The 72,089-nt window shown below is 43.2% G+C and overlaps 1 long non-coding RNA gene across 1 annotated transcript; it reads right to left on the bottom strand.

Annotated features, from left to right (window-relative positions):
• Positions 1 to 24,709: 24,709 nt before the first annotated feature.
• On the bottom strand, positions 24,710 to 55,563 carry LOC128806255 (uncharacterized). The gene is made up of 4 exons (XR_008436746.1): positions 55,470 to 55,563; positions 53,353 to 53,428; positions 25,965 to 26,136; positions 24,710 to 25,212 (listed from the first exon to the last, which is right to left on the bottom strand). It is a non-coding gene; the product is annotated as an uncharacterized LOC128806255 (long non-coding RNA).
• Between the last annotated feature and the right edge of the window lie 16,526 nt (positions 55,564 to 72,089).

Raw genomic sequence — 72,089 nt, 5'->3', positions numbered from 1 at the left:
CCATGGGTCAGTGTGGCTGCTCCAAACCTTTGGTGTCCCAGAGCTGCCAGATCACTGCCAGGGCAGAGCTGGGAGCTGAGAGCCAGGAGCCTGTCCTAAGGACCAGGACTGACACACGCGGTGACTGGAAAATCATCCCTGGATATTGGATCCAGTTGTTAGGAGCAGGTGCAGCCAAGGCACCCCATTCCTGCCCACTGAGATATCTCCAACACTTCAGCCTGGTACGGCTGACACACAAATATCTGCTCTGGGGCACACCAGTAACTTCACACGCCTTCAGGAGAAGGCAAATGCAATGATTGTGGCTCTCGGTTTTGAGGCTGGGATCGAGATCCATTTTCAGTAATTTTAAACAATTATTTCACCTAATTGCCTCGTTCTTTCTACCACTGGGGCTCCAATTAGAGGAGAAAGGAGGCACTTTACTGGAGCCCCTTTCCTGCCAAACTCTGAGGCTCGTTCAGGTCCTGAGAGAAAGCACAGCCAGGGAGAGCTGCCCCTGCTCTGCTGGGACTGCACTCTGCACTCAGGAGGGAGAGGTATCCTTGTGAAAATCGGTCTCATTATTTTTATGCCTCATAGTTCCCACTGAAATTATTTTGACCAGAACTGAAACTGCTGAGCATCACTGAGCAGCAAAGGAGACATTCATCAATCCCCATAACCTGGCAGAAATTATTGCTGGTGATGGCCTGAGTCTTGGGCTGAGAGTCACAATGATAACAGCAGTAACAGCCACCCTGATATTCCCTAGAAATACAAGAAACTGCCTCTTCCCTTTGTTGAGAGAATGTCTGTTGTGCATCTCCCAGTTACACCCTCAGCACTCACCTGGCTTCTACAGATATTAATTCCCTATACCTTCCTCAAAAGGCATCTCCACCAGTTCCATCCTCTGACTGTTGGACAATGCTCCCCTCCTTATTCCAAAGGTGAGAGCGAGGAGCTTTGCAATTGCCCTCCACTGAGCTCCTCTCACATCATCTCCTTCTCCTTTCATTTCCTTACCAGCAAGGAAAAAGATTAAAGGGGGGAAGAAAGTGTGTTATGATCTAGCAAGGCCAGAAAGTGGCCTGAAGAGACAGATTTTGGATTAACTCTGGCTGTATAAAACCAAGGTCAATTAGGATTTCCTCCAAAAAAAGAAATTCAGTGAGAAGATATTGAAGTTATTAAAATAGACTGATTAGGGTCTGCTCTTTGTGCTCCTCAAGATTTTACCTTTGACACTTCTGTAAGCAACACTGTGGGCAACTGTGACAGACTGCACAGAGGAGGACTCGGAGGAGGAATTCATCTCCCCATCCAAATCAACTGAATTGACTTGGACAAGAACAGGAATTCCCTTTGGACTGTCAGTGCTGCCCAGTCACTGGCAGGGTGACTTGCACTGCCACCATTGGCATGTCTGGTGCCCAGTGGGCACGGCTGAGGGGCTGTTGGGCCTCTCTGAGCTCGCCCCTTTGAAGGGAAACTTTGTGGAATTGCTGAGAGGATGCCCTTCTCTATTTTCCATGTGTCTCATTTCCCAGAGAAGCCCCTGCTGTTCCCACAGGGCCCCTGCCTGTTGCTCTGAGCCAGCAGAGCAGAGGCCTCACTCCCCCCAGCAGTTCCCGTTCCCCTGCTAGGATGTTGCATCCCACAGGCTGAGCGGGGAGTGGCATGGTGGGAATGACCTGCTCGAGTGTCCCTGCAGCTCCAGCACAGCTCTGCTGCCGGGGAGCAGAGCCCGGTCCCAGGTGGCTCTGACACTGCTGGAATTCCTTGGTACGGGACTGTGTGGGTGTCACCTCAGCACTAGAGGGACTCAACGCAGCCAGTACTTCCAGAGCCTCTGCGCTGAGGGCTTTGGCAGCAGCGGGGCTCGGCTCTGGCTGGAACTCCTTGGAACGCTCTTGTACAGGAAGTCATTTCAATGCATGGTTCGTTTGCTTTAGCCTTATCTATCAAGTGGCCCAGTTAAGTTTTTCTGTGTTATCAGTTTTAGATTGAACCGCCATAGAATTAGAATATTTTTTTGCAGGATGATGTGTCACATCACTCCTGAGCCGAGCTCAACTTTGAATAGCCTCAAGTGCACGGCGCTGCCAAGAGCCAAGGCAATAATTTATTTGGAGGCAGCCCAAAGCCCATTTAGTATTTCACCACTGGACTCGGTGATCATAAGGGGTTTTTTCCAACCGAAATGATTCTATGATTCCATATTCCCAAACTCTGAGCCCAAACATCCATATTAATTTTACTATGCCAAACACTCCAGCTAAACCTGCAGTGCCACTGTGGACATACATGGCATAAACTGAGTTGGTTCAGGGGTTTTCAAAATATTTAAAAATTCCTTTGTCTATTTTCCAGCTCCAGAAACAAATATTAGAACAACACAAAGTACCTCTTTTGGAGCTCTTTTGACAGCACGTTCTTGCAAAACCTGTTCTGTCTGGAGGACACCTGTGCAGACTTAGTTATGCAATCAGGGTCATTGACAGAGTAATCCTAAGTGTCTGGGAAAACTTGGCATCTGCCTTGATCCCCCAATATTTCTCAACTATGACACTTTTAGTCTGTTTCAGCAGAAGCTCAGGCTGAGCTTTTGACAGCCTCAGAAGTGCTTATGGTGAATCTCCCCAGTCACTTTCCAAGAGCATCCTCTCAGGCTCAGTTGGTAAAGAGCAGATTAACCTATCACAGATATTCTCATTTGTCAGATGTTGCTGGCAAAGAGCAGCTCTGACCTTTAAGGCAGGAATGTGTCAGGTGTTGTCAAAATGAATCAGAAACTCAAAACAGATGTGACACAGAGTTTCCAAGCCTGGAGAGAGAATTCACTCCTCATGCCCCCCAGAAGACCCTGTTCTCTAGAAATATCAGTGGCAAACACCAAGAAATCCCTGCTTTACTCCAATATATTTGGTGAACTTTACTGTGCTTGCAAGGAGAGGTGACAATAAAACAATGAGTGGTGCAGACAAAGCTCTCTCCCGTGGCAAAGGGACCTGACCTTGTGCAGCTCTGGCACCTCAGCCCTGGAAGATTCCAGCCTTGGCACTGAGGATTGCTGTGTGCCTCGGGGAGTTTGTAAGGTGTGATTTGCCCAAAACCTCGCACCAGAGCTCACAACAGCTGGAAGAGCAACCTGCCCATTTCCTGTCTACCTGGATCCCTCCCAGGAACCACTGCAACAGCAGAGTCCTAGACCCATGCTTTTTGAATCTTTGCTAACTGCAGCTTTTTCAAAAATAAATTAGAACACAGATTATTCTCTTTCCAAAGCTGCAGCTATAAGATATTTCTTATGTAGGAAGCAGAGGCACCAAACAAAACCACCGACCCAGCAACCACTGGAGTTATGGGCAAAGTTCTGACAACAGGAAGGAAAATGAGCACCAAGATTTTTTTAAAGACAAACATCTCAATGCTTCATCCTTTACACATCTGCCCTCGCTGATGCCATGTTATGGAACACATCCCTGCTCCCAGAGGTGCAGAAAGGATCAGCAGCAGCACTGCTGAACCGCGGCTCCCATCTGGAGCTCCCAGCTGCTGCACGGGCTGGGATTTGCGGCGCTTCCCTTGGCAGAGGGCAGAGAGCAGCCCCGGGGCGATCCCATTTGAGCGGCCCTTGGCCCGGCCCAGGCCCTGCCCGCAGGTACGGCTGGCACAGCTCCTTGACTCCTTCTTCCCCTGCCTGGGGCTCCCTGCCCCGATGCTGGGTTTGCCCACTGCGCCCCGGTTTGGTGCCACCGGGGCCTGCCCACAGCAAAGCTGGTTAGTCCAACCGTGCCCAGGCACAAATCAAACCCTGAGCTCTCTGGCTCCTCTCTTTTGTGCCAGAGCACGTTCTCCTCCTGGGAACAACGCAAGGCCCAAAGTTATTGCACCTCTCTCTGTTCACCTCTTCATTACTCAGGCAAAGAAAGAACACTTATTGCAGTTTTCAAATAAGTTTCATTCTTCAAGTTATTTCCTCAGATCTGGCACAGATCTCAATATAATTGAGATCCCTCAATATAATAAATAATTCTAATTGGCTTACTAATAGAGAATTTAGCTGTACTTTTCCTAATAAATGCAAACAGTTTTGGTAGAACATGTTCACAGCCATTTTTCTTTTCTATCCCTTGCCTCTTCACTTTATTATACTCAATTTCAAATTTCAGATTTTAGCTGAAGAAAAATCCCTCTCTCTGAAGAAGAATTGCCCATCAAGTGAGCCATATATATTTTTAATAGGGATATCAAACCCAGCCTGACAGAACAAACACCTTGAGACACCTTCTGGACATGAATGTCTCTTAAAAAATATTAAAGTTCTAAAGGTTGAATTGTCTGCAGATTTAATTGAACTGAAAGAATAAGAGACATTGCAATAGGACAAAATGATGACTCAGGTCTCTAGGACATAATCAATTTTATAGGATTTCTCCAGCAGCCCTCGTCCATAGGGATTTGCACTCCTGTTCACCCTTTTAACAGAGAAAATACGTACACTTTAAAAAGGGTTACCAAAATGCCCTTTCTTTAATCTATTAACAAAAGCTAAATGAGATACTTGGGAAAATCCTAGTGCAAAGAAACATTTTGAGTGTAGCATTTTAGTATTGAATAAGCCCTTATTCTCCTAGCCAGATTACTGGGGTGGAATCTGGCCTTTAATTGATATTTTTAACACTAATACTGTGTAATGGGACGAGGGGACCTTTATTTCCAGCTGCCTGTGCTGGTTTCTGTTGACCCTATATTGACACCAAATAAACACATTGATGGGTTTACATATAAATTAATGCAGTATAAAGATATCTGTCATTTCTTCAGAAAGAGTCCCCTGCAACAACATAAAATTTCTTCCCAAGCCAAGGGAAGTTTATTTCCCCTCCGGTAATTTTACTGTGTGCATGCTAGGTGGAAATACAGAACTGTGAAAAGGCTCATTTTAGCAGGGATAACAGCTCACAGAAATTATTCTGAGGACTGGGCTGGGGTGAATTCAATTCCCACGTGTGTGTGCTGGCTGGCAGCAATCAATGCTTCCTCTTAGCAAGGACACTCTGGGGTATGGAGAAATGAGAGCTGTGAAAAACCCAGCAAACCCTGCCTGACAGCTTCTCCAGGCAAACTGCCCTGCTGGGGCACTGGGAGCATGCTGGGATGTCAGGCCCTGCGCTGCTGGGAGCAGCCATTCCACAGGGGCTCCTTCGGGATCCCTGGGGATCCCAGAACCCACTGCCCTCCCCAGGCCCAGGGCACCGAGTGGGCTGGAAGCTGGGGAGCAGTGCAGATGTTGGGGTGGCAGAGAGCTGGGGAGCAGTGCAGATGTTGGGGTGACAGAGGGCTGGGGAGCAGTGCAGATGTTGGGGTGGCAGAGAGCAGGAGTCCAGAGGACGATGAGGTCCAGGTGCTGCACAAACAGGCTGGCACTGTCCAACACAAACCCCAAAAATGGGGAGACAAATAAGAAAAGTGAATTTGAAGAGAAGAAAAGCAAAGCCTCGTGCTCCAAGAGGAACAAACCCCACTCACTGATGCCCATCCTATTAAGATTTCTCTCTGTGCCCCAGTTCAGCACTGTTGATGCCAGTGCTACTGCAGGTATTCCCTGGAGTGTCCCCTCCAGTGTGCAGGTGGAATGTGCGCAGTCTGAGGCAGCCCAGTTAGTGGTGGTGGTGTTTAAAGGGCCCCTTTTAAAACACCCCCACTCACTGAGCCCAGCAGTGCCCTGCTGAACAATAATCCTGCCCAGAGTGGTGAATATTCCCGCAGGCCCAAGACACAGCACGTGGCCATTGCATCTCCAGCCTTCAATAGCCCCTGGGGAGCAGGGGAGAATTCCTGTTTCTGTCTGGGAAATGTTCTCTCCTGGAAAGGGAAAAGCAGCAATTTCCTTGCCCATCACCGACCATGGCAGCCCCGCCCCTCTGTCTCCAGCACTGACAACGGCGCTGCTGTGGCTCGGGAGGGAGCAGAGGAGAGGAGAGGATGAAAGGTGCTGCTCCAATGTGGAGCCCACAGCTCCTGCACTGCCTCTGGCCCTTCTCAGAAGAAGTGATGGGATCTGAATTCAGTGCCTGATGCAGCCCTGCCTGACTTCCCGGCACTGGAGCTCACTGAGCAAACGGAGGGGAAATCGCTGCAGTGGCTGCCAGGCTGATACCAGCAGGAAGGAAAGAACTGAATGGAACTGAAAAATCACACATTTAACCAGCAGCTGGAGGGCAATAACTGCTTTAGGCCAGCACCGAATTCTGTCTGGGGTCGTTAATTATCTGAGTCAAGTTGCTGATCTGAGTGGGAGGGAGGGGTTTGCAAACCACAGACAGCACAGAAAGGATCCCTCCCACAAGCAGCCTGTGTGCTTCTGTGTGCTGACCAGCTCCTCAGTATTTACAAAAAAAAAAAAAAAAAAAAAAAAAAAAAAAGTCCTTTTCCCCTGTTACTAGATGCAGCTCGACACTACTCGGTGACCCTGCCAGCCCAGCTCAGTCTCTGCAAACACATCCCTCAGTAACGCTGCAGATAAATCACAGCCAGCAGAGGCAGCTTTGAACTCTGCAGCCGCCGTAATCCACGGTCATCATGAAGTGAGATGAATGAACAGAACCGGATTGGTGACGATCCCTGGCCAGGTGCCAGAGAGTGGCACCAGCAGTTCCCAAAAGGAATCAGAAATGAAGCTGAGGAAAACACTGGGCATCTTTGCTCCTTGTGGGTTTGTGCTACAGAGATTGGCATTATTATTTTTCATTGACCATCATGCTGATAAATGCCTCCAAACTGCACATGGAATTTCCACCAGGATTTCCATGGCACAACTTTGCTCTCTATATCCTGTGCTCAAGGCTCCACTGGATCCACCAAGAGGCTGGGAAGGAAGGAGGAGGCCCTGGAGCTTCCTTCTGCTGAAGGAGCCTGGAAGCTCAGGAGGGACTTTGAAATGAGTGGACTTTGAAGAGAGATGGAAAAGGGACTTTGTTAGAGCGCTGTGTGGGATGCACAGGGCATTAAGGTACTACTACAGTTGGGGTAAAGCAAGGAAAGGCCAGAGAGTTCTTCAGAAGTTGTAACATTGTAACAAATAAATAAATCTCTTAGAAGTACAAGAGGAGACAGACCTTAAACACATCAGGGTTTAACTCCAGCCAGCAATAAGCCTCACACAACCCCTCCTTCACTCCCCCTCAGTGCGATGGGGGAAAGAATTAGGAAAGTGAAAGTGAGTGTGCTGCTCAGCAATAACAAAGCCACTGAATTATCAACTCTGTTTCAGCACAGATCTAAACCACAGTCCTGTGCCAGCTGCTGTGAGGAAAGTGAACCGTTTCCCGGCCAAAATCAGCACACCTGTCAAAAGCATCTGCACCCAGAGAAGTGGATTTGGTGTGTCCAGACCAAGTGTTTTGATTTTATGTTGACTTACAGAAAAATATGGCCCAAGAAATCTCTGGCTTCAGAAATATCCTTTCCCTCACCTCCCAACAAAGGGAAATGTATAAGATGTGAATTTAGCTATAAATATTTTAGTTGTTAGCATTTTAGTTCCTACTACAGCTCTTGCTGTAGTGCCACCTTTAGCATAATCCTTCCATTTCAATAGGTTTTCAAAACACAGGAAGTCTTCTTAACACCAACTTTACTACAAGGAGTGACTTTTGGATTATCTGTACACTTTTCAAATTCTCATCAAAATTCAAATTGCCTGATGAAATATGTGTTCCTGCCCCTGAAATGCCCACATGAAGTGGTGAGGGGGAAATCAATTACTACACCACACTTAGTGCCACATACACGAAACACACTGGAATCATAACATACAAAGAAAAAAAAATCTGGGCAACTCCTACAAGTTACTAAAAGCATCAGAAATCTTGCTAGATTTTCATAATCTCTCGATGAAGGATGTGCACACATCCCAGCAGAGTTTTCCATCTCTGGGTCACTGACTGCAGGTGAACAAGGACCAGCTGTCTTAATACCTCTCCTAGCTTTTTCTGTGCCTTCAAAGTAGGAACACAGTGTCCAAAATGTCACATATCTGACAAATGTGGAGGGTGATGCAGGGTGCTGCTAATTTTTCTGTGTATTCAGCTCACAGGCCATAAAGCACACCCTGGCTGTGTTTCACAGTTTCTGTCCAAAAACCAATCAGCCCTTCCTCATAAACAAAGCTGTCCTAGTTTAGGGAAAAATTTGGGAGAAGACCTCAGGAAGGAGCCCCCAGAAAGCAAACCCCCCACAGCCCCTCCCCCACCTGGTTCAGGAAGGATTTCCTCAGAGAGAAATGGAAAAAAACCTGTTTATTTAACAAGCAAAAAACACTCCCCAATAAAAACAAAAGCAAAAACAAAAACAAAACTAAAAAACCACAACACCAGATGACAAAACCCTTTCACCGTTCTGAACAGATGACAAATTCAAAAAAATCTCTCCTGGGAGTGGTTGCCCAGCTATCAGTCTCCGGCGCTGGGGGTGGCTGCTGCAGGTCACAAAATGCAGACTCTCGGTGTTTCTTGATGTTTCCCAGGTCCAGGTCCAGAGCAGGTTCAGATGATATTCAGGAAAGGGAAAGGGAAGGGAAAAAGAAACAGTCCAGGGTAAAAGTTGGACTGCCTAGCTGAACTAGCTAATAAGCAAAAGCAAAAGCAAAAGCAAGCAAGCCAGCAAGCAAGCCCAGCCAGCCAAGCCTCTCCTAGACACAGACCATGGGGGGAGGTGAGCTGGCTGATAACAAGACAAAACAATCCTTCACTGTCAGAGTCAGTCCCGAAGGCACAGAATATAATATCAGGCATAAACAGAACACACGATTTGGGATACAAACACCATAACGTCACCCTAGGACAAAAGCAAACCAAAAAACTCAAACATGCCACAATCTTTGTCTTTCTGACAAATCCTTCAATTTCTCACTTTTATCTACAATTTCTCCTCCTCATTTCCTAGCTTATGTAGCCTGGATTCAAATCCTCTTCCAGAAAACATGAAAAAACGAGTAGCAGCTATTTCAGAATAAACATTGACTGTCACATCTCTTCAAAGCCTTTTCTGAATTTCTGCCCCACCCTGCACCATCCCACCAACACCTGCAGAATTCCTTGCAGACCTTCTGAGCTGTGATCATTTTTTAGCCTCTCTGGCCAGTATCCCATTCAACTGCTGTGGTCTCACCACCCAAAGGGGACTGACAGTGTCTCTGGTGGCACTCAAGACACATCCTGCCATTTCTGTATGCATGGCCAAGCTGCAGAGGAATAATTCACAAGGAGGAAAATTTCTCTCTTGTAAATGCCAAAGACGCATCAGCCCGGGCTGCTTTGCACTTCGCCTTTCCCAGGGAAGCACTTGTAAAGAAGATGAGGCAGCTGTGAAACGCTGCCCTTGCTGGTGCTGTGGAGGGGCCGCTGCCCTTCCCAGGCACAGTCCCTGTCCACTTCCCCTCCCGGCCAGAGCCACCCCTGACTGCTCCCAGATTACAGCACTGCCTGCAGCGCCAGACTGAGGAAACACCTTTCCCACTCTGCTCCTGGAACAGACACCAGCTGGCACCCATGGCAAGAACACAGCAATGCCTCCCATGTGCCATTCCTCAAATGCCACATCTTTATTTAAAGAGGAAAAACCCACCAGCCTCATCCCCCAGAATGTTACATCCAGACCTCTTCCAAACACACCAAACCATGTGCACCTTCTTCTGAGAAGTTCATGGCTATTACTGTTGGAAGATACTTTCTAACTTTCCAGCTTTTATGTCCACCAGAATTTCTTTGGGAAGGAGGAGCTACTGTCCCTTTTTTAGCCCATCTCTGTGCACTGTGCACCAGGCCATCTCAGCTTCCCAGCTACCTTGCTGAGCCTGGAAATGTCCCTGCTGCTGCCCCCTGGCAGAGCTGCCGTTTGGCAACAAAACCAGTTCAGGATTGCCTGTCATCAAAATGAGATCAAGTGGCTTAAAGTTTGTAATAAGAAGCTTCTGTCACTCAGTTTTGTAGCTAAAATTTTCAGTTGATGACATATTTAAGAAGACGACATGAGGAAAGGGTGCAGTCAGAAGCAATCACCTTTTGTGTTTGAGAGCTCCCAGGTTCTCCACCACTTTCCATTACTTTGGGAAATGCCGTTCCTCACTGCCTGTCAAGCACTTGGCATTTTCTGAAAACCAGGCAAATTATTAAGGAGCCTTAACAAGGTCTTCAGGATATACCTGTCAGTCTCTTTTTTTTCTTTTAAATATCAGGAGCTGTTTTAATTCACTGCATTTTCCATGTAGGTGGCAGTTTTCTTCTCAGTTACACCAGGCAAAATCCCAAACTTCTCTGAAGTGCAGGGCAAATTGTGTGAAAAGTGCCTCAGCACCACATACAGTAAAGTTTAGGATATGGGAAGGTGAGAGTGTGAGGCTTATTGAAAAAATACAGACACTGAGATTTGCTTCAATCACTGCAGTGTAACTGGAAACTCTAATGTTTAGAAAATCTTATATCTGAATTTTCCAGTTAGCTTTCAAGTAATTAAAAATAATTTTTTTAAAAATGCAGTTTGATGCTCTAATAATTCCAAACCTATGGAAAGTTTGCCAGCTGGACAGGCCTTCAGGACAAACTGCAAGCACTTGGGCAGTATCTTTCCTCATCATTTTGAGGGATTTTAATTAAAGACATCTCTTGGAGCACAGCTTAAAGGAAGGCACCTTTCAGAAGCTGGATCCTTCATGCCAGAGCAAGGCCTGGTGAAGACCCGCTGTGTGCACAGGGCTGTGGACACGGCGGCGGCTGTGCCAGCAGTGCTCCTGCAGGAAGGAGCTGCTTTTGGGCTCTTCTGGAAGACAGTTCTCCTCAGTTACATATTTAAACCATCTGAGGAAGGAAAGTACGAGACCTAAACACCCTTGGAGAAAAACCTTCAGAGCCTGCTCCCTTCCCAGGGACAACATCCTACAGGTTAAGGGTGCTCCTACACCTAAGAAACACTCAGGATTTATTAAACATGCAAAAGGACAGGAAGGAAAATTGATGAATACAAACTAATAAGGCCAGAAGAACCTGGTTGAAAAACCCAATAGTTGCATTGTGGGTAAAAATAACATTCCTTCAAAGACAGCAGATTAAATTCTAAGGGATAATGCAGCAATATCTTGCTCTGACAGGCATCTCCTTGCCCTGATAATGTGCACATATGTTGAAAAAACAGAACTCACAATCCTTACAAATGTATAAAACTGAAACACTGATTGCACTAAAAATGTATTACAAACTGCACCTGCATCATTTTATTAATTAATGTTTAATGCCCAACAGAATGTAGTTTTGGAACTGATAGATTGCTGGATTGTTATCTCCCTTAATTTCTTTTCAATAAATTAAACCCCACCAATCTGCTATGGACACCCTTATATGTAGAGGGAAGACATTTGATTGATAATGTTTATGAATAATGGCACTCAAATGAATTACCACTTCACAAGATAAGGAGATTATTAGGTTGTGGGCTCTATTTCCTACTTCTTCACTTCTAAAGCTATGATTCCAGGAAGAAAATCCTTGTAGATGTTGCTGATTTTACAAGAAAGGTGATGTGGGGTGATACTGAAAATCATGGTTCTCTTTTTCTAGGCATGGACAAACCAGGAGTATTTTGGCAGCCTGCAGAGAAACCTTGGGAGAAGCAATGTCAGGCAGAGGATGCAGGACAGTCCTTAATCCAGACCAATGCACTGCATTTATGGCAAGGCAGGGGCTGGATTTTAACATGAGGATGGTGCAGGGAGACAAGGAAGGAGAGAGGATGAACAGATGTGGGCCACTGACATTCACTTCCAAAAACCCACTGAAGAAGTATGCATGGGTGTGCAGAAATATCTGGACATGGCTTTGTGCATTAGGAGGAAATAGGTGGAAAGGACCTAAACCATCAGCCTGGGTGTTCATCTTTAGAAACCTCATCCATTGCCATAGTTTGATCCAGTATGTTCAGTGACAGATACCTCAAAGCTCTTCTAAGCAGACATTGCAGTGCTTGTGTGCAAAGCATGTGCTAGCACAAAGATGTTATCTTCAAGTTTGTTGGAAATAAGTACTTCAAATCTGGAGTTTGCTATTTAAAACTGCTCTGTTAAAAAAGCAGTAAATTAAAAGACTGAATGCCACTTTTCAAACTGCCAGTACTCTTCAGAAATGAATTTTTAGTATCTCTAATGGCATGTTTTCCTATGGATTACTAAAACCATAGCCAAGGGGAGCCATTATTATCAACATGAGTCCAGGGCATCAGACAGCTAATTAATAGCAGATCACTCTTCTCCCAGTTCCATGTTTTTTCCAATGTGAAGATCTCCATAATTGAATGCCATACAAAATATTATGCAAAGCATCCAGCTTTTTCCCAAGATCAGCAGGAGCTGAGTGCCATTGAGAGGATGTGCCATCACAGAGCTGGAGGAGCTCTGATGGTCACTCATTGAAAGGCTACAAATGCAAATCACAGTAGGACTCAGAATGGAGTCTGGGGGAATGTGAGAATAACTGAAGCCCAGCTGGAATGAAAAATCCTCTGGAGCAACAAATTCAATATGCCAGGAAAAAAAAAATTAGGTCTGAATCGAATAAAGTCTTGCAAGCAGAGTGGCAAACACAGCAGCAAAAGTTATGCTCAGAGATGGAAACCAGAATAAAAAGGGTGGGGGTTTACCACGGTGGGAATGGAGACCTGAAACATATTAATTAATTGCATTCTCCCAAATTAAAATAAGGACACTGCCATCCCTAAACTCCTGCATGGAAGCAAGTGCCTTGGCCTTCTGCTGTCCTTGCACAACCAAGCTTTCTCTGTGTCTTCCTAGTGAAATACGTGCAATATCCAATTACCAATCAGTTGCCAATTAAAACACTGTTTCCCAATAATATGATCCTGCTAACTGAATTTCCATGCAGTCTTGGCACCCTGGTCTGTGAGCAGCTCTGCCATCCATCAGTCCTTGTGCTCTCAGGTCTAGGGATGTGCCCAGCAGATGCCCAAGGATGCTGCCTGAATGCCAACTGCTGGTTTTCACATAGGCAGAGGTGGAGGGGGTGGGAACAAACATTTCCATGTGGAACACAATTAAAATTGACCCATGAGGTATCACTGTTGCTCCAGAGAAATTCAGCAGCCAGGGTGTTTTTCTGGGCATAAGCTGAGACTGGGAGTGGGGGACTGACTCCAGTGAGGATGTACCAACACGAGCTCTGGTTACTTTTCCTCCCTTTCCCAAACTCCACACGTGCCCGCACCTTTAAAGAGAAACTCAACAGCACCACCTACCCAAATGCCACCAGTTGCGCCTTCTTTCTGCCACTCCTGCAGAAGCTCCCTGCTTGCTGTCCTACTGCCTCTTGCCAAACTCCCACGTGGGATGGAGTCAGGCTCTGCCATTGCTCCAGCTGCTGGAGCTGCCAAGTGAAGGCAGTGGGTTCCAACTGCTTTCAGACCCCACTTTCAGCTGCCTCAGGGAACCAGAGAGCAAAGCCAGCAGCAAACAAATCCACTGCTGGTCACAGCACACACCATGGGATTCCTTGGGCCTGGCTGCTTCATCCCAGTGAAATATTTACAGCAAAAATAAATACTCCAGCAAAACCTTCCAGAACATGCAATTTCAGAGCATGATTGGCTGTATTCAAGCCTACATATTCCCAATTTTAACCAAAAAAGGGATTCATAGCATTTACCCTGTATGGAAATACACCTACTGCAAACATTCCAATGTTTGTAGGAGCAAAGATTCAGACTAAGCAACAGCCCATCCCCACAGTATCAGTGTCAGGCTTCCCTAACAGCTGTCCATGGATTAACTGTGCCCGTTTGTTTTTCCCAAACTCTGAGAGAAGAGAGGCCAGTGGCTCCTGTGTGTTTGATGATTCCACTGGAACTTCCCAGCACTGCTGCTGCAGGTAGATGTCCAGCTATGTCCATCAATGCTGCACATTTGGGATGAAAGGAGAAATAACTGTTCCTTGGGAACACTGAGCTTCCCTTGGGATGAAGACACTGGCATTCTTAAAAAGAAAAAGTCTTAATTTTCATGTTAAACCAGTCTCAAAAGAAACCCCATCTGCACCATTTTGCATCTTTCCCATCTTTCACTCTTCAGGACCCCTCAGGATAATGGGCTTGTTGGAAATAGAAGTGCCAAGGCTTTGTGATTTCCAGCATCCCCAAGGACCAGTCACACTATCTTTTACTACAGAAGTGATCCCTCGCTACAGAACTGCCAAGGATTTTGGAGAACTGGAAACAGTGAGCAGAAAGCTGCTTTCTCTCCTGAGGTCCCTTGTGACACTGGCTGTACCTCTGCTGGTTTGGGATGGAGAGGATGGCCCAAGCACCTCCCTGTTAAGGGCTCCCATGTAAAGGGGTGTCACTGCTGCGTGGCTGAAAGAATCAGACCCAGGTTTGGTGCCCCCAGAAGGAACCCAAATTTCTAGTCCAGAGCTCTCCTAGCTGCTATTTCTTTGAGTAAGACCTTCACACAGCTAATCCTGAGAATCACAACCTGCAGGAACACTGGGGTTTAGGCCATGTGCTACGAAGGCACCCCTGGGTTTGCTGTAAGCCCCAAATCACCCCAAAACTGAAGAATAAATGATCAGTGCTGAGCAAGGTGAAGCAGTCTCAGTGTGCCCTGACCTCTCACTCTCTTTTAATCTGAATGCACTAAAAGCTCTCCAGAACCAAGCCAGTGTCTGTGCCCAGATATTTGTGCATTTACAGGGCACATGAGACTTCCACTAAACAAATTCTGGGATCTCTCCTGGGCTCAGGAGTCCCTGCAGCTCCTTCTCACAGTGCCACTGGATCACAGCTCCATCGAGCAGGGAGCTGGAGCCCAGACTTCCAGGACCTCCTTTACTGAGTGGGGACATGAAGATAAAGCTGCACCTGGCCCCTGCCAAGTGTCCCAGTCACGTCCTATGCCAGGAATTCTCTTTCCCTACAGCAGTTACAGCTTCCATCCATTGTCCCCTTCCAGCCATTGTCCCCTGTGCCTGCAGAAGTGGCCTGAGGCTGCAGGTGCTGTGCTCAGCCAGGCCTTGAGCCCCTCTGCCACTATAGACAGGCCAGGAAAGGTGGAGGAAAGGAGCCAGTGCCAGAGTTATGTTTGGAGCTTGTCTGGACAGATGGATTCGTGCCTGCTCCTATGCAGCTCCAGCTCCCTGATCTGTTCACAGCCTTGGCCTCTCCCAGTGTTAGCCACAGAAATCCTGCTCAGAAAAAGGGGCAATTACCTTGGCCGAGCTGGGAAGAACAGCCCCTCTACACTGGGATTACCTTTCTCCTGCCTGATTGTCCCAACAGAGTAAATGCAGTTTTGGAACACACATCTGGCCTCTGAACTGAATAGTTACATACCTAATGCTAATTAATTTTACTTTAGAGACTACCCAACTATTGCTCTACATTTGTCAGCACTTCCTATAAATACACCTAGTACTAGATTATTATGAAAAATGTTTAAAATTGGGTTGCTCCACTTGAATATGCTAGGTTATCTTTTCTGCAGACAAAAGACCCACTAAACAGTGAGCTTTTCTGGAAGATTAACCTGCTGTATTAAAAAACACAGAGTCCCCCTCAAAGATATGGGAACCTTCTCTTTTCTAAAGGGAAGAATGACCCATGGACACTGCAGCAGGAATTGCTCTTCTCCTGTTCATTATCCAGGGAGGTCATTCCCTATCATGTTACAGAATAATTTCATTCTGTTTTAGAGCTCACTTTCCCCCAGGTGCTCTCCAGGGTGCCTGATATGAATTCTTTGTGGTAGTTAACATTTACTGAACGGCACTGTAACACCCCTGCCAGCCATGGGGAAAGGGAGCCAGTACCTCAGGTAAACACAAAGGGTTTTTCTCTATGGAAAACCAGCTGTGCAATGTGTGGATCACTGATTTCAGCAAGGGCTGGCTGCTCCACACCAGCCCTGACCCAGGCAGGGCTGCCTGTGGGGACCTGAAAGGAGCAAAAGCCACCACCTCCCTCAGGCTGGGCTGAGATGTGACACAAGGAGCCAGCAGAAATCAGTCACAGTGGATCTGCCTCCTCCTATGACCCTCCAGGTGTTAAAGAGGTAATAGATCTTCTCAAATCCTAAATATTTTTAATATGTCCAACTCATAGGAATGTAACTGAAACACATCTCTCAGTCATTCCTGACAGCAATGATGTCCTCCTGCACAAGTAATTAAAAATCAGGAAATAGCAGGCTGTATTTTCTCAGAACCCCTCACATTTACTCATTTTTCACTGAAGCTTTTTCCAGACCCTTACATTCCTTGTGTTTCTCTTGGGATCACTGCTGTAGATTTGAGAGGGGCTTGGACACCAAAGAAGCTCAGCTCTTGCTCCTTTGAGCTGAGGAAAGGCTATCCTAGATCACACAAATCTGCCCAGGACACTGCCTCTGGAAACAGCCAGGTGTAAGGGACATGGAGCAAGCCCAGAGCTGTTGCATCCCGGACTTTGGGTTTAGATCAGGGTTCTGATGTGTGTTAGCAGATTCTGTGTACCACCGTGTATTTCCTGTGTATCCCCCCGTGTATCCCCCGGGTTTTCCCCCTGCGGTAGCCGGTTCCCAGGTTGCCTTACCATGCAGGCCCAGCTCGATCCCCCCTGTCCCTTTCTGTGGGTCCTTTCCTGCCGTTACCCCTCCCCCGTGGCCGGGGTCGCCCCGGCCCCAGTGCCAGTCCCAGCCGCATGCCCAGCGGCCCCCCCCGGGCCACGTCACACCCCCCGCAGCCGTGGGGCTGCCCGGGGCCCCGGTGCCGCTCCTGCTGCCTCCCCATTGGCTCCTGCCTTCCACACCACACCCCTGCAGCCCCGGGAATGCCCTGGGCCCCGGGGGCCATCCCCTACTGTGTCCCTATTGGTTTCCCCAGACCACATGACATCCCCCGCTCCACCCCCGATAAAAGCCCCACGTGGCCAGGGCCGCAGGGCCATATTCCCCAATACAGGAACGGGGGGCACACCAATAAAATGCTCTCAGCTCCTGCCGTGGGGAATTTGGTCCTTCCTTCACCCCCTTTACCGAGGTCCCTTGTGCGCGGCGGTAGAAACAGGCGACCCACCTTCCCGGAGCACACGGCGCCCGGGAACAGTGGCGGGACTGGGATCAGAGGAGCCGCGGTGCCCTGCCGGGCATGGTGGCTGCTCCAGACCTGGGAGAGACAGCAGAACGCCGGACAGAGACAGATTGCTTTTCTGTGCCCCCCAGTTCCCAGCAGCCAAGAGACTTCACAGTGCAAAGATGTGATCTTTGAACTTAGGAGATAAGGAAATGGATATTCCCTTTGTGTATTTGTGTGATCTCTCTGCCACCCATAGGAAACCCCAGAGGGAAACAATGTGGGCATGGAGCTCCCACTGCAGCAGGAGGGAAGAATCAGAGCTCTGGGGCAGTGTCCTGGGCCCAGGCACTGAGGGGAGACAGAAGCCCATGCAGGAGCCAATGATGGAGGAAATGGGTGTCAGCTCCAAGCCAACATCTCATCTGTCACTTTTTCATTCTATTGGTGGGAGATAGAATGAACCAAAGTTAATCACCCCAGTGGTACAGGTTAAAAAGAGCAATGGACTGCTGTTTATAACCAACCCCTTCAGCTGAGCCAGGCTTGCTGATACCAATTTTAAAATAGATTATTACAACTTGATTTCTAAGTTGTTCCTAATGGCCCACAGTGTCCTTATGTGAGAGCACTTGTTATTCATAGTGCAAGCAGAGCTTAATCCCAGGTATGAAATGATAACTGATGAGCAATAAGTCCTTGGGGTATAAAATCACAATTTATCCTGGATTAATCATCATGGACTACCTGAGAACAGTTCACTGCCATGTATTTTAAAGACACATTATCTTTTGAATTTGGTTTACTGCACTTTTCTGAATTGAAAAACACACTCATCCTTGTCATCCTGCCAGTCACTTCCAATACTTAAGTACCTGAAAATAAGTTACCTAAACTTAAGTAATTTCAACTTATTTACATACTTATTTCCTTTCACAATAAATATATTTTCTAAAATTCTCTAACACTGGTATCATTTCATGTGGAATTTTCCTGTCATTCCCTTCAGGCAGCAGGGGGAATGTTATTGAGTGCAGCCCCAGTTGTTTTGTGCTTTCCCAGGAATCAAATTATCTGTCTTGATTTGATTTCTGGATCCAAGCAGGTTTTGGTGGGATGGCATTTATCTTGCTTAAACAGTGAGCAAACACAGCTCAGAAATGAAATATCTCAAATTATTCACTGTAGGAAGGTCACTGCAAAAGGAGCTCAATAATGATTTAAAACAACATTAACCATTCCCAGTTCTTTATATGTAGTACCCACAAACACATTAAAAATTGGCATTACACAATCCTGACCATCAGCAGGAACTAAGGATTCCCAGTTTTTCTGCCCAGAAATCTTAAAACCAGAAACTCTTAAAAACAAACAAGTGTGAGTTAAGTGTTGGTAACACAGACATTGCTCATGACTTGGTTTGAAACACACACACACAAATAAACAAAAAAAACCCACCCTGTCACTAAGACATTTCTGAGTTGTCCCAGCTGATTAAAAAAAGCCCAGCCCAGTTGGCACATCAATATCCAGGTTTTCTATTTGGTGCCATAATTGTCATAAAAGGTCACCTAGGGAAAGTGGTTTTGCTCCATTTCCCATAAAGGTACCTGTGAACAGAGTTTAACCACATCCTTTATTTGAGCTGGAGCAGCAGAGACCCTGCAGATCTCTCTAACCTAGAATTGGGTTTAAATTAGGGCTGCTCGTACCAGTCTAAACCTAGGGAAGTGCCAGGAAAGTCAAAAGCCATCAGAATTTCAGTTTTAGTCTAGGACAGAAGCAGCAAGGGCCCTGCTTTTCATCTCCCTACAATTTCAGAGCTCCAGCACTTGCTAAGTATCTATCTTACTTGGGATGCTCCTAAACAATCTGAATCCTCAAATAACACCATTACCTGGGCAATAAAATAGACCTTCGGTAGATTGTTTAGGATTTCCAGAGAGTACACAGCAGAGTAGGGAGAGTGAAGCCTTGTGAATGGAAATACAAAGTGAAATTGGAACTGAGGCATTTTGGGAACATTGCTGAGCTGAATGGCAGTTCAAAGAACCATCACTAAGTGATGGCTAAAAGCTCCAAAACAGCTTTATTTTAGGCTTGGCTGCACAGAGAAGTGTGTGCTAATAAACGGAATCATAAAAAATAAATTGTTTCCATGTTGATTTCTTTAGAATTAATACCTGCAACCACAGTCTCACCACATTCATTAAAGCTTGTGCTCTGATGTTGCACAGGACAAGGTTTGAGGAACTGTATTCTTTTGGAGAATTGGGTACTTGCTTTCCACAGGGAAAGTTTTCCTCTCCCAGAACAGCAGTTACCCACAATGATGGGTTTTAATTAGGGATAACTTCATGTACAGTGTTCAGTATTTAAGCTGCAGGGGAAAGATTCTGAGAGAACACTGAGGAATTCAAGCACATATTGCCATTAGCTGAAATACTGAAGAACATTGCTGAATTCCTTTAAAATAACCAGGGGAGTTTTGACAGACTTTTACCAATGGCTCTAGTCAATTCCCCTCTCCCCTCAGGTGGCTTCCCACCCTAAGAGTGGGGTGACATCCTGGATGATATCCTAGGTGATATCCCAGACAAAGGGAAGGAAATCTGGGATTTGTGGTGGCTCCACAGATCCCTGACAGAAGAGGAAACAGGGGGAAACGTGGGAGGAACAAGCAGTGAGTGATATCCACGTTCTGGCATGGCTAGGAAGGGGGAAAGGGCACATCCACAGGGATCCTAGAGCTGAGCAAACATGAAAGCACAGAGAACTTTAAACATGGATGAGAGGAGACAACCTGAGAGGAGAAAAAGCAACAGCTCAGACACAGCCCCGAGCAGCCCTGGCTCCAGCAGCACCAGGGTGTGCTCCTGGGGATCAGGGACACGCAACTGCCCTGTCCCATGGCTCGGTGTCACTGAGGCTGTGACAGCACCAGGCACCACTCAAAGGCCTGCAAAGCTCTTCTTTGGGCCCCTCAGCACATCAGAGTTCTCTCACAACAAATACAAACATTTTACCCACTCCCACCAGTTTGCCAAGTGTCTTACAAAATGAGTAAGCCCTGTCTCCCTCTCCAAATTCAGCTTTCCGAAAGTTGAACATCATGTGCCATATCAGTGGGGTCCCCATTTCTTAATTTAAAAAACAGAATAAAAAGTATGGGTAGCCAGTATGAGCCTCGGAGGTACTCCTGAGGTTTTCCTGCCATGGCTACCATGCTGAAAGTAGCTGCAATTGATATTTGTTATTTCCTTATTTAACCTGAGAACTAATTAGCTATCATATGTCCTTCCACGGACACATCCAGAATGGAGTAATAATGTAGTCCATAAATAAACACAGCAATAGTTCACCAGCGTGATAGTTTGACATTCCACAAATGAAGAAAAAAGGACAAACAACCTAAAAAGGTCGTGTGATTATTTTTAACCTATATTTAATTACATGTGTAAATAGATTAGCAACAGCAACAGCTCTGGACAAGCAATTAGACAGTTAATTACAGGGAAAATGCAACTGAAGGCTCCAAGAGATGACCACCCCTCTGCTCCCCAGCCCAGGTGCTCAAGAACTCTCAGGTTTGTTTGTTTAGCTTTAAAAAATCTGTTCATGTAGGTCAGACACAGCCACCAAGTGCAATGCACAGAACTAAAAGAGAAGCTCAGCTCTCCCACAAACATTTCCCTTCTCCTTTGTCTCGCCACTGCTGTGAACCCAAGGAACAGTTCTTGCACCCACCCAAGCAGAGAAACTTACACATGAGTTCTGCTCCCCTTCTCCCACTATAAAACATCCCTGTTGGAAAAAACTTTGCATGATCCTTTACAGGGAACATGCCAGTTTTTCCTGGATTATTGCAGTACTTTTGAGATCTGCTGGTTTTCATCACTAAATACAATATTTGAAAAGGGATGTTCTTCAGTAATTTATTCCCTTGAGAGAAGTTTACAGCAACTAAACTGACGAGTCATGAGTCTAAGTAAATATGAAAATGCTGATATGCTTCCAAGTGCCTGCACCTACTTCATTAGGTTTTGGTTTATATTTATCTCTCAGCCTGTATCAAAGTCTCCCATGCAACAGAAGCACTTCATTTTCTTCCCATGTTCGATGCCACCTCACCTTCCACAGCTCCTGTCTCAGTCAGGAGGGGAGAGGTTGCCCCAGTCTGTGCCCCAGCAATGACAAAAAAGGATGTGGACTGAGAAGTGTCAAACAATGGCTGAGTAACTGCTCCCAACCTGGCTCTGCCTAAATCATTCCAGCAACTCAAACAGTTCTAATACCGGGGGTTATCCAACACAGCTCAGCTCAGCATGGCCGGCCTGCAGAGAGGCTCCAAACGCAGCTACGCTGACAGGTCTGAAAGGGGGGATTCCAGGGAAGGGCTGGGAACAGCTGAGGATGAGCTGTGGAGCAGCAGGAAACCTTTAACACAGGCACAGAATTCGAAATGGCCACCTGGCAGTGAAATGAACAGGGCTAATGCCTTTATTAATGTTCAGCTCTTTATTAAAAAGATCAGCTGGGCAGGGGGCTCTACGCAGAGCTCACCCCCGCGGTTGTAGTTTTCCCAGGCAGCCAAAAGGAAGGAGGCGTGCAGAGTCTGTCACTGGAGTCCAGAGCAGCAGCTGTCCTTTCTTCTTTCCTTGTGGCACACCGGTGGCCCGAGGATGAGGAGGCGTGGCGTGCAGAGTCTGTTGCTGAAGTCCGGAACAACAGCTGTCTCCACTCCTTCCGTGGTGGCAGCACCAGGGCTCTCTGTCTTCCTGCTTCTCAGAGCCTGACATAGTCTGTTCTTTCTTAGGTGATGGTGACAGTTAAAAGTCAATCAGGGGATGTATTCCCCTCTTCCTCAGCTAGGGCATTTATCTAGATTCCTCTACTTGTTCAGTTTTTGATTTATATTCCTTTTTATCTCCTAAAAATACTCCCATGATCCTAAGGGGTTTTTATTTGCATGTTAGTCCCAGAATGGCAGCGTGGAGGGGTGGGAGGCCAGTTATCTCCAGGTAGTTTAGAGAAAAGAAACAGAGTAATTAGCTAATTAGCATTTCAATATGGGTACTTAGCTAGAGTTAGTAGTTTCTTTTAGTGTTGCCATGGGAACTAGGAAAGCCCTGCCCACATCTCTGGGGAACTCGTGGAAACTGTTCATTACAGGCAGCAGTGGGACTGTGCTCTCCCAGCCTCACATCCCAGAGAGAGGCACAGCGACCATTGCTGTGTGGCTGGCAAAGCCCCGCGTGGTGAGCACCAGGCGCTGCCAGCCGCTTCTCCCCAGGCTGCATTTCCCTCCGCGGGCCTCAGAGCTGCAGGGCACAGTGACAGCACCACCAGGGCCAGGTGACAAACCCCGCAGTGACAGCGGCGGAGGCTCGTGCAGCTCCCTCCCGCTGCGCTCGGACACACCCGGCTCCGTGGGAGGCTTGGCACTGAGGAACAGTCTGGAATCAGCTTTGCTCCAGAGCAGCTTCAGGGAGCTTTCCAAGGCACCCTCGGCTGGCCTAAGGCCTGGAGTCAGTCAGGAGGGAAAAGCACAGCCGAGATGGTTGGAGGAAGCAGCCCCTACATGTGTGCAACAGGGCAGAACTGATAAAAGCTTTTCCAGAATGACCAGGAATATTCTTTCCTGCCTCTGCTGTGCCAGCTCAGTGCCTCTGCCCAGGGCCCTCCATCCTCCCTCAGTTTTAGGAACCTTCCCAGCTGCTCCAGGGGCCCGGAAACACCTCACAGAGCCCCTGAGGAACTCCTCCCTCCCCCATCCCTTTCCCCTCCTTTCTCCCAGCAGCTCCTGCCAGCCCAGTGTCTGATCAATGCCAGAGCCCAGGACACCAGGGGCTTCTGGCTCCTGCAGACACTTCTAAACCTGGCTGCATCCCACGGCTCTGGTAACAACACCCAGAACCATGGCCTCATTTTTTCCTTTGTTTTCATTTAAGGAAATGCCACAAAGTTCTCTGTATCAACAAGTGAAACTGGAATTCTGTAACTTAGAAATCCCAGCTCTGCTACTAACTAACTGTGAAAAACACCAATCACTTGGTTTTTAAAAGTTTTAAAGTTTAATAATAATAATAAAATGGTTATAAAAATAGTAATACAATTAGAGTAATAAAAATTTAGAGTTAGGACAATTACAAGACAATAAAAAGCAAAGAATTACGGACGTCCGGATGCTCTCGGGCACTTAAGCCACGACAAGCATGCCTTGTGAACAAAGGAATAACCTTAAAAGCAATAGCCTGTTGCATATACAAAACACTTCATGATTATGCATATATTTTATTTAAAACAAGAAATTCGTCTGGTACTTGTCAAAAAGTTTCTGTTAATTCCCAGGCGCCTTTGAGTCTAAGTCAGGCTTGAAGAAGTTCGTTTCTGTTGGATAAGGAAAGCCATAAATTCCTCTCCTCTGGAAAATTTAGGGGTTTCTGTAATTGTTATCCTTGTGCGAAGAATTCCTTGATTATCTCATCTCTTTCTTGAGCAAGTTAAAAAGTATCTTACATAGTATAGTTTCTATTTTAACATTGTGTTATAACCTAAAAATACATTCAACACACTACTTGAGAGAATTAATACAGCATAACTTTCCAACGTTACATATATAATATTCATTGTAACTATTGCAAAAAGCCAATCATAAAATATGCATTTTTCACACTAACTAACTAAATTTATTTGCAATCGCATAACAATTTAGAGTTTGAATTCGCTCCGACTGCAGCTTGGTCGGGATTTGCCCACAGTCTACAGAGCAGCTCTGGGTGCAAATTGACAGAGTCAGTGCCTCCTTTGAGTTTGCACACCATTGTATTTCGGCAGAGGGTTTTTATATGTTTTATTTTGCCCTCAGCAATAAGCTATTGCATATTCATGCAGTCCTCTCTCATGGAGGAGGCGTCCTCACTGCTGATGTCTTCTTGGCAGTTGTTCATCTACTCGCCCATATTGTCCAGATATCTCTGGTAAGGGGACAATAGCTCTCTGGGACTTCATTCTCTTTGTCTCTGCTCCTGGGGGTGGGTCTGGGTCTTGGCTTTGGCACCATCTGTCTGGGTTTAGCTTGGGTGTGACTTGATGGCCCGCTCGTTATTGCTGGCTAGGGCTTTTTGAATGTTAATTAGGCGCCTGGCAACTTAATCTGTGAATTCCTTTCGCCTTGGTTTTTACAGTAACTCTAAAACATTTTATGGCTACAGTGTATAACATTTATAACTACAGTTTATTACATGCACCCACAACTGCATGAATTGCATATATAACATTTTCCTTCAATATTTGGCATTTTATGTTCCTGATCATCCTGGAGTCTGAATTAGAAGGCAGTATGTGTAGGCCTCCCATACACTAGCATTTGCTCACTGTGTTTGGACTGACACTTTCAGTGTTCTTTTTTTTTTCCTTAAAAAAAAAAATCCTAATTGAAAGTCCCACAGAGAAGCTTAAAATTATGTTATAAATTTATGTTTAAATTTATAACATAAATTTAAGTTAAATTTATGACAAAGGTAGCTGCTTCTGCAGGTCGGATTTCAAATCTGTGGCTTGAAATGTGACTGACAGAGTGACACACAGTGACAAGAAAAGAGCTCCTTTGGAAGAACTTTTGAAAATCAGTGTTTTTATAATGGATCTGAAGTTCAGGAAATGGGAAGACAAAGAAGCTTTGCTGGTTTTCCATGCATTTAGAGGCCGTGTTCCAGAAAATTAGTTCCTCAGGAAAATGTCTCTAAGGGCAGCATTTAAGGATTCGTTTAAGTCCCACAGAGATTGCAGCAACACTGAAGGCTGAGTACAGATGTAAATGCTGCAAAAAGGGTTGATTTATCTGACAGGCTTTCAGAATCCACTGTGAAGGGAATATGCATTTAAAAAGGGGCTGATACCCCTAAGCTGTGCCAATGTTGCCAGCAATAATAAAGTGCTGAATCACAGGCACTTCTGAAACACAAAGTTCCAAAATTTCTTCTTAGCTGAAATTTGGTCTTTTTTTTTGGTCTGAAATCTTCTTTCCAATACTCATCTTAACTGAAGATAGTAGATTAGCATATTTTATCAACTGCTGGAGTTCCACCTTTGACTGTAATTAAGTTTAGGTCAGGTCCTGAAAAAAAAGTACAGGCTGTTTCAATAAATGAGTTTTAAAACTCTTCATGTCTTAAAACTACTATGTAACAGTGCTTTAAATCTACCTTTTTATATAATTATTCTAAACAGAAAAATTGTTTTTTCATGTTTGCAAAAGAAATCACTAAGTCTGAAGAATTTCCTTAAATAAATCAAAATTGCCCTTAAAACACTGTATTTGTATTTCAGGATTGTTTTATTGCTTTTTTTTTTTTTTTTTCTTCTGCATTTATTTAAACACTGACCCAAAACCAACTTCTACTTTCAAAACTTTTATTTTCAAGAATTTCCTTAACTTTAATCAACACGTATGTTTTCTCCAGGCTTTCAGAAAACTCCATAACAGTCAGAACTTTAATTCAAAATGAAGAAAACCCAAAACAGGTAGATAGAAAAGGGAAGAGACAGACGGAGGAAGAAAATAAGCCTTGACAAAATGCCGGTTCTTTCAGCTGTTCCTTTAACACGGCTAACAAGTTTTTTCTTTTCCCAGTGCCCAGGAAAGGTTTCAGGACTGCTGGATCCTCAGGCACAGCCTGGTGCTGCTGGAGAATTGTTTTTACATCCCAGTCTGTTGTTGGAGGGTCACAGCAGGGCCACAACCTTGCTGAATGTGTTCAACCCATGTGGCTGTTCCAGATGCAGCAGAGGTGCACATTGAACTCTTTGATGGTGTAACAGAGGGGAAATCCACAGGAATGGTGGCAACAGAAGATTACATCACTGTACCTGGTTCCAGGAGTGTGTCTGCACCCATGGATCACTGACAGTGGTGACCATCTTAGCCTTGGGAGCAAGAGGATGTGCTCATCTGGGAGCTTTCCCAATAGAAATAATTGCCTCTTTTCTCCAAGACAAAATGCCTTGTTGCATTGACTGGAATGGTGAAAATTCCAGGTACCTGGACAAGTGTGAAAGAGAAATACAGATTAAAAACTAGAGCTATTCTAATTCCCAACTATTAACTGTAAATATTTCTGTTTATTATACATAGGATGTATCTCCAGGATATACTTATGGACCTGTAAATGATGAACATAACTGAAATCAACAGAGAAATCAATTTATTTATCAGAGCAAAAAATAGCTTAAATTTTACTGTTTCCTTCCTATTGATCCCTGCTCACTGATGAGCTTTATGGGGCCCTGATTTACATCCTATTCAGTTAATGTTACCCGTTCATTTATGGCCTACACCCAGAGGAGCTCACGACTTCACACATGGATGGTGACAGAAGCACTGATAAAATGAGGTGTTTATGGAGCTCAGGTACTAATTATTGGAGACTGGGCTGCCTGAAAGGTGCCTTTTTCCTGCACAGTATTGCAAACAGACAAGTCTCATCTGTTAAGCTTGAAAACTCAAGCCAGAGGTTCCTATCACAAACTAAGTCTGCTTTTCCCAGACCAAAAAAAAAAAAAAAGAAGGCCTGTTGTTCCTAAGTAGTAAGAAGCACTTTTGGATGCTGCAATGGGCTGCTTTGTTTATTTAAGAATTCCTCCTTCTTGCATGACTTCTGCCAAGAAACTGCTGTTCAGGCAGTTCCTTCGGTTGGAATCCTCAAGCTAATCCCAGCTCCATTTTGTCCTATCTTTGCCATGAAATAAACACCACTGGTATCTGAAACAAAGCCATGAACAGCTGTGCTAATTATACTAAACCAGCACCTTTATTTATGCACCTATTTTAGCATTATTAACTAAATAGCAAATTGAGTATTTACACAACATATTAAAAAAATGCAGATTACACATATCTCAAAAAAATCTGCACCTGTCTGGAAACTGAAATGAACAGGGCTAATGCCTTTATTAATGTTCAGCTCTTTATTAAAAAGATCAGCTGGGCAGGGGGCTCGACGCAGAGCTCGCCCCCGCGGTCGTAGCTTTCCCAGGCAGCCAAAAGGAAGGCGGCGTGCAGAGTCGGTCACTGGAGTCCCGAGCAGCAGCTGTCCTTTCTCCTTTCCTTGTGGCACACCAGTGGCCCGAGGATGAGGAGGCGTGGTGTGCAGAGTCTGTTGCTGAAGTCCAGAACAACAGCTGTCCCCGCTCCTTCCATGGTGGCAGCACCAGGGCTCTCTGTCTCTATCTCCCTGCTTCTCAGAGCCTAATATAGTCTGTTCTCTCTTAGGTGATGGCGACGGTTAAAAGCCAGTCAGGGGATGTGTTTCCCTCTTCCTCAGCTAGGGCATTTATCTAGACTCCTCTATTGTGTTCAGTTTTTGATTTATATTCATTTTTATCTCCTAAAAATACTCCCATGATCCTAAGGGGTTTTTATTTGCATGTTAGTCCCAGAATGGCAGCGTGGAGGGGTGGGAGGCCAGGTAGTTTAGAGAAAACAAACAGAGCAATTAGCTAATTAGCATTTCAATATCGGTACTTAGCTAGAGTTAGTTGTTTTCTTTTAGTGTTGCTATGGGAACTAGGAAAGCCCTGCCCGTGTCTCTGGGGAACACCTGGAAACTGTTCATAACAAATCCCTCCTCTACTTCTTTGATCGGGCTTAAGCCTGCATCAACTTACAGTCTTTGGCTTTTGAGGGCTAACTTCTTTTGGCTTTTGTATGCTTTTACTCAGGCCTGAGGGTAATTCTAGTGTTCTTTAGAAACTAAGTTTTTTTTTTTTTTTTTTAGGTAACTCCTTTGGCTAAAGGACACATAGTCTTATTAAACAATTACTAAGTACTTAAACCTTTTCTATGGTACTTTAACTCAGAAACAGTTATTAACACCTTACTGTATATCAGCCTCTAGCAAGTCTTCTTTAAAGTTAATTTTAAGTCCTCTGGTTTCTTAATTACTGTCCATGCACAAGAGGAGGCGGGTGACACTGTTGGGTCTGGTCTGGCGTCTGGGGGTGGCACTGGTCCTTTAACTCTGGTGACATGGGTCCAGCCTTTTTCTTAGGTCCATACCGCAGTGTGTGTGGTGAGTAGTACCTGGAAAGGTCCTTCGAATTTGGGGGTTAATGGAGTGGTAGTGTACCAGGACTTTAGCAACACCCAATTCCCAAGACTGATGTGGGCATTGGCGTCCAGAGGGGAAGTTTGGGAGAGATACCCCTTCTTTCGGAGGCCTTCTAGGGATTTTCCTATGACCTCTAAATATTTCTGAGTTGCTGCCTCCCCTTCCAGATAATCTGCTGTACTGAAAGGGGTGATTAAAAAAAAGGGGGTCCAAACATTATTTCATAGGGAGAGACCCCTGTGTCAGACCAAGGTCTGGTTCTGATGCGCAAGAGAGCGAGAGGTAAACACCTGAGTCAATTCATCTTTGTTTCTTCAATTAATTTAGTTAACACATTTTTAAGAGTTCTATTCATCCTTTCCACCCTTCTAGAGCTTTGAGGATGCCATGGGGTGTGCAACCTCCACCTTATCCCCAGGGCTTTTGTTACTTGATGTAAAGTTTGAGCGACAAAATGTGGACCTTGGTCCAAGTCAATGTTATTGACTAGCCCATATCGTGGTATGATGTTTTCTAAAATTATTCTTGCAACTTCCTGCAGTTTCCTTTTTGGTTGGGAAAGCCTCCACCCAGTGAGTGAGGTGATCTACGATCACTAGTATATGTTTGTACTTTAATTTTCTCTTGCAGGATCAATTTTTGGGCTTCTTTTATCAGGATAGCTGCTGCTGCTGTGATTACTTTCCTACTTAAATACATTCTTAGGGCTTCTTTGAGCAACTCATTGATGTTCTTTGCTTGCCAGTCCTCTATCTTTTCTGGTTTTTGTCTAATATCGGGTCAGGATTTGGTGGCAAACTAGACCTTTAAGAGGACTTGACCCTCTGGGCTATCTGGGTCTATATTTGAATATAACTGGAAATTTCGTTTTAGTTGGTTAAGCCAAATTGCCGGGGTCTCATCCTTCTCCTGAGTACCATCAAAGGCCAATTTCGTGTTGCTTCCCCTAGGGATACTCTTTGATCCCTCTTATCATGAGGGACCTATAGTCTCTCACGTTTTGCCTACCTTCTTGTTGGCTGGGACTCCAGTTGGGGTCCACCAAGGGCATCCCCTGGTTCCCTGGGGGCCCCAATCCACCCTCTCTTTCCCATATCTTCACCCCTGCTGCTCAGATCATCTGGACCTTTCTCAGAAAGAACAGAATGCTTAGAATAGCTCAGGTCTCCCCAGGTACAAATACTCAGCCCTAGAAACTGGTCCAACTGGCTAGATATTCCAACGGGGTCTTCCACTAAATTTCTTAGCTCTTTCCCAAATCCCCAGACTTCAGAAGCTGCCAAAGGTGCATCCACAAACCTAACTCCCCCAGCTGCTCTACCCATAGGAACCCCTCTAAGGGGAAAGAGCCCCTCCACCCTTGGTGCTTTGGATCGGGTGCTACAATACGGCCCTTTTTCTAAGGCACCAAGCAGGGAAATAGTAGTGGAGAGAGACACTGGAGGCCAGGGGGCATGCCAGGTGATGAACCAACCCTGGGCAAAGGTGGCCTCAGCTCCCAAGTGGGAGGAGGCAAGGAAACTCCAGCTGGAGAAGGGGAAGAGGGAGTTGGGGAGATGGTTGAGGAAACTAAGGGAAGGGATGATGAAACAGAGGTGGGAAAATGGGGGAAAGGAATCAGGGACTTAATAGGAGGGGCTGAAGGACCAACTGGGGAAACTGTTGGGGAAGTAACAGGAGCAGAAGGGGACAGGCAATCGAGGGGGTCCCATTCCTTTATTTTTCTAGTCTCCCCCTCTCTATTCCCTTTGTCTTCCTCTCTATTTCTTTGTAACTTGCATATTCTCACAGTCTCATTATTTATAGAATTCTCCAGCCAGCAAGCTGCATGAGATAGTTGTTCTATATCAAGGCCCTCTCTTCTGATTACACATCCACTGATCTTGGGTTCCATACCACGGCCACTCTCCCCGTAATTCTAACTTCGGCCATACTTCCTATACTGTAAAGTATCATCTTGCTCTTGTCTAGATCCTTCATGATCTCCCGAGAATCCCATTAGTCTAACAGTTGCCCCAAGGGGCTGTTAGGGGGAATTCTCTTTGCTTTGGAAGGATTTGCTCTTTTCCTATAACCTCTTCCCATTTTCAGGCCTCAAAAACAAAAAAAATATATACCTTAAATGGTGCTTCTATCTAAAATGGAATATACTGACAGGCAGCTAAAGCGCATCTGACCCCTCCCAATTTCGTATTTTGAATCACTTGACTAAACTTAATCTCTTTTAACTAAATTCCCCTCTTGGCACTTTACATTGTCTCTTGGCCAGGACAATCACTAGTCATACTCTTATCTATTGTCTTCTGTTCTTTTTCTCTTTGGCCTAAGTTTTGAACTCCTTGATGGACTTTCTAGCCTTGTACCCCTGCTAAGTCCTGCCCAAACTCTTACTTGGCCTTTTGCCTAACCTTCTTACTAGGCTTGGGAAGCTTGGTCTCCCTGCTGAGGTAAGGTCGAACGTCCTGCCGAGCCTTACACTCGAACTCCGGCCAAGCCCCCTTGCCTGACCCTACTAGGCTTGGGAAGCTTGGTCTCCCTGCCGAGGTAAGGTCGAACGTCCTGCCGAGCCTTACACTCGAACTCCGGCCAAGCCCCCTTGCCTGACCCTACTAGGCTTGGGAAGCTTGGTCTCCCTGCCGAGGTAAGGTCGAACGTCCTGCCGAGCCTTACACTCGAACTCTGGCCAAGCTCCCTTGCCTGACCCTACTAGGCTTGGGAAGCTTGGTCTCCCTGCCGAGGTAAGGTCGAACGTCCTGCCGAGCCTTACACTCAAACTCCGGCCAAGCCCCCTTGCCTGACCCTACTAGGCTTGGGAAGCTTGGTCTCCCTGCCGAGGTAAGGTCGAACGTCCTGCCGAGCCTTACACTCGAACTCCAGCCAAGCCCCCTTGCCTGACCCTACTAGGCTTGGGAAGCTTGGTCTCCCTGCCGAGGTAAGGTCGAACGTCCTGCCGAGCCTTACACTCGAACTCCGGCCAAGCCCCCTTGCCTGACCCTACTAGGCTTGGGAAGCTTGGTCTCCCTGCCGAGGTAAGGTCGAACGTCCTGCCGAGCCTTACACTCGAACTCTGGCCAAGCTCCCTTGCCTGACCCTACTAGGCTTGGGAAGCTTGGTCTCCCTGCCGAGGTAAGGTCGAATGTCCTGCCGAGCCTTACACTCGAACTCCGGCCAAGCCCCCTTGCCTGACCCTACTAGGCTTGGGAAGCTTGGTCTCCCTGCCGAGGTAAGGTTGAACATCCTGCCGAGCCTTACACTCGAACTCCGGCCAAGTCCCCTTGCCTGACCCTACTAGGCTTGGGAAGCTTGGTCTCCCTGCCGAGGTAAGGTTGAACGTCCTGCCGAGCCTTACACTCGAACTCCGGCCAAGCCCCCTTGCCTGACCCTACTAGGCTTGGGAAGCTTGGTCTCCCTGCCGAGGTAAGGTCGAACGTCCTGCCGAGCCTTACACTCGAACTCCGGCCAAGCCCCCTTGCCTGACTCTCCTACTAGGCTTGGGAAACTTGGTCTCCCTGCCGAGGTAAGGTCGAATGTCCTGCCGAGCCTTACACTCAAACTCCGGCCAAGCTCCCTTGCCTGACCCTACTAGGCTTGGGAAGCTTGGTCTCCCTGCCAAGGTAAGGTCGAACGTCCTGCCGAGCCTTACACTCGAACTCCGGCCAAGCCCCCTTGCCTTACTCTCCTACTAGACTTAGCTTCCTTGCCTTCCTGCCTTTCTGCTTACTTGGGTTATTGCCTGCTCTGACGGGGACATCCTGCCCTGCCTTCCAGGGCCATTCCCCTATCTGCTCTGACGGGGACCTCCATCCATGCCTGCCATGGACATCCTACCTGCCCTGTTATCCTGTCCTGCCTGCTGGGGACATACCCTCTGCCTAGCGGGACTTGCTGCTCCTGCTTGCTAGGACATCCCGCCCTACATGCCCTGTTATCCTCTCCTGCCTGGCGGGGACATGCCCTCTGCCCGGTGGGGACATGACGCTCCTGCCTGCTTGGACATCCCACCTGCCCTGTTGTCCTGTCCTGCCTGGCAGGGACATGCCTTTTGCCTGTCGGGGACATGCTTTCTGTCTGCCAGGTACATGCCCTCTACCTGCCAGGTACATGTCACTCCTGCCTGCTAGGACACCCTGCCCTACCTGCCAGGGACATCCCACCTGCCGTCCTATCCCATCCTGCCGGCGCCGGGGACATGTCCTCTAGGACCTCCACATCCCACCTGCCCTGCTGGGGATATTCCCCTTGCCCTGATTGCCAGGGACTTACTTTGCCCATAGGGCACCTCCACACGCTCGGAGGAGGGCCTGCTTTACTTCTAAGGAGACGCCTCAGTCGCTCCTCTATTCCACTCACTTCCCCCCGTTCCCGGCCGGCCCCTTCGCAGGAGTCCGGAAACGCGGTACTAGCGGGTCCCTCTCACTTCGGGGGTCCGAGCTGCCGGCCCCCGTCTCACTCACTCACTCATTCGCTCGTCTCCCGGTTTTTCTTACCCATCCGATGCTCCTCTGCGTTGCTTGTCTCACGCGGATCCTAGGGTCTGAAGGTAGCCAGCAACTCCCGAGGGTCCCTCGAAGCAGATGGTTGAGCTGTCCAGCTGTCCGGGGGGCCCTCTTCGGGCGTGGCTATCCCGGACGAGCCCCCAAATTGAAATGAACAGGGCTAATGCCTTTATTAATGTTCAGCTCTTTATTAAAAAGATCATCTGGGCAGGGGGCTCGACGCAGAGCTCGCCCCCGCGGTCGTAGCTTTCCCAGGCAGCCAAAAGGAAGGCGGCGTGCAGAGTCGGTCACTGGAGTCCCGAGCAGCAGCTGTCCTTTCTCCTTTCCTTGTGGCACACCAGTGGCCCGAGGATGAGGAGGCGTGGTGTGCAGAGTCTGTTGCTGAAGTCCAGAACAACAGCTGTCCCCGCTCCTTCCATGGTGGCAGCACCAGGGCTCTCTGTCTCTATCTCCCTGCTTCTCAGAGCCTAATATAGTCTGTTCTCTCTTAGGTGATGGCGACGGTTAAAAGCCAGTCAGGGGATGTTTTTCCCTCTTCCTCAGCTAGGGCATTTATCTAGACTCCTCTATTGTGTTCAGTTTTTGATTTATATTCATTTTTATCTCCTAAAAATACTCCCATGATCCTAAGGGGTTTTTATTTGCATGTTAGTCCCAGAATGGCAGCGTGGAGGGGTGGGAGGCCAGGTAGTTTAGAGAAAACAAACAGAGCAATTAGCTAATTAGCATTTCAATATCGGTACTTAGCTAGAGTTAGTTGTTTTCTTTTAGTGTTGCTATGGGAACTAGGAAAGCCCTGCCCGTGTCTCTGGGGAACACCTGGAAACTGTTCATAACAGAAACCATTACAACCTATGAACTGTGTAGTTGATAAAAAATGCAGTTAAGGCAGCCTGTTGGTGTAAGTGCCTGACAAATGTTCTCTCTCAAAATGAACAAGAGTTACATGAAGCCAAAGGATTTGCAGTATTCCTGATAGAGGCTGCTATGAACTTGTAATCCTCCAACCCAAGAACACAGAAGGTGGAGACAGCACATAAACATGGCCACAAGCCATATCTTGTATCCATGGATTTTAGCAGCCAGGAGGAATGGGTCACTGGGAGCCAGCACAGAGCAGCAGCACCTCTTGAAAACAAAAGAAAGGCAAAACAAATCAGCCTCAACAAACAAGGACAAGTTTGTCCTGTTTTTCCTTAAATGTAAGTGTTCTGACAGTCATGAAAGTAAATCTGTAGTCTGCACAGACCATCCATGTCAAAGTTCTACTCCTCATTAACATGTACAAGATCTTAAATTTCTCATTTATATTTTTATCTCATTTACAGGAATTGAATATTTTAATCTTGGAAGTATTGAATTGGATGTTGAATATCCTACATTATTCTAAGAGAGGCTTTATCAGAACAGAAATTTTAGAGTAAATTTGGCTTATTCTTATCAAAACATGCACGCTACTGAAGAAATTCCTCCTCCAGTACTCCAAAAAAGGCTGATAACTTTGTATCTCCATAACTTTGGCACACCTTGTTTAAAAGGGGGTAAAAATGTTTCACAGGGACTGTTCTGTTATCAGCTAATCAGATACACAAGGCACATTTACATAAGTGGTTTCCATGATGTAGTGATAATAAGGGATTAGAATGCATTTCATTTCACCATTGTTCATTTCATTGAGCCCCATTTAATGGATTTATTTCCCTTCACGGCATTATCTCAGTGCTTCACAATACAGTATGAACTCTGGATTTAATCAATAATTTAATTAACATTCCTTTTGCTTTTTCACTGGATTGTTAACAAAAATATAAATACAAGATCTAGGAGTTGATCATGAGGTACCAGAACAAGGCCACTTCCTGAGTAAAGTGTTCCTCCTTGCCTTTTGTTTCATTCTTTTGCTCACTTAATTGGTTTCATTCCCTTTTGTGCATTGCAACCTAATGTAAAATTACTGTACACTTAGGATATTTTCTACAGAATAAATGAATATTGCCAAAATCCAAGTGGGAATAAATTAAGTAAACCCTCAAACTGCTAATATCAGCTATTTCCTAATTTTTGAGACGCTGACTGTTGATACGGGTTTCATTGAATCCATTTGGATAATATGTATATTTCTTGTACATAGATATGCTTTTTCTGAATTATCTTAATATGTGTTATACCAACTATGACTATGTCTACAGGGAAAATGTATTACTAAAGTTGTTATTTAATAATTAATCAGATATTAATCACATTTTTTTGTGTTTCCAGCCAGCTCAGGCATTAATGCTTTTTCAATATTTACCAAGAAGTGACATTTTTATATAGAAATAATTTTTTCCAGTAGATACAAGTGTTGAAAATGTTACAGACAAAAGTCCTCTATTTCTCACCATTCTACTCAATAATTCTCCCTTCATTTTTGCACTGCATAAAATCTGTTGGTTTAATTTGGAGCACTTTCAAGGATATATAGATAAATATATATATGGCTTAGAACATACAACTCTCATCAAAATCTGGGTTTTAATTTCAGAGTACAATTACATTTGCCATTTTAAATGACAGCTCCTGTTTTTAGGCATCCAATTAGCTTTAAATCTCTTTATCCCCACTACCTCAGAACCTCTCACATGGTTCTGGGATTTCTTCTCCCTTCTTCTTCCCTTCATCATAAGTTTTAGAATTTCTTTGATTTCACCAGACCCAGCTGCAGTGGATGCTGACTTTATTATCTTGGTGCTGTGCCTGGCTGAAAATTGGCAGATTTAGTGACGTGGAACGGGAGGAGATCAATAAAACACCTCTGTGTTGTTAGCCAAGCACCCATATGCAGTGCTTGTGTGCTGCACAAAAAGCAGCACTGTAAAAGCTGGAAATAACCTCCCAATTGTCTCAAACAGACATTAATCACTTTGTTTAATGTCATTATTTGTGCCTGATACAAGACCAGCCAAGACCCAGTGCACAGCCAAGAAACAGAGAAAGATGGATGCACATTATAAATATTAACTAACACATCTAGGCTATAAACTTACTTTGTATCCCTCTCTTCCTGAAGGATTTATTCTCCAACTTAATAACTATACATCCTGTCCCATCATGGTTCTCCTTTCAGACAGCTATTTTGTCACCTCATGGTATCTCTTCCCAAGCTTCTCTCTGAATCACATCCAGAACAGTGCTATGTGCCCATAATGGCAACAGTATTTCAGAATATTTTTGGAAGTCCACTGAAACAGCTAATTCATCTCATTTTATTTCCCTGAACATTTCAGCAGCATACAGAATTATGTGGTGAACTGGGGATCACAGTGAAAACAGATGTCATGTCTGGAGCTGACCTTTTTGGTAAATAAATTACAAGAAAACAGCCATCCTTCCAAGGCTGGTGGCATTACCCTGCTGTTCCCATGTGCCCCTGTATACTCAGCCTTTTGCACAGTGGAAATGAAAAAGAACAAGGATACATAGGAATTTTTTTTTTACAACAAAACTTTTCAATACATAGGATTTTCAACCTGAGATTTCATTTTGCTTTGTCCCTTTCTGTTTACTTCTTTCTTTCTGCATTTGGAATTCTCACATTTTAGCTTGTATATGAATTCTCCAAAGGCTTTCCAGAGGATACCAAGAAAGTTAAACTTAAATTCTCTTTCTCTAAATGACAGAAGGGTCTTAATGATTTCTGTTCCCAAACCTTAGCACCAGTGGAGAACAATTTTGTTTGTAAATAACAGAACTTTTTCTTCCTAAATACATGGGATCAACCACATCTGTGTTACCTTGTCTACATGTTGCCTTCATTGCTGCTCAGTACAACATCAAGTAAATTTTCCTCAATCTTGTAATTAGAGCATTTAATAGAATTTAATAGATTTCTGCATAGGAAAGTTATAAAGGAGCACATTCATTCAGGAATTTCATAGGATTTTCTTCTGTCTCCCTGGATCCCCTAATACACAAGAAGTATGAACACTATATAATACAAGTATGTATTATACAGTGTATGAACACTACATACAAGTATGTACAAGTATGAACCCCAGAAACTGAGAAACAGCCTTCCCTTTACACTTAATAAATGCCACCTAATGCTTTTTAGGTTCCTAAATGAGAAACTTGGTTTGGAGTTTCTCAGTAAGATGGAATACACGTCTCTGTCATGTCCAAACTTCAGGCAGACAGAAGATTTTCTCATTTGGAATTTTCTCATCACATTTGGAAGCATATGCTCTGCTGAATATGAATGAGGTTTAAGATCCCAAGTCAGTTCTAGTCTGAAGGCCACTGCCCACATTCATCACCTCTCAAAGGCCTTCCCAGAATCCATAAAAGAAAAGCTTTTCTAGATGTTTTCTGAGAAGAACAGAGTAAACTAAAACTTGGTACAAGTCAGCAGCTTCCCAGATGGCTTATCATAATATTTAAATCATTGCAGCAAGCCTCTCCCCTCAGAAGGGAAAACAGTTGAATGGAATAGGATGGAGAATCTAAGTATACAATGAAAATGCTTTTTTTCTGGTGAGATTTTACTAAGAAACAAACATTTAACTTGACTCATAACTGGGAACCTTGCTGAAGTGTGCTATTCATCATCTTCTTCTGGTAATACTGCTTTCCTGAAGTACTATTGCCTCAGGACCACAAACCCCTTGGTTTGTGGTCCTGAGGCAACCCCACAAACACTGGAAGTGCAAAAGAACTGCTCCAAATGGATCATTCAAATAAATACCCAGCTTGAGAGCTAAATTTGAAAGGTCACTTCTATCCTGTAAATATATGCATTTTCAAATATAACAGAGGTGTCTTTTCAAGCAAGAGGTGTGTGCATAAAGTAATAATTGCAGAGCACAGCATTCCAACATGCTCTGTGAAGTCAAAGCTAACAAGCTATTGAGAGACTGAAACATCCTCTTCTCTACCCCATGAGTCCAGAGGAATAAATGCATTCACAGTTTGCTTTATTAACAAAGGTTATTAAACCAATCAATCCAGGAACTAGGACTTGAATGAATCAAAACCAAGCACTACTCCTGCATGTTGCAACAGTCTGAATGCCCTTTAAATCAACTTTTAAATCACAGAAGTACCCTGTCTTGAATCTGTATGGAACTCCAGAACACAGCTCTATGAAAGATTCAAGGTAGTTTTTAAGTAAAACTTGCACAAAAGGAAAAATAAATGGTAACCAACTGTGTTTTGACACAGGCCACTTTCTTTCCATCAAGTTTGCTCAGAAGAATCAGTGGAGCACAAAAGGATGTATCACAAACTCTCAGCACACTGACTGATTGGAAACTGCATTTGGAAAGACTGGCCACTATATCCACAACACTTTTCTTACTCCTACCTGGATTTCTTTAATTTCCTTAGGGTTTATTTTAGAAGAATGACAGTCTTCAGAGAGAGCAGACTACAGAGGTTTGTGAAAGGAGTAGGACTACAGTAAATCCCGAGGAAAAATTTTCTGTGGAAGAGCACTGAGCAGTAGGATATGGAAGACCAGCAGCTTCTCAGATGCTGCACAAAGCTGGAATTATTTAGATCAGACAAATCTCTCACTAAAACTGATTAGATGAGAAGTAAGAAGGTCAGAGATGACACAGATGCAAGAACATGGTTATCAAGCCTCTTTCACTCTGGATCACTGGCAAAGAACACTTGTTTGTGTATTCTGGGTTGGACTTCTCTTGAGCCACTTCCCATTCATTAATTGAGAAACCTCACAAGTGTTCCCAAGAGCAGGAAATGTGGCTGTGCCAGAGGCACCCTGTGACCCAGACAAGCTGTGCTCCTCACACGGGTTTGCCCTTCAGCTCACTGAGCTGTGTTTCTCTGAGTGTCCTGGGACAGCTCAGCAGGAGCACTGAACAGAGCTTTACCAGGGCTCCCCAATGTAAAAGTCACCAAAGAAATCACCTTCCCCAGGTGATGCATGGCTGGGATGTAACGCCCCTCACACTCCCAGCGCTTTTCCAAGGCAGTGCAGTTCTGCACCGTCCCACTGGCAGAGCTCATCTGAGCCTCGTGCTGCTGCAGCAGAGCAGCCTTGAGCCCATTGATCACAAACCTATTTACCTTAGGAAGGTGCTTCACTATACAAAGTCATTTTTAAAAAAAGAAATCCTATTTCAGTGTGGGAAAAAGATCTGTTTAATAAGTTTTAACCTAAATAAAATGGCCAGTTTGAGAAAAATTAAGTAATATGTCTAATAAAATCATTATATACAATTTTAAGCTACAGTGAGATGAGTAAAATGTGGCATAGGAGCCTGCATTTTTTATTAGAGTTCATTTATCTTGTTAATGACTTAATGAATATCATTGTAAAAATTGATCCCAGTGGCTACACTGTTGTCTGCTTTAGCAACCTCTTCCAACAGCCATGCTGACTTAGTGTTTCTCCAGTCCATTCTCTGCAGCTTTGCAGGGAACACGGCAGCAGATATGCTTTATGGCTGGCCATGGCTTAAAAGGTCTCACATGGTTCTGAACTGAGCAGGAACATCTATTTTCCCCTCTTTACATGGATAAGAGGAGTGTATGTACACCCAGAGAAAGTTACCTATGAATGCAAACCATCAGCTTGGCTTTCTCTAGTTTGCTGCCCTGGGTTAGGCTGAAATTCTATTTTTAATGTAGACTATTTCAATAAATCTTACATATAACAAGAGAATTTCTGTCCCAAGCTTAAGAAGTGTGATCACACACCCTATCTGAAAAAGGCATTCCAGCAAGACAGACCCAATGAATCTGATTTTAAATTAAGAAAAAAAAGCTGGCCTAGGACTACTTCCTGGTAATGCTTTTGCAGCCCAACTTGTCATACACGTATTTGTTTCTTTGCAAGAAATTTACTGAATAGCAAAAGTGAACATACTCCCTCATTTATAATTCCTTGTTTAAATGAATTTTGACATATTTAGGAATAACCTAGGATACCTAGCTGTTAGGATACAGCTAAACATAAACAAAACTTCATAGTGCACATTAAAATTAATTACTTCAGGTCTTCCTTCTAAGTGAAGCAGCAGCACTTGACAGTATCATTAAATATTATCAATACTACTTATTATCAACTCACAATTTTAGGAAAAACAAAAAAGGAGAACAACTTTTTCCCTAAAAAGGGACAGACTTGTAATAAAGATAAAACCAAACTACTTCAGGTAATTTATCACTACAGGAAATAACACTATTAATTGTATCTTAATTCATTCAATTCCAGTAATGACCAGATTAGCAGCACTGTTGCTTTATATTTAAAAAAATCTGTTTATTAAAACTGGAATCTATGTTCTAAGAAATGAGATTCAGCAAGGCATTGGTCTTTTTAGCTTTGTCATACCAACTATGAAGTAGCTTTTTATGCCAAGTCTTTGGATTTTTCTGAATTCTCCAAGCTGATTCCCATTCCCTCGGCGGGTCAAAGTCTTCTCTGAATTCTTGGACTTTCCCCAGACACATTTTGTGGAAAAATGAAGCAAGAAATGACTTCCATCTAATTTCTCTCACAAACCCTTTTATCATTCATGCTCTCATTCATCATTTTCCATGGGCACCCAAGATTGAAACAACAATAGATGGCAATTAATATTTTAAATACCTGGTCACATTTAATAGGAAATTAACTTCCATTGTATCTCAGAGTTTTCTACCTCTCTGCTGCAGTTTTTGTATTTCCCAGTTTCCCCCTTGCTCTTTTCACTTACGGAAGTCAAGAATCCTGATAAAATGCTGAAGTCAGTGATATGCCTGCTAAAGCAGTTCCTGGAAAGCATGCCATGCCAATTGATTTGTACATGATCTAACCAGCAGAAATAAATATATTAATTTATTTTAGATATATAGGAATAAATCAAATGTCTGCCAGAGGAGCCTAATGATGGAAACAAGCAAAAGCTGCACACCTGTTGCAACTGTTTGAGAGGGAAGATTCACATTTTACTAAAATACCACATTTTATATTCTTGAGATGAATCCTATTACTCTTTGGCTGGAATCCTGATGCTGCTCCCATTTAGTGGACAGCACATTTAATCATATTTTTATACAGCTCATAAAGCAGATGAAGTCTCTTCTGTGCATGTCACCAAGTCCTGTGTTGCCACAGCTCCCTGTACTGGAGATGGAAGGTGCTGTTTTGGAGTAAAAGCATTTTCCACATGGCCAAAAGGTTCAGTGTGTGCCATGTGACAAACCCTGCTCTCCTCTGGGGCTCCTAGCAGGAATGATCCCAATGCTGTAAGAGGTTTGCTGTACATTATGGCACTGTGTAACCCCTCACACAAGTTATTGGTTCATCTTTGGCATGTCAGGTGGCATGATCAGTCTCCTCAGAGGAAATGGGAAGGTTGCAGTGCTGCAGCCTTCACTTCTCACTTGCACAATCCAGGCTGTCATGAGGGCTTAGCAGCACTGTCACTCAGGGGACTGTGCACTTTGTTTTCCGGAACTTTCTCTCCTGAACATGGAAAGCACAATGGATATTCACAAAATGAAGAAGCTCTGAAAATTTTAGAAATGTACTTACATATATTTTCTTTTCTCTACAGTTAGCTTTTCTTCTAGTTGGGTATCTTTTTACTGGAAGTACATCACCTCTTTTTGACTCTCTCCTTGCTATTCCAGGTTAAATTCTGCATTGTCCTCCAAATTTGTACATCATTCCATCTGTGTTTCTGCCATGTCCAGCCAGATCTCATCACCTCACCTGACAGTCCTCAAGTAATTGCAAGATTCCCTTTAGTACCATGATTAACTAATGCCACTAAGCATTCTTCATTTCCAGAAAGAACAAAAAGCTCCTACAAATATTTTGCTACTGTTGAAAAGCAAGTTTCCTGGCATTTTACATTTCTTACAGATGAAGGAAAAACACTGCATCTCCCTGGAGTTAATGGGATCTACTCACCTCTAACTTGCTGACAGCACGGGCACTTGTTTCTGTATTCATCTCCCACTGCACCATTTTTTGTGCAGATCCCCCAGGGACAGTGGAGATGAAGAGGATGCTGACAGCCCTAACTCCATTCTATCCAGAGAGTGCAGGAACTGGCCTGCATTGACACTGGTGCTGCAGATCAACTCCCACTTAGTGCAGGTAGCTGTGACACGTCTGACTGCTGGGACAACCTTCATCTCAAAGGAGCAATTCAGCTCTGCAGCACTGCCAGAGGGTGTAAAAAATGCTCGTCTGCCCCAAGCGACTCCCTTGGATCTCTGCAGAAACCACTGCCAAAGCAGGTGAGATATGGAACTGTCACAGCTCCGCTGGTGTCCCTGAGTCACCACAGAGAGGGAAACATTTCTGCAGATTTAACAGCAGAACAAGGGGGGAAGGGGGCAGGGAGAAGACACAAATGGAAGATCTAAAAGCCCACCTAGAAAAGACACCAACAAATTTCATACAATGGCAGCTGCAGGAAATTAATTTATAACCAAAGGGAAAAGCAGAATAAACCCTTCACACACATACAACAAGACATTCAAACCCACTGAATCACCAGAAGGTAAGGAGCCCTTGCTCAGAGCTCTGGTCATGAGCCAAGGGCATTTGTATCAGTAACAGAACAGAAGCTATTAATTGTGGCTGCTCATGATGATAACTGAGCTCACTTCTGCCCATATGTCAGGAACAGAATTTGATTTTCCATATCTGCCTGAGCTTTTTTCTACTTCACTTATGCTACATCAGGTTGTGGGCACATCGTTGTCAAAACAGAAGAGATAACAGAGATGAAGAATAAATTGATTAGGGCAGACCTGCAAGAGACTGGCAGAGGAAGAACCAGCTGGGAGAGGACTGGGATATTTCAAGAGGTGAACTACAAGAACGAATGCAAATGTAAATGAATGTTTGCTTTCCACAGTGTTTTCTGTCTTCAGGCAATTACTACCAACTCTCAGCAACACTTCCAAAAGAAGCAGACATTTAGGGGAGGAAAACACCAGCTAGTGCTCCAGTGGGTTACAGACAGTTGCAGGCAATCCCAATCCTTGTGTGACAAGGTACTAATTATTGGCTGGGCTGGGAAGGAAATTCCAGCCTCTTTTTCCTGAACTCTGCATATGTTTGTTTAACAGGCCAGGGAATAGAGAGGTTTTTATTTCCTGTCTTCTGAAATGGCAGGCACAGAGGGCTGCCCTCAGCTGGGTTAACTGCATTTCTGGTGTGTTAGGCAGAGGGAATGGACACTGGCCTGGTTTGGGCCAGGGCTCTGCCCCCACCTCCCCTGCTGAAGAAAGGTCATTCTTGGACCTGCTTCAGCAAAAATGCGTCGTTTGGTTCCTTCATCAGGAACTTCCAAGCAACAGCTAAGCTAAACTGCAGACCAGCCTCCAGAACCCTCATTTCTCCATCTTCACTAAAGGTTCATCTAGAATGAATTCAGTACTTTCCACAGCCATGCAAAAGAAGCATATTTTTCTTAATAAATATAAGATTTAGTAAATTTAAAAAGTAAGTTTCTGAATTACAATTTAGGTTGGATTTTCAGTTAAAAATAGCCATAAAAATAAAGACAAGGTGTATCCCACTGCAGTACAGTCTCTCAAACCATTCTGATCCATAAATGTTTTAATCAACATTCATCTACCAGACCTTATTTCCACTGGATGATTCCATCATTGATTTGATATATGAAGCAATATACATTAATAACCACAATATTACACCAATTATTTCTTTCATAATCAAAGAAGAAAAAGATCAAAACCTTGCCAGAAACTGATACTAAAGGGTTTCTAAAGCCTCACATTTAAATAGCTGTAAAATAGTTTATCTGCACATATTTGGTAATGCAAATCTAATGGTCCTAACCCCACCCCCCCCCCCCCCCCCCCCCCCCGCGACTAGAAATTGCAAGGATACTTTTCTGAGCTGGTAGGCACAAAATAAAAAAAGGAAAGAACACATGCCATCACTTTCTTCTGCTTAATTTTTATGTCATAGTTTATGTACAGCTTCATGGACCATATTCCTGGGCTCTGTTAAAATCTAATTCCTGTGTGCAAATAAAAGAAGTACAAGTACTCTGTGAAAACAGTGGATCCAGGAGTGAAAACTGCAAGGTAAAGAGAACAACTAAAGCACAAGTTAGATCAATAAAGAAGTAAAAAGAGAATGAAGTAATTAACACTCTAAGGATTAATTCAGCCACAGAACATCTGTTTTCACATGTCCCTCTGATGAGATCCAACATGAGGGCTTGTGTTGGTTGGCTTTGAAGCTGTATTTTATTATCCAAGAGGAGGTTCTGTGTACTGACTTTGATAGGGATTATGAATATCTTAGTAACAGAGGGACCCCTGGGCCCCTTCTAACTACTCTTAGTTCCTTTATTTCCACTTGACTTGTATCCATACAGCATTCTCTATTCCTGGTTGGAAAATTCTCCACTGGGCACACTTACAGCTTATATTCTATTTTAACAACATTGAACGTTCCATCCCTCATCTTCTTTCCCACAATACAGGGCATTTTAATTATTCTTTCCTGTATATTCTGCTACACAGCCAGCTAGTTACCTAAAAATCAGACAAAGCCCTTACCCATTTCTTTAATTTTTCTGCACTTGCTATTCCCCTAATTTAACAGCTTGTTTTCTAATAGTGTCTCTCAAATCATGTTCATATAGGTCCAAATAAGATCCCAGGGTTCTAGCAATAAAGAAACCATCTGCAGCAACATAAGAAATATTTTATTAATCTGGAAAGTTTCTAAGTCCCCTGCTTGCCCTCCTGATTATAAAAACGAAATTTAAATTATTTTAAAATCCAGACAAATGTTCCTGGGGTATCTCTCTGAGGACAAGGCTGAGGGATTTCTATCAAAGAATACTCATGAAGAAATTTAAGTCCTTTAATACTGCAAATCTGATAAATCCCCACTGACCATGGTAATTAAACAATTCAGACTCAGAGATCAGCAGAAATAATTCATGCACACACAGAGCTGTCCTTGTAAATTAAGACTCAGGCAGTTTGGTGGGCTCTCAGCAATGGTGGCACTGATGTTTTTTAACTGCACCCATTCTATGTGGCTGATTTCTCAGGCTTTCAGCACTGGCCTACGCAGACCTCGTTATGAATAAAGAGTTTTTTTCATTAATGAACTGAACTAATCCCACCACAATTAGCAAGTGGCTCGTTTTCCTATCTGCAGGTAACTCAAACTTGCAGGTCATTAACTCCTCTCCCACTAATAATGTCCTTAACATCTGCAATAATGATGTTTTCCATTGCTCTGTGTTTCTTCACCGAGCATCACAACTACAAGATAAAACACTGAACTGTCAGCAAAGTCATTTCAACTCACCCACCCCCAGCTAAACATTAATCCCCAGTAAACATTAATCAGTCTCTAACTTGGGCATCATATCAAAATCATTTCCCAGGAAAAAACGCTCAACTTGTTGACTGCTGAACAAACTGAAGCAGGAAAGAGCTTTTTGTATTTTTAAAGGAATAATTGATTCTGTGGCTCTGTGGCTGCTGGTCAACAATACAACAGTAATTGCAATCATCATGACTAATGCACAGACCATTTTACAGGCCTTTCTTATTAGCATGAGCGTTCCTCAGCTCCCCTCTGGTGTGCTGGGCCAGGATGTTGCCCCCATTCTTAGGAGAATCACTTGTTAAGCTACATGTGCAGATCTTACTAGGCAGAGCAAAAAATCACATGTATGCTTTACTTTATTAAAAGCATAATTTAACTTGCTATTAAGGTACTGTTCTGAGGGTGTCTGTCTAATTACGTGGGCCCCCATAGTGAAACAAAAACCCTTCTGTTCCATCTTGTGTGTATTATCAGCCTTGATTGCCATTTGTATATCAAAAAAGAAGGATTTTCAAAATACTGACCACCTTCTTCTTACCCCCCTTTTGGAAGTGCCAGTTTGGAGCTCTGGCATCTCACACTCACTTTCGGAGAACCTGAAAATAGAGGGCAGTGTACTCTGTCCTTGTCAGACATGGACATTTTCCCACCCCCTGCATAAATCATGTGCTCCTTCTGCATCTTCTGAAAGGTTTTAATATATTTATTATCACACAAGTAATCTGTTCCTCAAAGACTTTAATGCATTCCCTTGCCCTCGACTTGTACCTGCAAAGCAATTATGATTCCAGCTGTGTCACTGTTAAATATGCCATTAATTACTTCAGGAAGGCATCAGACCATACTCAGAACACACTGTAAACATTTTATGTCATTAGGTAATGCACTGAGGCTGTTTTTATTGCCAACAGCTCTATTTATATACTGTGTTGCATAATTAGCTACTAATGAGGCTCTAACTTCCATTGCTGTAAGGCCTAGATAGCTGTTCCTCTTTCAATGAATTCATTTTTGCTGTCTCATTAACACACTAAAAAAGCTGCAAATTGTATTTTAATTAAAACTAAACTACCTCTGTCTGGAGACTCTAATGAACAAATACACTCCAAGGGAAATGCAAGAACGTTGCCAGTCAAGAGGAGAAACACCTTGCCAGAAGAGCAACACAAAAAGATAACACCGCTCACTATTTTCAAGGGCACGCTCTTCTCTACTTTCTCCTTTATTTTTTTCCCTTTACTTTTCTTCTTTTGTACCTCCAGCAAGACTGTCTACCCTCAGATTGACAAATTGCAAGCTAGACCCTAAGAAACAGCAAGACTGTCTTAAAATCATGAGGTCTGTGTATTTTGAGCCTTACGGATGTTTGCTATTCCCATCAGTCTTCTGTATCACATTTCCTGGCTTTTTCCAGTAGCTGCAAGGGCTGAAAACACACCAGCAGAAACTCATCTACCTCCATGACTTCACAACCATTGCAATAAAATCATAAGCACTGACCACAACACTTCATTTCCTAACTTCTGAGGGCACTTCATGCAATTCATCAAGGAACACTGTCAAATACATCAAGTCACCAGGTGGAAACAGGGTTTGAAATACACCGGGGAAGGAAGAGCATCCCACTGAGCTTACTAACACACACACAAAGGCAATTGATTGTACAGTGTTCCAGTGGTAGAAACAGAGACTCAGGTTTTTTTTAAAAAAACTGTTAAGGCAACATAAAAGTAAAATGGAAAATGACATCCAGAACTGATGTTCCACATTGTATTAAAGCACTGTGAAAACATCCATCTGCAAGGAAATAATCCAGGAGCAGGACAGAATAAATAACAACACAAGAGAAAAGGAAGCAGCACTTTGAAACAATACAGACAGTTCTAGGAATATTCAGGAAGAAGTTCCCCATAGATCCTACAACTAGTGCCAAAGAAGGGACTGCTTTGTTCTTACTGGAAATTGCTGACAAAAGGAGCTGTATCAGAGAAATACAGTGGAGGAAAGATCACCATGTAAAGGTTTCTGGATTAACTGCCTGCTTCCCTTGCAAACACAGGATCCTGAGCTTGCTGTTCTGCCTCAGTTAATGGGATAATTGGGAGCTCATTACTTCTTGGGATGATTGGAAGCTCAACCAGTGGATGACACCAGACCCCTATACACTGCCAGGACTTCTGGTTTTCAGTCTTAAATTCAGGTACTTCATTCCCATTTCCTTCATGTGAAGAGTTCCTTAATCTCTCATGAAGGGTTTTCCTAATACTCAACTAAGTGGCAGATATTAGGAATGCTTAGCAGCCTGTTGTCCCTAAAGATGAAAATGCAAAGTGAGCCAACTTAATTAAGAATTAATTCCCTTTAAATCACAGCCCAAATTTCTCTCACTGATCAATTATTTGCAGCATGAAATGATTTACAGGACATGGGGGCAGATTAATTTAGGTGACAAAAGTGATTTCAACTCTCATCAGAAATTTTCCATCCTGTTTTTTAAAAATTCACCTTTGAAAGCTAAGTTTTGGCCTACTTACAAGGCTCTGTGTTTTGACTTTGATATTGCTTCACACAGAGCCCCAGTGCCATTTTCATTCTATTACATTCTATTCATTCTATTATTCTCTCTTCCTGCTTGAAGGGATAATTCTGAAAACTGTGCTTTAAAAGAATCTGTCACCTCCTTGGAATCTCTGAAAGTCTTCCAAGGTTGCTGGAAAAGTACTGGCTCCTTCCAACAACTTCACACCCGGACTCTGAATATCAATAAAGCTGCAATGAATTAACAACTGTTATTGCCCTTCATAACCCAAATCTTGGGGTTTTTTTTCTGGTGAATGAAAGATTGTGCTGTTCAAGCAGTGAACATAAAAGATGGCTACACAGTTATTTGAGAACATTTGAACTTCTGGATACTACTTTTTAAATCTCTTTATTTGACCTTCTGGATCCTGAAGTCAGAGGTAGTAGCAGCATACTTTACTTTTATTAAGAAATAAGTCTTTCTGACAAAAATCAAATAATAAAAGCAAAACCTTTTTTTCTCATGATCAACTATGAAGGCTGAGCAAATAGGATTAGAGCAGCAAGCTGGTCTTGAGCAAAAAAACTCCCCAAAGTATTTTAATGTATTCCAGGTATCATTAGAGAATGGTATGAGATATCTTCAGCCCAGACTTATGGAGAAGAAAGAGTAATTTAAGAGGATCTATAGCTTTACTCCTTGAATATTCTCTTGAATTATGTACCACATTGCACAAATCTGATCTATTACAAAAGCAACAAGATCGCTTTAGGAAGCATTTCCCTGTCTCTTGTTGATGAGGATTATCTGTTTACAAATTACAGGATGAGGAGCAGACATATTTTATCGAGTGCTTCTCATAAATCCCAAGGAATCCTGTTCAATACACTGCCAGGTGATGATTTTTAAATGCTCAGGAGAGTTTTCATTTCAAACATATGTGTGTTTTAGTGAGTCACACAAACAATGATGCAAGCAGGATGCTGTGTGAGGAAGAGCAGTTCTAAGAGCAATAGCTGCATGAAAGCATGGCTAGAAAAACTAGAAAACATTTGAAATATGGAATAAAATATGCAATAAAGTTTAGGGCTCTGCATCCACATTTTGGTCATCAATAAGTTTATCCAGTGTTGATAAAGGAATACAAGTGGTTTGAAATCAGCTGCAATGCAGCAGTTAAACCACTCTTTTCCAGTCTGTGTTCCAGAGACCCTCTGATGTCCATGGGTTGCTTCTGGAGTCCCAGGAAAGGCTTTGCTCATAAAAACAAGCATTATTTGTCAAGAGCCTAAAACTAAACCACACAACTCCTCAAGCAAACCGGTAGGAGATGGTTGGAATTTCCCAATGTCTGCTGTGTAGCACTGAACACTGAAATAGCAAATTGCATGAAAAGAACCATTACCAGCAAATACTTTAACAAAGAAGGATGGAGTTGGTATTTTTCACATGAGTAATTTTTATACTTGTCCCAATGTCATCTGATTATGCTTGAAAAATGTCATTAATCAATGGGACTTCTTGTGTGAATAAGGATAAGTCTCCTAAGAAGCTGAAGAATTAATTTCCTGATAGCTAATTCTAATATACAATGGGAGCATTTCAAATAGCCTATTTACACAATTTTAATCTGAATAAAATAGGAAATGTCACCTCAATGCTAATACAACATTCCTGTAAATTATGCACATTTTTAAAGCTAATGAAGCTGTCATTATCTTATTAAAATTTGGCACAGCAGTTATTTTTAAGTTATCATTGTAACTTTTAAAATATTTTGCAATTTAATTACTTTAATTCATTTGTATTACTTGTAGGCTTGTATGAAAACTATGGTTTTTTAATCATGCCTATTAGGATGAATGAGAGTACTATGCTTTATTACACATGTTCAATCCCATTCAAAAACGTGGCTGCCTTCTTTTCCCACATTAATATGGATTCTTTCAATCCTGCTCTCAGTGAGAGCAGAAACTAAATTTCAGTTGATTTCACTGGAAGCAGGTCTAAGTAATGAAATTATGATGCTAGTAATAAGGATCAGAAATTACACGTAACACTGGTTTTCAGTAATTTACTATGTGTGGAACAAAAAGATCACAAATACACTGTTTTTAATTTAATTTAACTGGGTAAACGTAGGTCAGGCCTTAACTAGTATAAAGAGACATCTCTTCATTTGAAGACTTGATCTTTCTCTTTATTCCAGTGCACATTGTCTGCAGGTACAATCAGGAGCCCACAAACACAGTATCAGTGTGTATTGCTGCTGGGGACCATAATGAAAGCAGTAAAAAGGAATCACCTGGGAAACTCTGGTAATTATAATTACAGTCACTCCCACAATTGCCCTTTTCCCTGCACATCCCTGCAATGCACTCCTGTTCCTATGCCCCAGCACAGACACCACCTGGAATGTGCCCATCCAGGAAAGAGGTGAGCCTTTCCCATGACACAAATATCACCTTCAGATGGCTGAAGGAACACTGATAATGTCACGTTCTGCCCAGCAAGACCCCAAAGCCACATTCCCATCCTACTTACAGCATGGTACATCAGCACTGACTGCACACTTCAGTCCTGTCAGTGCTGTGAGTCACAACAAAATTCCTCCCACTGAGACTTTACACACAATTTCCTTTTTCTGGAGAAAATTTGGGGAAATACTGTATTCCTCTCCATCACAGGCAAGTGATGGATTAGGCAGTCCCAAAGGATGTTCTGGCTCTGTCCTGAAGCTGTTGTGCTGTTTGCTTTCAGATTTAGGCAGCTTCTTAGCAAAGACCTATGAGTGCCATTTGTGCTACCAACACAGACAGCTGGAAAAGTCCCCTGGATAATGGGGAGCTTTCAGTACCCAGAAAGACTGGGGCAGCAATTCAAGATTAATGTGCAACTAAGGAAGAAAAAGGCCTGCAATTAATCAGATGCTTCAGTAATTCCTAAATACTTTTTCTTTGATTCTGCTTTCCTCAAGAATATGTAAATGAGACTTTAAAAATACACTTAATATTTTTTCTTTGTAATGAAGATAAAGATTCTGCTGCTAAAATGGGAAACACTCTTGTAAGGAAATGAAAATGCAGCTGGAAGGTGTGCTGGAATTTGCTGTCTGCTGTGTCACCATGCATTTATTACCATGGCAGCTGCCACTCATCAAACTGAGGAAGAAAGCTGAGTAAAAAACATCTGTTGATTTCATCACTCATTTAATACTTTGATAAGAACTCAGCTAAATCACTGCCCAGTAACTCTGCTTATAAAACAAGACTTATGGAGAGGCTTATAGGAATCATACTAGATTAGAAAAGCTCTTAGCAGGCTTCATTAAACTTAAACAAGATACAAGGTAGGCTACTGCTTATACAACACATTCTTTCACAAGAAGAGAGAGGCTGGAGAACTGGACATTTCCTCCAAGACAGTATAAAAACATAAATGGAAACATGAACTTGCAAAATTAGGACCTGGAACATGCTAAGCTAACAGATGTAAATTCAAGCATTCACACAGATGTCACAGATGGTGAAAATGGGGTTTGTTCTCCAACACCAGCAAAGGTTCTAACTGAGAGAATCCCTGAGACAAAGCCCATCAAGTGACAATTGCCAACTGCTTATTTACCTTTGAGGATTTCAAACACGACATGCCACATAATCTTAAAATGCCCATGGCTTTGTGTTATGCCCCTGGAACAACAGTAAAGCCCCAAGCTCTAGAACAGTGTGAACAGAGACACTCACCTGAGGCAGCTGCTCTTCTGGCCCCCACCTGAACCAGGTTTTAGTGGTAAAGGCCATTTTAGTCCACAACAAATCAGAAATAACCTTGCTAAGGATTACAGAGCAAGGATTTGGCTCTCTGGCAGGTGTGTTTTGCCAGCCAAGCAGTACATTCCTGTCTGTGGACAAGTGGAGAAGCTTGTCCCATTCCCACTGCTCTGGCTGGAACTTAACAGCTCTGTCAATGGCTCCATCTATGGATCACTCCCATCAAGGAACTGTATTTTGTTGTACCAGCAGTGCAAACACCTCCCAGACAGCTCCAGAAAATCACCTGGTGAACACACAGCAACCTGGACTGGGCATTAAGCAGCTCTCACCAAGGAGAAGTGCTCACTTTAAACCCTCAGAGGAGCTGCCCAAATGCCCACACCCCAGTAAGGAACCCCTTGAGTAAAGATCTAGGATAAGAAGCACATTTTTTAATTATCTTCCAAGAACTTGGAATAAACTGCTCCTGTTTGCCAGGGGGTTAGGATTCGTGCAGGCGGCCCCTCCCCAAAAAACCCCTATCCCTCCATGTAGTATGAAATATTTGGATTCTCTAGTGGGACATAAAACATAGAACATTTCTGTAGATAAACAAGTGAAAGTACTTCACAGGTTAGGGAAAAAAGAGAAACTCATTTCTGCAGGTGATACAGACTCTCAGGGTGACAAAGAGAATTACTTTTTAAAGAGTTTTTCTCTGCAGTTTCACAAGTAGAACAGAAGGAATTTTCTTCTTATGAGCATCTTATCATATCATTATATCAAGCTTATTTCCATATGTGGAAAAGTTACTTTTCTATTACAGGCTCTTCAAAAATGGAAATAAGATGAGCAAATATATATATTATGAAATCAATTATAGTCTTAATGATGTTTTCCAATAGCAGACTAGAGAACAGCATTGTTTTGCTTGTCTGTTATATAACTTATTTGAACACATAAAATACACTGTACACTGCAAGAAATAAACAAGATGGATGGATGGATGGATGGATGGATGGATGGATGGATGGATGGATGGATGGATGGATGGATGGATGGGAGAGAGTGACATATTTTCCTTGCTCCCTAAAAAAATTGCTCATCTCTTAGTAAGTATAATCCCTGTTTTTCCACAGACTTCTGGTGTGACTGTTGGTATTAGTCCTTTTAGGATGAAACCCACAATAAGTGCTACACACACAAACTGATTTGTAGCTGACATTTAGATACTCGGCACCAAAATGACAAGGCCCAGTTAGCTGAGTTCACATGAATCCACTAAAAAACAGTGACTTGGGGGAACTGACCCACACATCCAGGGGGATTTAGCACATGCTCCGCCTTTTCAGAACAAAGTGCAATCCCCTGATGCATACCTCCAGTTGATTTTTCTCTGACATGACACAAATTATATTAATGGACTCAATACAGTCTTACTGTATTAGACTGCCCTACATAATTACTCTGAATAATCTTTATTTTACATCCACCAGGTAATTTATGAAAGGTCCTCATGTACATCCTTCAGGGTATTCAAGTGCTGCTGAGAGGGGCTTAATTTCTTAAATTATGGGAATACATATAATTTTTTTTCTTTTCAGAAGATCCTTCTTACCACATCAAAACAGATGTAAATCTACATTCCTGACTCATCGCCATGGCTTGTACTAGTTCAGATTTCATTTACATGCATAAGTGGTCATATATTTTAATGAAGTCTTTTGCAGTAAATACAACCCATAACAGAAACTTTTTAAAAACAAAAATATAAAATAGAACTGGATTTTTACATAGGATTGGGAATATTAATTCATCAGGTTAGTACCCATTTACTCAGGAGCCTTAAACTAGTTTTCCAACTCCTGCTCTGCATTGTGAGGGGTCATGGTTGGACAGAGAGCCGTGGAATGTTCACTCAAATAAGTTAACCTGTGCTGGGACCTTGAAAATGTCCAGCTGTAAATACTGATCCAGCTGTAAATACTGCTTAATCTAATTACACACACAGCAGTTTGGCTCTTAATAACTAACATAAACCTCACCTTCTGCCTCACCAGTGCCTTTGGGAAGGCTCCAACCAGTTTCCACTTAGCAGGGAAAGCATTCCATGGTAAGCTCCTTGGCAGAACAGATAATGCTTGGTCAGTGATGTCACATTATAAACAGCAGGGGAAGAAATGCTGATTTTTCCATGACAAACACAATGAAAGGGTCTTCCTCTGAAATACCTCTGTCTGACATCCCAAAACCAAAAACATCATGGCAAATGATTAACTGAAGTGCAAAGAGAGGAATCATTATTTTCCAGAGCAGTGGACATGGTTCTTACCCTTTGTTCAATAGTCTCAAAAGATGTTGGTGCATCCCGGGTTTGGGTTCAAGTTAGGGGTTCCGATCTTTGTTAGTTAGTGGGTTCTGTGTACCCTTGTGCATCCCCCGTGTTTTCCCCCCCACTGCGGTGGTTAGCTCCAGGCTGCCTGCCATTGGAGCTTCCCCCTGCCACTCCTGTAACCACACTCTGCCCACTCCTGGGAATTCTGTGTCTGTCACCCCATTCCCGCGATCCCACTCGCCCTGAAGCCCTGTGCCCGCCCCTGCTGCGTTCCCGTTGGTCACCATGGTCCATGTCATCGCTGCAGCACCTGCATTCATTGGGCGGGAGGGCCTTTGCCCTCCCTATCCCACCCCCTATATCATCCCGCTCCCCCCCCCCCGGTCCCGTTGCCATTTTTGTCCACGCGAGGTTGCAAGCGGTCTGCAGCTTCTCCATTGTGGCTCCCGTGGCCATTAAAGCCTCCAGCCACCACCTGGACAGATTTGGATGATTCTCTTGCCTCTTTATTTCCTCCCTTGCACTGACGGCAAAGCGCGGCCAGCCCGCCCTGGTGCGCAGCAACAGAAGCACCCGGGAATCGCGACAAGCTCCGGCCCCAATGAGAAGCCAAGGCACCTAAAGCCGGGCACTCGTGAACTGAATGGGGCCGAGAAAAATAACGCACTGTCGTAGATGTTGTTCCCTGAGCTGGACTCCCACACTCTTCTGGATCTGTGGTTTCACTGGAAGAGCTAAGTCCCACAGGATGACTGTGTTGATTGAATTGAAAGGTGAGCGGTGATCTGAACTAAATCTGTGTTAAATCAGCTGATGATAACCTGGGCTTCAAAATAAAGAATTGATACAATATTGGTGAAGGCAGGTTTTCATTAAAAATTTTTTAGAAGGAAATGTCAAATTCAAGCTTTGTACAATTTGTAGAACTGATCTATAAATGGAACCTTTAGCACTTGCTTTAAAATAGGCCTGTACTACTGTTTTCTTTTTTTTTTCATAATGTGAAATCTTCCAATAAATCATAAACAAATTATCATTCAGCAAAAGTATTGATAACAAATCTGATCTGTCTGAAAGGCTAGGGACAGGTTGCCATGGCTAGCTCTACAGGGTGGCAAAACAAGAGGCAGAAGGAAAACAGTCATAATGGAGGAGCTTTCCCTATCCTAGAAAAATCCCAACAGGAGAGGCAGCACCCTGCCATAAACTGAAGGCATACATGTGGTTTATCATCCTTCTTTCCAAGGTCTGTTTTGATCTCCATCTGATGCATGGATCTTAAAGAAAGATGGATTTAGCTGCTGCCTTTACAACAGGGGAGATGAATGCAGCAGCCCCACACAGAGACAGATTCTCAGAGTTTTGGAAGTGTCTGGGGCCTGACCAGCTGGAAGGGTTTCCTTGCCCTGTGGCTGGATTTCCATGTAGGAAAACCAGAGAAGAGAATCCACTTAAGAAGAGCTGCTGGTTAAAGAGTCTGGAGGTGCACTCAGCAAGGCAGAAGCTGTGATATAAATAAGCTCCTGCGTCTCTGTGGGCATTCAGCCTCCAGCCTTTACAACCCATCTGTCCCCTCCAGAAGCAAGCACAATTTTAGGAAATTTGTGTGACAAAAGCCTGCAAGGGAACTCCTGTCTCTTTTCATCTCTCTGTTCCTTCTTCCAGCCCTGCTAGATTTCCCCCATCTAATCTAATAATCTATTAACAAACACCTTTTTTTTTGACATTCCCCCCACAGAATTTAGTTCTCAGCCTCTGAGAGTGGCAGCTGATCCCTAAACCTGCCTTCTGTTCCCTGAGAAAAGGCCACTCTGATCCCTTACCCACCTGGTCAGGCTTCCTGCTGTGAAGAGGATCTCTGTGGAGCAGGGAGGAAAGAGCATCTGAACCTTTGCACACAGCAGTGAACTTTGGGCTGGGCAGAGTGAACTGACCTAAGAGCAGCTCAGGAGCAGCCTCAGAGGTGCTCTTCATCTCAGGCAGCTGTGGAAAATGGCCATAAATAAATAAATAAAGCACAAAATGCTTACACCTAGAACTGAGCTGAGGGTCTCAGGTCATTAACCCTGTCACTGATTACTGTGTCTGATTTCCAGTCTGAAATCAACTCCCCCATTCCCCACCTAGACAGAAGTTGGGCAGCCCACACTGCCTGCAGGAAATGCTCTGAGCCTGCCTCCCCTCTGCCACCACCAAAACCAAATTCCAGGGCTCATTTGGAACCAGAGCCTGACTTTGGGGCCAGGCTCTGAATATCCCATAGGAGTGTGGAATATTTCTGAGTGATGAAGTGTCCTTGGCAAAGCCAACTTTTGTACCGCTGAGTATTAACTGATTTTCCATAAAACTTCATTTGTTTCCTGTCTAATTCTGCCTAGCATGAACAGTTTTAAACAACCTACTGCAACCACTTCTCCACTTGCTTGCCTTTCATTTTCTCCAGAAATTAAATACATTACATCAGCAGATCTTAGATGTTTATTATAGAATAAATAACTTATTCAGATATAAAAAATATTTTGAGCCCTGCTGTTATATGTACAACAGTACATATAACAATGTACAATGTATTTTACTGGGAGAAACTTGTGCTCTTCAGATGTAGCTTTGATTTATTATCTCTTTGGGCACTGCGGTTTAGCTGATTTAACTTTTAGTCAAGAAGATGAGTAATAAGGATTCGAACTATATGGTTTTCAAATTGCAAATTCGTTATCTGACTGGTTTTCACTTACAACAATGTACAAGTACTGAAGTATTTAATTTACTAGTATAGCGAACAGTGCCTTAATCAATTTGAATTTCTTCTTCTCTTTTAATGCTTTCAGTAGATTAACAGAGCTGTAGAAATGGATACAGTTCATACTACTTTGTCGGAGCTTTTAGACTGAGGGAAAGGAGGTGACCACTTATAATGCAAATGTGGGAGGGGAAATTCTTTTGCAAATTAGGATCTCTTCACAGATCCTGACCTGATTTGTACTGCTGCTGAAATCAAGCCTTTCTAGACTAAGAACATTGTGATCACAAGATGAACTTTCCAAGAAGATACCGAAACTAAAGCATGCATATCAAAAAGAATGAATCAGGTATGTCTTTAGGAATGAAGATAATGGATGAAACCAAGAGTGATCATTGGGAAACCTCAGTAAAATAAGAAAACTTTCATATTGTAGCAACACATTTCTAATTTGATATTACTTTCTTAGTAACCTTGACTAAATATTACAGACTACAACATGGACATCCTCAAATATTTGCCTTAATATGAAGAACAGACTGTGCCCACTGGAGGAGCTCAACCAGTGCAAGATACCTTTCATTAGAAGCACAGTTGTTCATCTGGCATTCCCCATGGCTGCAAAGCAGATGTTTTAAGGAAGGTACTTTAAGTAGGGGTGAGAAGGTCCATCCTGGCAATGGGAACCCCTGCCCAAAGGCTAAAGAGTGCTGGTGGGTAGCACTGTGCATATGTTGCTGAGCTCTGCACAGCCAGTGCCCTGGCAAACACTGGCATTAACCGGGGGGAAGGAGCTCCATGGTCCATCCTGCCCTGGTGATGGATGCATGGACATACAGGGGCAGAGAGGTGAGAGCCAACAGCCCCAGAGCAGCATTCAGCCAACATCCAAGTCAAATTCCACTCTGCATTCCGTGCCTTGTTACTACATGAGCTGCTGTGGATGTAGATCCATAGCCATGGCTGATTCCTCAGTAACTGAAATAAATAGCTGCTCCTTTCTAGCCCTGCTAGGGCTGCAAAGCCCATGGAGTCCCAGAAAAGGGAGCTGCTTTCAATTTTGGCTTACCAGCACTGGCATCAACTCAACTCTCCCTGCAAAATCTTCAGGACTGATGAGGCAGAAAGCAGGAAATGCAGAGCTCTGGCTTTCAGACCACAGATGAAGCTTCCACACATTTCTTCTCTTTCTGAAAATTAAAAATATATTAAAGCAGAGTCACTGTAAGCAGCGTATCTGCAAGCACATACCATCTTTATGCTGTACACAGGCAGAATTCTACTCTGAGATGGAGCACTGAGACACAGAGTCCCTCCTCAGAGTCTGTGTATTTTAGAGATGTGTTTTAGAGACCTCTCTCCACCCCGCTGATGGCATTTCTGACATGGCATCAACTGCCACTGCCTGCTTTCCTGCTGCTGTCCCTCTACTGTGTCTGGCAGCATTTTTAGCATTTAACTGACCTAAAAATGGCTTCTGCCTGTTCCTGAAAATGCAAAAAAAGGTTCCACTAAAAACAGCACTTAGGGAGAAATTAGGATTAAAGAGCAGCCAGCACTTAAACCCTGCAAATCTGAGTGATGTCAAACTGACTGCAGTGACAGAGCTCAAGAGCAATCTAATGGATGCTTTCTGCTGTTTCAAGTGAGGCATTTTAACACTGCAATGTAAGGCTGTTTAAAATGCATATTCTATGCCACTTTAATTCAAGCTACAGTAGTGGATTGATAAATCTCCTATTTCTGATTGGCACACAGCAAAAGATCTCCCACACCTCTGGATGTTGAGTCCTGTAAATTTAACAGGTTTTTTTTTTTTTGTTTTACACTGTGTATCCTGCAACATTTTTTTGTTGGAAAACCTGAACTTAAAAAAAATCAGTATCTCTAAAATTTTTGCTGTACCCTGCAGCCAGACCGTAACATGTGGCACATCTGAAGGCCTAAAATTTGCAGCTTTAAAATATCTCTGACTGAATAATTAGATACCTCCTTGTATGCCTGCTACAATGTTTTGCACATAAATTACTTACAAACCACTATGAGATTCAAACAAGAATTTGACAGGGAAGAACAGGTATTAACTCCTGTGAGTCATTTAGGCATGTCAAAACAATAAATTGTTGCCTTTTTTCTTTTTATGACTTGTGACACAAGAATGGATTACCTCTGCACTATTTTCTACTTTGGTTATGATTTTTGTCATTCAAATAAAGGCAGAGCAAGAAAGAATGAAAATAAATTATTATGGCTCAGTGTAAAATATTTGCAGGATGCTGTTAAAAAGGAAATTAATAGAAAAAGTATATTCCTAAATTTCAATTCTAGTAATGAGAATAGTAACCTTAATGGAAACATCATGTAAAATTAACTAATGTACATCTAGTTTGGTGCAATTATTTAATTCTCCATGCTGCAACATCTAACAGCAACTCACATACAATGACCTTGAAGTTCTAAAAATAATGACTAAAAATTTCACCTTTCCTCTCCACTGCTACAGTTCAGTGTCACTACAGTTCATCCAGCTGGTGCCGTTTTCCCAGCTGGCTGCAATTCTTGTCACAGAAATTAAGAATTTGAAACCTTTTCCAGATCATTTCTAACATTCTGCATTTGGTTCCATTGCTAATTCTAGCTACACATTCACTTACAGGCACAATCTCTGAATACATATTCCAAGGGTTCACTGAGCCAACCAAGTGAAATATGGAATATTAACAAGATGAAACTTCTTTTTCCTTGCTGAATGGTGTGTTACCACACATCACTAGAAGACATCCCAATTCTTATCCATCACACTGCACCATGTATAAGAAAGGGGAATGACTCAGGAGAAAAGGAAAAAATATCATTGGCGTGCTCTTGAAGTTATGCTAGAGTCACTCATAGACGCCTACAAGTGAGATTGCACTGTGACATACAGGTGTATTTCACCAGTTGTGCAAGAGATTATATCAGTGTACTCTGTTTTAACAACAGAATGATGCACTCCAGATAACTCTGCATCCCAATTCTAAGCCTTACTCAAAATTCCATCATAAAGCAAACATTCCATGAACTCTGTTGTACAAAGGGTCAGCAAGCTCACTGTGCCAGTCACAGAGCCTGTTAAGATTTCCTGAGGTCACTTTTCCTTCAAGTATTGAGAAGTTCCAGGAGGAGAGTCACAATCCTTTGGTTTGCCAATGAATTTGTCCTTCAGCCCAACCTCTCCTTGAAAAGAAGTTTCTTGCAGCACAGAGCTGCCCCATGCCCCTCTTTGTTTTGCAGAAGGTCCAAGTCTCTCAAGACCTAAATCACTCAAGGACAGAATTAACAACAGACTGGCAGGAAGTACCACAAGCTAGTTCCCACCCTTTTTCCCTCCAACACACCATATCAAGCTATGAAACACGCTGCAAACTCAAGCTGAAACACGGCGAAATGCAAAATGTGGGTAGCCCGTGCTACCCTAAAATACAAATTTAACTACCTGGGGCAGAACTCTTTGAGAGGATTTGTGCGCAGCTCAGCACAGGGAGAGGTCAATGCTCAGATGAATTTCTTTCCAGGCAGCAGTGCTCAGTGTCCTTCCCTGTGTTTAATGGGTGCCCCCAGGCTCCCTTTTTTCAATATCCTGCCCTGAATGCAGAACGCGGTATGATTCACAGCCACTCAACTACCTAAACAAACAAGGAGGTGCATATTGACATCTGGGGAAAAAAACTCTCACAAGTGTCCCCCATCATTTCAGACCAGGGTTTTTAATATAGGAAGCTTCCCTGAGAATTGAGTTGCTTCAAGAGGTTTTCTCCTATTTTAAGATTGTTGGGGAAGATGAAATAGCAAGGCCCTATAAATATGAGGGCCTGGCAAAAGAATCAGAGAATACAGATATCGAGATGAAAACGAGGTTTGAAATACCAAACCTTCATTACTGAGCATCCCGAAAACAATAATGCAATCCCCCTTTTCTGATAGAACCTAAGGTCAAATGGAATGTCCTGTCTCACCCCCCAATGTATGGTTCATCCCATACCTGTAACCCTCCCCTGAAGTATCCGATGTCTGTAACCCCATTGGCCCAAGTCCTGTCCCAGCCCACCTTGAAGCCCCCTGATAAGGTGTGGCCGAGGGACCGGACGCTCTCTCTCTCGGACCTTCCTGCTGGGACACCCACCTGGCACCATCTCTCTCTCTCCCCCCGCTCTCCCCGGGCCTGCCACGAGTTGCGGCTAGCAACTCTAAGCAGGGCCCTTCATCCTTTATAATAAACCCTATGCTCTAAAGACCGGGCCTCAGAGATCCTTCGTTACCACCCACCCAAACCGTCCTGGAGTCCAGCAATCCCCGCAAAGATGTTACCCATCTTTTGTGTGGAAGAAGGACCTTTTTAAACCTGTTCATTTCTGGCTTCATTGGTAACTCTGGTGTGAGGGATTTGTACAACGGTGTAATACTTGCCAACAACCCTGTGGGTCCTAAACCCCACACAACTCTGCAATTTCAAAACATCACAGACTAATTTTAGTATTTTCCCACCATCCCTCTTTACAGAGGTGCAAAACACAGAGCATGTAAGAATTCAATCACACCAAGAGTTGTCATTTGTATCACAAACCAGGCTTCCTAGGTGTTTGGAAATGTTTCAGTATTGTTACTATTCTACTTAAAATGGTTCTGGTCTTATGTCTAACATGAGATGTTGCTTCAGTGCTACCAATAAGCCAGAGAAGCATTTGCAGTATCTCTGCTGCATTATTTGAACTTTTATACGTACACAGATCCATCCATCCAGTCACCTGCAAACCTGATGTAACAACTCTCTCGTTTGTCATTCCATCAGAGCTTTGCTACTTATTCAGAGCAATGTTACAAAAATGTTTTCTACTTCTATTAGATGGATAACTGCAGAAGGTAAACAATATGAATTTAACTTGCTTCTTCTAACAGAAATAGCATACATATGTTGTACTACAACCTAAAAAAAAAATAGATTTGCTAATATTTGAGATTCACTTGCAATTCTATTTCTCCTCTTAGCAAGGATAGAACAGAGCATCACGGGCTGGGAAGTTTGCCTTTCTTTTCCATTCCTATATATTATCTTTGCAGTTTAAACAACAGTGTAGCGTTTAAAAAACTCACCATAGTAGCTGTGCAATATGGTATTGCATCTGGACAACATCCATTTTCAAGAAATACCATCTACGGGACTGCATTTGGATCTGTTTTGGGGAGAAGCCAGGATTTCCAACACTCAGTTTAAATTTTGGCTATTTTTCTCTTCCTTTGTTTATAAAATCCTGTCGATTTATTGGAAGAAAAAGCTCTTCTGAACATGATGTGCTTATAATCAACAAGATGGTCTAGAGAGATTTGGACTTTCAAACATTTGGACTGAATTTCAGCTGTATCTCAGCACAGTAATTGATTATCTCAAAAATAATTCTACCTTCAGCTCGAGTCTATCAGAGCAGACAATTCCAAATGTTTTTAAAAGCCAGGCTATTTTAACCACTTTGCAGAATGCCAGATGGAGAAAGAAAACCCTAGCAATGAAATAATGGGATTATTACATTACTTTAGACCATGGAAGTCTCTTCATAGATAAAAACATCTGCTGTGTCTATGTGTGTGCATATGTTTAACAAAAAAAGGCTGGCCTGTCTGTGTGCACATGTGTACAAGTCTGTATACAGTCTAACAGCTGAAGGCTTTGCATTTGAGAAAGCTACTTCAGAAAAAAACAAATTTCTTTTCGTGTTCATGTAGATTTACATGAAATTCAGAATAGGTATCAGGAAATCAGTGGAAATGCACCTCTTAAATCTACACTCACATCTGCCCTCTTGTTTTCACAAAGCAATTGTTCACAGGGAAAACTCTTAAATACACAACCCAGTGTCCTCATAATTTGTCCAACAGACTTCCTAAGAATTTGGATCCATAGAGACTCTGATTTGGCAGCCATATACAACAGCATCAGGAAGCTCTGCTGCTTTCAACTGGAATGGGTTTAAACATCCCCTTTGCAAACAGCATCCAAAGGAATGGGAGGATGCTTTTAATTAAGAGCTCTACAATCAAACAACACACCCAAGTCTTGGTTTGATCAGAAAGTGATGCTTGGATCTCTCTTGACATCAGTTCTTCCTTCACCTTCTGCCTCTCTTGTCCTTGTCCAGTACTCAACCACAATTTCCCTCAGCTAATGCTGCAGTGTGCACAAAGGCAAAATGTGTTCCAAAGGAATTCAATAAAAAGGCTGTTCCCCTGCATTAAGCCACCAGTATTAACCTTCTCTAATTCTTTTAATGTACTGTTCTTTGATTAAGGATTTTTTATTGTACTGTAATGTTAAATGCTCCCCATCTGTTCAGGAGGGTAGTGCCATTCTCCAGTGGCATGAATGAACTGAGAGGGATTTGCTCTGAAGGTGACTTTTGGGGCTTTGCTGCTGTTGGCTGATGCTTTCATCACAACCACTGTATAAATATCACTAATTGTTTGTGGCAACTGGCAACAGATAAAGGAAAGGCACTGACTGGCCCTCATGGATAATGTGTGAACGTCCTGGAATGAGACCACAGTCTGGTCTGTGTCCCAGAAAGATCCTTCCATCAGTGATATTGTGATAATTTCCATGACTGAGAAGTTCATTGTGCTAAGGCAGTAAAAGCACACCCCTGAGTTTTATTTATTGTCTGCTCTTATTTTGTTATTTCAGTTTAACACATTTATGTTCCAAGTGTAATAGTGGTTTGAATTCATGCCCAGCTTACGTCATAAAAATTCAATTGCTAAAAAGGCTTTCTTTTAGTATCTGCTGTCTTCTGAAAGGACGAATATAGCTCTGGCATTTTCTTTCTCTAATCATGTTACTAAAATATATAAAAAAGCCCTTTAGAGATTAATGTGATCTGGTTGTGCAGATATGATAAGAGTTCTTACCACCTAGAACCTTCATTAAAAAATCCACATAATGAAGGAGAAGAACAGCTCTCCAAAAATCTAGTTTGATATCTGAAACTTCCATTAAAAAAAAAAAATCTATCACTAATAAGCAACAAGAAAAAAACATTTTCACAGTATCTCAGATATTAATTTCAAATATAAAACCTGTTTAATACAGAAATATTCGTATGTCATCCTAGTCACTCCTTCAATGTTCATCATTAAATGCATTTACTATATTCATAACACATAACATGTTTGTCCATGGATAACAGGACCCAACAATTCCAAGCCTCAAACTCTTCCTCTAAAATAACCAAATTCTGTGCATCACCTTCCCTTAAGTGTGAAAATGCAGCTGACAATGGCAGTATCTCCCTGACACTAAAGCCAACTGGTGAATTTACCCCAGCTCTGCATTCCCCCAGTCACATTTAGTAACCTGGCTGTGAAGTCCTTGCTCTGTTTGGGCTGGAACTGAATGTGCAGATGAGCTGGTACAGCACAATCAGCTTTCTCCTCCAGCCTGCACCCCCTTGCTGCCCCTGTGTGATTTCCCTGGCCTGTCTGAATGCAGGGACTGGTGCCCCAGGCTCCACCCTCGGCAGGGACTAAACATCCCAAATATCCCCTTTGTCCCTGTCACCTGGAAGCTCATTACTCACAGAAACTGCCCAAGGCCCCTTCACCTCCACAGCAGCCCAAACCCAGCTGTTAACAGAAATTTCTCTTGGCAGTCTGCAGGGACCTTCTCCTTTCCAGGCTCTGATCCACCACTAGATTTCCACACCCTCTGACCCACCAGCCACCCTTAACATTTTTCTACCTTATGTATACTCCTTTTCATTCTGCTGCTAGCCTGACTTCTCTCAGCTCACCTTTGCTTCTTATTCTGTCTGTGTCCTGGCTGCTCTTTTAACTCCTCTTTCCAGAGCCTGTCTCATTCCCCCTCCAGTTTTCACTGAGGCGCCTCATTAGGCTCAGCCTGTCACTGAGCACCTTCTCCCTCTTCACACCAACAGCACCTGCAATCCCTTTGTCCAAAGTTTTGCACAAGGATGTCAATTCTGACAATTCTAATCCTGGGAGTTCATTTTTAATGGTCTAAAATGAATCTCTAAAGCTGAGATTTGGAAACCAAGCTGTTGGTTCAGAGGAAAGCTGTTACTGCTTCCAAGCAGAGCAAACAACAAACTTAATACAAAAAATCAGATTTTTCTCCTAGAGATGATATCTATGACTCTGAGGAAGACCTTCTGAAATGTTAATAAACTGTATGAGATTAAGGTGCCTTGAAGACACCAGTGTCCTCATGAATTCCTGCAGTAAACAATGATAGAGTAAGGAAATTATACTATGAATAAAGATGCTGAGTGAAGTTAAGCCTCAAAGGGATCAGAGATGAGATATAAAGGTGCCATTTAATAGGGAAGCAGAAACATTTAGCTTATCTAGCTAAACATATTATGGCTATTTTAGCATTATTTTTATAATAGCAGAACCATATTTAGCTAATGCTTCACAAATTGAACTAATTACGCTGTATTTAAAGTATTTTATTCATAATTGATAATGGTCTATTTCCAGGAGATCAGATTAATGAGGCAAGTACTTAATTTTTGAAGTTATTTTTTAAGAATTTGCTTAAACTGGCATGGCTACAGAAACTTAGTACTTACTTGGAAGATCTAGACTGCTCTGTGTTGACAATAAGTTAGAGGAGATATGGTAGGGGAGGGGGGCAAGCAAGCCTTTACCACACATTGCTGATAAATAAAAGTTTTATTTTTACAGTTTCAGGGCTACAATCTATCAAAAGTCTCCCAGACAAAAAGCTAAGTAAACTTGCAGAGAGCAATGGAAACCCAATTTTTCCTTTTACCTTACTTACTTACATTGCTGCTCTTCATCTCTTGAATCTGGTGGGATTTTTTTAATCACAGCACACGTGCCATTGCTCACTTACTAAACCAAACTCTAACCTGGAGTCTTAATATTACAAATAGAACAAAAAACACTAGCTGAAAGTAACGAACTTAGAGCATTTCTTGAAAAAAAAATGGTTATAGAGAAGACACAAAACCTTCAGGACACTGGTTCTTCCATCACCCAAGTCTCACACTGACACCTGCTCAGAACATACAGCTGAATCAGCTCTGCTGCACAGAGGGGCTCTGGGCAATGCCCTGTTCTGTGCTGCTCCCACACTTCTGGGGTAAAACCTTGTGATTAATGCATGTGGTTACATGAGTGAGGTGACTGAGTTACATGGAGCACAAACTCTGGGTAAAAACCCCTTCTGCCCATTTCTGATATTCTAGGCCAATATCTCCCTTCCCACTTTTGAAGGAAGGGAGATGCTTTTTTTCCAAAACTGCTTTCCCTGTCTATAAACACAGGGGAAGCAGGAAAGGCTCAGAGAAGGAATTTGAGCCATTCTAACTCCCTGCCAGCACACACCTGATGTTCAAAGCTGCCTCCTGCCCACAGCACCTGCTCACAAAGCTGTGTTTCTGGTCTGGCTTTTAAAGCCTGCACAAACCTCAAAATAAGATTAACAATATGCCAAAAGATACATGAAGGCAAATTAATTAAACATGACTAACCTAGCCTGCTAAGTCTGGCTGGTATTACAAATTTACAATTTGTATACAATTACCAATATACTCTTCCTTGCTAATGACTACTTTAAAGAACTCCAATTATTTTTTAATTAAAATTCAGTAAAACCAAACAGACCCATTTAAAGCTTGTCAATACTATCTCTGCTTTCAGCAGCATAGTTTTAGACAACACATATACATCGGGTGTTGTCAGACAGAAACCTCAAATCAAGGTAGTTTGTTTAAAGATCACAAACATTTATTTAGAGGCCCTCATTTAATCACAGAGCAGTTACAGCAGCTATAAAGCACTTCCTAAGTCCTAAACTGGGGTAGAACACCTTTAAAGAAACATGGCTTAATAAAATTAACAGTTTCTCCAAATACTCTTGCAGCAGAAATGAAACACAAACACCCATTTGAGACAGAATTATATATATGTATTTATTATTATTTTTTAATAGTTGCAAAGCCTAATTCACTGAAATCAGGATTCATCTTTCCCTAAAAATCAGTGACTCCCATATTGCCTACTATGGAGAATCTGGAATTTCTTCTAAACTGCTTTCTAATACCAGTGCACATTTATCACTGAATCTCTGCTGGTAAAAAACTTACCAAAATAAAGCCATTTTGAGGAAAAAAACAGTTCCCACTCATCCAATTATACCTTTTGATACACTTGCAGCAATTTTAGCCAACCCTTATTGCTCATGTCAGGAGCAAACATTTTGGTTAATTTTGAGTACAGCTTGTACAGAGCAAAGTGCTGCAGAATCCTCACATGCTGGTTTTGGAAAGTTTTAAATGTTTTCTGTTTTAAACATACCTCTGTAAAACTGTCATAAAACCCCTGCAAGATCACAGCTAACAGAAATTACAGTGGGTATGCCTCGATCTTAAACACAGGGAGGTTGTTAATTTTGTAAAAATTCCATCATTTCATTGCATTATTTTCTAATTCTTCCTACGATGTTCAGTCTAAGAAAGAAGTTTAATCTACTTGAATGCCTGACAATCTGCCAGAACTCTTCTGCTAAAGTTTTCATTCAGAATTATATTGGAAAGAGAAGCTGAGTAAAAGAGAATAAACTGTGAGTGCTTTGAGGCCTTTTCCCTGTATTTCTGTGTTTATCCACATCTTTCCTGAGACATAAATCAATGGTAAAAGTGCAGCAACCTGGTGCTATTGTCCAAATGAGGAGGCTCTAACTTTTGATATTACCAGTGAGAAATCTTTCTCACATCCTTTTCTATTTTGTTGCTGAAAAAAAAAAAAAACAACATTTCAAGGAGTCATTAAAATTTGTCAGGCTGGCAAGGTATCACAAGGAGAGAGCAAACGTGCCGTGAACACCACAGTCTGTTTCTCACAGTCAGAAATGAGGGTCAGCTGGAGGGAAAAGAATTGTAAGCTCCAAGGAAAGATATAGATGGAACTAAGTTAGGCATTTTATCATTTTTACCCTTTTCTCTGCATGCTTTGGGGAATGGAGGGGACAGGCAGAAGTGTTTGAAGATGCTGGTTCAGAGTCAATTTAATCAACTTCACAGTTCCTGAGACTCAAAGCACTCACAGGTACCAATTTCAGCTGGATTGATGGTATGAGCCCACACTGATAAAAGACCTGGTGCTAGAACAAGCAGGTCACATCATTTCACCCTCAGTGAGATGCTAAATGTCAGCCCCATCACTTGAGGCCAGAAGCAGCATGTGACCACACAGCACACACAAAATTGCCCTTTCCTGCTCTCCAGGAATCTGTTCAGCCCCCCTGGCTGCAGTCTCAGACACCACAGGCAGAGCTGACCTGCACAGCCCCGAGCTCCAGAGCCACAGCTGGTCTCTGCTGAGAGAAACCCCGCTGCCTTGCTGAGCCCCTCCCTGCCCTTCTCTCCTCTCTTCCCAACCTTTCAGCAACTTCTGTTATTTTCCCCAGAAGCTGGAGATTTCTTGCACCTTCCAAACCCAGACTCTTCTCCACTGCAGCCTGACACTGCAGCCTTTTAAGGAAAGGCAAAGAAAAGGAATCCCTTTTTCTCTCCCATCTTTTTGGCTTAGACCTTTCCTTAGATCAAAGAGAGGTGGAAATCCTCATGTAGAGCAGCATTATCACCCTGATGAGTGAGAGCTGTTTGGGCAGCTTATTTCACAGCTTATTTAACCATGAGTCATTCCCCTAACACGACACAACAACCCGAAGCCTGAAAAAAGCCTGGAGCAACTAGAGCAATGACACAAACACCGATCAGGGAGTACAGCCCAGATCCTGCCCACTGGAGGTGTGGGGGCCTGAGAAGCTCCCTGACCTGGAAAGCCATTCCAGGAGCCACTCCAGCTCCAGCTTCAGCGTGTGGCAAAGCACCTCATACTGTGGATGGCCTGAAAACAGCAGGGACAGATGCATGGGAAAATATGAACTTTTGGGTAATTCTGCTTTATAGACAGAAGAAATAATAATTCTGCTTTCTTCCAGCTGTCCGCTAAGACAGCTGAGTTCATAAACAAAAAGTTCATAATCTAAGTGTAATAGATTTTGCTTCCTCAGGCAACACAAGGCTATAAAAGTGCTTAAAATGGACTTTTCTCTGTGTAATCAATAAAGCTTCCACAGAGATTGGTTCAGTTCCAAAGGCTTTTTCAGCTGCTTGCTCAAGACTCCCAAACAAGCCTTTTATCAATTTCTATTTTATAACCTTCTCCTGTTTCTTTATAATTTGTCCTCAAAGTACACAGAATGTAATGGTGAAAGATTTATTTAAATCACCATCTAAAAAAAGAAAAAAATCAACTCATCATTTGTAACTCAAATTGTCACTATGTGCAACTTCAGTTTAATACTAAATACTTTCAGAAAAAGTATTTGTATTTTATAGTCTATTCCATGATATCTGCATTTGAAAACATATGTCCAGGCTCAGAACCTCCTAAGTGCCATTGAGTGGATATTGGCTTTACATGGATTTCCACCAAAAATGGGAGGTTTAAATAGTTAACATAACCAAAATCAGGATATTCACATTCTTATCAAAATAGATCAATTGACAAAGATTCCTCTCTTTTCTTCTCTTTATCATAAAATTTTACTTGTCACTGTAATCACATGGCAGAATTTTGATTGGGCACACCACATCTAAAATTGTAAAATCTTAATTTGGGCTTTTGTGTAGAGTAACTCTGCACAGAGTAATCAGTTCAGATGGAAATGTATTAGCCCTTCTCCCACAGCAGTGTTTACTCTCTCATCACTGACCACAGGCACTGGCATGTGTAATTGTAATATATTATTAGAATTTCTCTGTACATATCTCAGAACAGTCCATCTAACTTTCCATGACTTCTTCAGGCATCTCTTGTGGTTGCAGAGGTCAAAACTCCACCATGCTGCAGGTCTGAGTACAACAGAACCAACACCAGCTCTCAAGTCACCCATTGTTGCCCATTTTCCCAGTCCTCATGGACTTTCTTTCCCACTGGAATCAAGCTGAGCACACTGCTAGGAAGAGCTTTTTCTCTCAAGGATTCTCTTCCTCTGCCCAAATCATTATCCTGAATTTCACCCAGAAAAAATGGTCCCGTGGAGAACTGAGTGGATGCCTTACCCTTCATCCTGTTATGAACAAGTTCAATATGGTTAGAGTTGTAATAAGCTAAACCCTGGTTGTACTCCCTTGTACCCCCCCCCCCACTGTTAACTCCCATACATACACCCTGGTTGTAACCCCCCTCTTACCTGTACCCTCATTGAATCCCTCGGGTATTGCCTCTGCTGCTCCCCAGAATGGCAGCCGGAAACATTCCCGGGAATATGCAAATTAAGAAAAGGTCAAGAAAATCCAACAGAAGACCCTAGAAACTACGAGCCAACCTAAAATATGAAGAACTAAGTAACTGGACCTACTGGAGGGAAGTCCCTCTACTCCACCAACAGGCTTTTAGAGGTCACCATCACCTAAATGGAACTGGACTAGAATGAGGACACTAGCCGATGAGCCAGAAGATGTCTTCCTAGGCAAGCCCGTGAGGATAGAAACCCCAGCTCTGCTGTGAAGCAGAAATGATCACCTCCTCCTCTGCGTCGCCAAAGGGAGCAGCGGCAGTGTGCGCAACCCCTCAGGCCCCCACCCAGAGCTGATCACTGAATAAAAGCATTAAAAGGGAGCTGGTCTCCTGGCCCATTTATTACAATCCCACAATGCTGAAAACTGCCATGCAAAGCTGACTTCACCACTTCTGCAGTGAAAAGCAAGGGAAGCTGGGTAGTGCTAGGACTACTGAATGTGTTCACGTAACATTTGGCTTCCCTCACTTTCCAGCCATTTTCTCTAACAGAATTATAGCAACAGGAACCCTGAGCATCCATTTTTCAAGAACTGAAGACTTGTCTGAATGTGAAGGAAAAAATAAGCACCTTGAGGCTCAATCCTGCAGTGCTAAGTGCCCCCAGCTCTCAGAGAAATCACCCACATTCTGAGATTTTAACCTGCTCTCATTCTTCTCTTGACTTCCCTTGCAGGAATTTGCACAAATGAGCCATGAGGAATGAGACCAGACTGTCTGCAGATGGAAGCCATGGTGGGATAAATCAGGGAGGGAATTTCAAGTCTAGTGGTTGTTCTCCACTTCCCCCAAATGTGTGGCCACATTTAGTCCATACAGAAATATTCCTGGTGTGGAAATTACTGTGCCCACAGTGGAGCTACTGCAGAATCGCCACACAATAGGAACTGGGGCTGCTCGACATATCTTACAGCTGGATCCATGCACTAATTCCATTTTATTCTAGATAACATGTTTCTTTAATGTGATTAATCTCCAAGTAAATATTAGGGGTTTTTTCATTAGTAGCAGTCAATGAGTGGTTACCTCATTGTGGTGGTTTCAGTACAGTGAGGTACAGAACCATAACACTCATATTTCTGACATGATATTCTGATATTTTTAACATCTGAGCACTGACTTATTACCTTCCCCTGCCAAACACAAACTCTTGATCTACCACTTTGAACTCTGAGGGTCTCAGAAAAGATCCATTTTTTTTTCTCTGATCTGTGGAGAAACTACTAAAATTGCATATAATGTGCTATGAGAGGTGCCAGGGACTTGAAGAGCTCGAGTATTTTTTTTTTTTTCCCTCTGAGAAGATGTGGCCAATGTGGTCACAGGAGAGAAAACAGGAGCTGGACCGTGGCATCTGGAGAACTTATATATTAAAAAGGCAGAATATTTGGCAGTGAAAAAGTAAAGTGACCTGCAGTAGCAGTTTCAATTTATTTCAGCTACTGATTTCCACATCCATTTCAACACTCCGGAGGTGCTACCTGGAGCTGTGACATCTTGGTAGCACATTTCTGTACTCTACCATAAAGTACCTACTGTCCCTCCTGTTTCAAATGTCAGCATCACCATGCTCCTCTCCCCTGAATTAACAGCAAAGGCCCTGAGCCCTGTGCAGTCTGTCAGGGTGAATAAAATGCAGCACTCAGAGCTGGCTCTATTCCCCATGACAATCCAGTTACTTCAGATCCATTAAACAACCATGAAAAAATACCTTTGGATTGCTGGGCTGCCACAAAAAAGCCCTGTGATTTTGTGATATTCCCTGCCAGAGAGCCATTTTGTCTTAGTCTTCCATTGCCTAATGCATTTTATATGAACTCTTTAAAAGAGATATTTTTTTTTACAGTCCAAAAGATTGCAGCAATGCCAGTGACTATTGAACCCAAAGCCAATATTTATGAGAAATGTGGGCCAAGGAACACTCCTACCAAGACACAGTTATTAGAAGTTAAATCATAAACTGCTTGCAATTCACATATAAGATGCTTACACAAAAAAAGGACAAATGCTACACATGATTACATTAACAGTAACAGTTTGTCTCAAAACCAGCACAATAATCCTTCTGCTCTGCTCAGCAATGCTCAGGCTTCAGCAGCAGCACTGATGTGATTCAGTTTGGGACATGACATTTTAAAAAGACAATTGAAATCCAAGCAGATGAGAACAAGAGAGATGACAAAATGGCTCAGAAAACATCATTCAGAAGGGTTTATGCTTTGCATTCTTTCCACATGTGTAAAGAAACTGGGACTTGAGAAATATCCCTCAAAAGAAAGATGGAGTAAGAAAAAATGGCAGTTTCCTTGAATGCTGAAATTGCT

This window comes from Vidua macroura, chromosome 4 (genome assembly GCF_024509145.1).
Source record: "Vidua macroura isolate BioBank_ID:100142 chromosome 4, ASM2450914v1, whole genome shotgun sequence".
NCBI lineage: Eukaryota > Metazoa > Chordata > Aves > Passeriformes > Viduidae > Vidua > Vidua macroura.
This window is presented reverse-complemented; position numbering and strand designations above follow the sequence as displayed.